Here is a 53271-nt window from a genome sequence, read left to right on the forward strand (position 1 = left end):
ATTGAAGTTGGAGAATTGAAAATATACCTAATAGATTATGATTCTCATCAATTAAGGGGACGGGGGAAGGGGGAAGGGGGAAGGGGGAAAAAGGACAGGAATGGGGAAGGGGAGGGGGAGGGGGAAGGGGGAAGCGGGACAAGGACAGGGATGGGGAAAGAGGAAGGGGGAAGCGGGAAGGGGGAAGGGGGAAGGGGAAAGGGTTAGGTTAGGTTAGGTTAGGTTAGGTTTGACAATTGAAAATATACCCAATAGATTATCATTCTCATCCACTACCAACGAAGCTAAGCTTTGGTGTGACAACTATACTTTCCATTCTCATGGTATGTTTCATATTAATATACCCAATAGATTATCATTCTCATCCATTGAGGGGAATGATGGAGATTGGTGACCATTCTCTCAAATTCTTTTAAGATGGTAGACAATGGCACTAGATGCATTGTTGTTTCTTCTCAATATACCCAATAGATTATCATTCTCTCACAACTATACTTTCCATTCTCAGCAGTACCACGCTCCCCCTTCCCCGCTACAGTGACTTCCACCTTCTCTTTCCCGCTACTGTGTTTTCCGCACTTCCCGCTGCAGCGACTCAACTCGACCCTTCCCCCTTCCCCTTCCTCGCTACAGTGTACCCGCCCTTCCCCCTTCCCCGCTACAGTGCTCCCGCCCTTCCCTTTCTCGCTGTAGTGTTTCCACCCTTCCCCTTTCCCGCTACAGTGTTCCCGTCCTTCCCCCTTTCCCGCTACAGTGCTTCCACCCTTCCCCTTTCTCGCTGCAGTGTTTCCACCCTTCCCCTTTCCCGCTACAGTGTTTCCCACCCTTCCCCTTTCCCGCTACAGTGTTTCCCGCCCTTCCCCGTCCCCTTCCCCACTACAGTGCTCCCACCCTTTCCCTTTCTCGCTGCAGTGTTTCCCGCCTTTCCCCGTCCTCGCTACAATGTTTCCCGCCCTTCCCCTTCCCCTTCCCCGCTACAGTGTTTCCCGCCTTTCCCCATACTCGCTACAATGTTTCCCTGTCCTCCCCCTTCCCCGCTATAATGTTTCCCTGTCCTTTCACCGTTCTCGCTACAGTGTTCTCCCACCCTTCCCCTTCCCCTTCCCCGCTACAGTGACTTCTTATTCTCGCTGCAGTGTTTTCCCGCCCTTCCCCTTTCCCGCTGCGATGTTTTCCCGCTCCTTTCCCTTTCCCGTTCCAGTGTTTTCCCGCCCTTCCCCCTTCCCGCTGCGGCGTTTTCCCGCCCATCCCTCTTCCCGCTTCTCGAGGCGCGGAAAGTGACGCTCCCTGATGCGTGAAAGGGGCGCGCTTCAAGAGGTGCGGAAACATGCACGCTTCTCGTGCGTAGACAGTGGACACGCTTCTCGATGCGCTGGAGGTGCGCGCTTCCCGATGAGCTGCTAGGGAGTCATGCTTCCCGAGGCATGATGGAGCATCCTTTCCCGAGGTGCGAAAAGGGGCACGCTTCTCGTCGCGCAGAAATGGGGCACGCCTCCCGCGGCGCGAAAAGGCGCTCGCTCCCCGATGCGCGGACAGGGGCGCCCTTCTCGATGCACAAAAAGGGCAAGCTTCTCGATGCGCTAGAGGTGCACGCTTCCCGATGTGCAGAAAGGGCACGCTTCTCGTGCGTCAGGAAAATGGGCACGCTTCTCGATTCGCTGAAAGGGCATGCTTCTCGAGTCGTATATAGGGGCACGCTTCTCGATGCCAGAAAAGGGAGCGCGCTTATCGAGGTGTGGAAAGATGTGCGCTTCCCGATGCACGCTCGGGGGAAATTTCGCCTAAGCGTCGAAAGCGGCACGCTGCTCGATGCGCTGGGGCACGGTTCCCGAGATGCGTAAAAAGGACACGCTTCCCAATACGCGGGAAAGGGTTCGCAAGGCGCTCGATTCTCGATGTGCAGAAAGTGCGCTTTTCTTCGTGCGCGGAAAGGGTACGCTTTACGATGCGCTGGACGGGCACACTCCTCGAGGTGCGAAGAGGGGCACGCTTCTCGATGCGTTGGATTGGCACACTTTCCAACGTACGGAAGTGGGTTCGAATCTCGAGGCACGGACAAGGGCTCGATTCATGATACACGAAATGTCACGCTTCCCAAGGCACGAAAAGTAGCACACTTCTCGACCCGCATAAAGGGGCACGCTTCCTAAGGTGCGGTATGGGCGCATTTCTCGAAACGTGAAAAAGGGGGGAACGTTTCCCGATGCAAGGAAAGGGCGCGTTTTACGATGCGCTTGAATGGCATGCTCCTCGGGGCGCGCTTTTTCAGGTGCGATTTTCAATGCGCGAAGAGGGGCGTGCTTCCCGATGCGTTGGATGGCCACGCTTCTTGATGCGCTGGAAGGGCGCGCTTCTTGAGATACGGAAAGGGGCACGTTTCTCGATGCACGAAAAAATAGCACGCTTCCTGAGGCGCAAGCCATTGGCGCGCTTCTCGAGGCGCAGAGAGGGGCGCCTTCCCAGAGGTGTGGAAAAATGGCATGCTTCCCAAGGCACAAGACAATGGGCGTTTACTGATGCGCGAAAGGTGGCACATTTCCCGACATGCGAAGATTGTCGCGTTTTTCGATGCGCTAAAAAAGGGCACGCTTCTCGATGAATGAAAAACTGGCACGCTTTCCGAGGCATGAGACATTGGCACACTTCTCAATGTGCTGAAAGTGTCGTGCTTCTCAAGGTGCGGGACAATGGCACGCTTCCCAATGCATGTGAAAGTGCCACGCTTCCCGATGCTTTGCAAGGGGCACGTTTCACAAGTTGCAGAAAAAGGGGCACACTTCCCGATGCTTTGCAAGCGCCTCCCGTTGCGTTGGATGGGCACACTTCTCGATGTGCGAAAAGGGGCACGCTTCCCGATGTACTAAAATGGGCACGCTTTCGAGGTGCGAGACATTGGCGCGCTTCTCGAGGCGCATGAAATTGGCACGCTTCCCAATGCCCGAAAAAGTCGCACTTTTTGAGACGCAGAAAGAGGCACTCTTCTCGAGCTGCGAAAAAGTGGCACGCTTCCCGATGCGTAACAAGGATGCGCTCCTCAATGCGCGGGAAAGTGGCACGCTTCCTAGGCACGAGACAAGGCGCGCTTCCTAATACGCAGAAAGGGCACGCTTCTCGATGTGCAAAAAGTGGCGTGCTTTCTTATGCGCTAAAAGTGTCGCGCTTTCTGATGCCGGGAAAGTGGCGCGCTTCCTGATGCTGGGAAAGTGGCGCACTTCCCGATGCACGAAAAGTGGCGCGCTTCCCGATACACGAAAAGTGGCGCACTTTTCGAGGAGCGAAAAGGCGCACGTTTCCCAATGTGCTGGATAGGTGCACTTCTCGAGGTGCTGAAATGGGGCACGCATTCCTGAGGCACGAAAAGGGCGTGCTTCTCGAGGCGCGGAAGAGTGGCATGATTTCCGATGTGCGAGAATGGGCACGTATTCCAATGCACTGTAGGGGCACGTTTCCTGATACGTTGGAGGGCGCGCTTCTCAATATGCTGAATGGGCACGCTTCCCGATCTACGAAGATGGCACACTTCCCAAGGTGCAGACTTCCACGTTCTTCGATGCGTTAGAGGGCATGCTTCTCGAGGCGCGTAAATGGGCACGCTCTCCATGCGCGAAAATGGGCACGCTTCTCAATGCACTAAAAGGGGCACGTTTCCCAAGATGTAAAGAGGGGCACGCTTCCGGATACGCTGGATGGGCGCGCTTTTCCAAGCACGAAGAGGAGCACGCTTCTCAAGGTACGATGTGGGGTGCCCTTTTCGAGGTGCGGAAAGAGGCGCGCTCTCCGATACGCTGTCGGGGCACGCTTCCAAATGCGTGAAAATGGGCACGCTTCCCGATGCGTGAAAATGGGCACGCTTCCCGCGGCGTGAGAATGGTACGCTACCCGATGCGCGGAAATGGCACGTTTCACAAGGTGCAAAAAGTGGCACGTTCCCCGATGCACTGGGAGGGCATGCTTTTTGAGGTACTGAAAGGGCACGTTTCTCGAGTCATGACAATGGGCTCACTTCTCGAGGCGGGAAAAGATGCGCTCTTTTCGATGCGCGTTTTTCGCGGTGCGGAATGGGCACGCTTTCTGAGGCACAGGAAGAGGCACGATTTCCAAAGCAAGATTATGCACGCTTATCGGGGCGCGAAAATAGGCAAGCTTCTCGAGATGGAAGCCGGGGCAGAATTCCCGAAGCATGGAAATAGGGCACGCATCCGGAGGGAAAAATAACGCAAAAGAAGTAGTGTCTTACAGAACAAGCTGTGATAGTTATCTCGAGTTAAAGCCTAAGGCGACGGGTTGAAGCTTTGGCGCGACGGGTTGAAGCTTTGGTGCAACGGGTTGAAGCTTTGTCGCGACGGGTTGAGGGTTTGGGGGGTAGGGTATAATTGATGGTATAGGTTTTGGTGTTAGGGTTCAGGTTTAAGGGATCAAGCTTTAGGCGACGGGTTAAGGCTTTAGGCGACAGGTTCAAGCTTAAGGCGACAGGTTGAGGGTTTGGGGGGTAGGGTATAGTTGATGGTATAGGTTTTGGTGTTAGGGTCCATGTTTAAGGGATCAAGCTTTAGGCGACGGGTTAAGGCTTTAGGCGACAGGTTCAAGCTTAAGGCGACAGGTTGAAGCTTGAGGCGACGGGTTCAAGCTTTAGGCGATGGGTTTAGGGTTTGGGGGTAGGGTTTAGTTTATGGTTTAGGTTTTGGTGTTGTGGTTCAGGTTTGAAGGTTGAAGCTTTAGGCAACGGGTTCAAGCTTTAGGCGACGGGTTAAGGCTTTAGGCGACGGGTTCAAGCTTTAGGCGACGGGTTTAGGGTTTGGGGGTAGGGTTTAGTTTATGGTTTAGGTTTTGGTTTTGTGGTTCAGGTTTGAAGGTTGAAGCTTTAGGCGACGGGTTCAAGCTTTAGGCGACGGGTTAAGGCTTTAGGGTTTAGGGTTTAGTTTAGGGTTTAGGTTTTAGTTTTGTGGTTCAGGTTTGAAGGTCGAAGCTTTAGGCGACGGGTTCAAGCTTTAAGCGACGGGTTGCACCCCATCGTTATTTACTCTCACTCCTAACAAGGCATTGCGTAAAGCAATTAAGGATATGAAAAACAAAATACACGACTTAGTAAGGGACTCTTGGTGACGTGATAGGGTTTATTTACTCTCACTCCTAACAAGGCATTGCATTCTCAACTCTTAGGACGATTACTGAATCTGATAAATCTATTATTCATGCAACCCATCGTTGTTTACTCTCACTCCTAACAAGGCATTGCGTAAAGCAATTAAGGATATGAAAAACAAAATACACGACTTAGTAAAGGGCCCTTGGTGAAGGTGTTTATTTACTCTCACTCCTAACAAGGCATTGCGTTCTCAACTCTTAAGACAATTACTGAACCTAATATTTATTTAGGAGAAGGTACCCGATCCGAATGAACTAGACGAAACACGAAGAACGACAGACAAACGAAGAAAGACGAATGATAACCCTATACACGTGTATCACAAACCTAAGGCGTATGCTTTTTGCGACGAGTTAAAGGGGCACGCGACTGGTTAAAGATATACGCGACGGGTTAAAGCAATAGGCGTCGGGTTAAGGCAAATCGCGACGGGGTAAAGCAAGACGCGCCGGGGTAAAGCAGTGTGCGGCGGGTTAAAGCAAGACGCGACGGGTCAAAGCAATGCACGAAGGGTTAAAGCAAGACGCGACGGGTTAAAGCAATTCGCGACGGGTTAAAGCAAGACGCGACGGGTTGAAGCAATGCGCGGCGAGTTAACCCAACGACGTGAAAATTGTGTAACGGCAAAGGGCATGGAAATCGAAGAGGCCCAAAAGAAGTCCAAAACCCTGATTGCCTGCGACACGAAAAGGGTGTCGATTCAAAAATCGAGGTGGGCAATCGACACGAAATTCGAGGATGCGAAAACTCCGATGAGTGCCAACGACACGAAAATCGAGGTGACCCTAAACCATATCTCTAACCACATCCTTCGAGTGACAACTGTAATCTTGAGTCACACATGGAAATTAACACCACAATCTCCAAGCTCAAAACCTACATTTATACCTTCACCAAATCTACACTAAATTACTGCTCAATCCTCAAGAACACTTGAAGCTCTTCTTCATAAGTCTGGTAAACTCGTGAGAAGATTACGCTCCAATTGTTCCTGCTAGCCTTGATATGAAACTGGGCGCACGCATCTGCCAAATCAATCTATCATAAATTCCTCCCTTATTGAGCCAGAAACCATGTCGAGAAGGCTAAAAGAATACCCTAAGATTTGAGGGTCAAAACAAGTCCATTAAAGCTAGAGTACAAGATCTCTGGATTGAATATATAATTTCGAGGCTTGTATGCATATCAGTATCTAACTTGATCATGTGATAGCAATTTGAAATGGTCAAATACTAACTCAACTTAAACAATGGCCGAAGAAAATTGACGAATGGTAATTTAGATTTTCCTCAAACCAAAATTCGCAAATTCGTTAAAACGGTAGATTCAGGAATATTAAATCCCCAATGGTGAAGATTTGCCCGATATGATGTTGATTGGGTGATTCAATGACTGATGACCTCAACTGAAAGTTTCGACGTCTAAGTGGTCCTTCTGGACAGTCTGTCAACATTTGAAATGATATGAAAAACAGACGAGCGACTCAAGATTGACTAAAATACCTTTAATACCAGGATGCGAAACTGAGGGTAGAATAGGGCCGATGCAGACTAAAATATCAAGGAGTCGAACAATTTCAAAAATGAAGAATTATGCCAAAAGAGTACACAATTCCCTTGTCATCTTAGGCTAAATGTAGAAAGGTTGAAGATTAGCTAACAAGGTTTCTTGATGATCAAAAAGCAACGTCAATAAAATATTCGAGGGTCCTGCATAAGGTGAAAATAGAACTGATTAAAAAGCATTCAGTACCTATTTATCTTTATACAATTCTGTTCAATTGTTTTATTAAATACCAACTTTTGTTGAAATTAATTTTATGAGAATATGCGAGGCATTTATAAAATATTTATTAAAAACAACAATTTAGTTATTAAATTGATTTCAATTCTGATTCATGTAAATAAGTAAACATCTTACATGAAATCTACATCATTTCTATTCCGATTTCTGGCAATCTATTAAACAACTTCAATAGAAATTTAATTATGATTTTAGCTCATTCTAATTCATCCTTAATTATACACAAATTTAATGGGTAAAATGTTTTTTTTTTAAGGAAAAAAAAAAAAAAAAAAAAAGACAACTAATGGCGGTTAGCTACCCCTTCTGGATTCGGTGACGCTATAAGGAATTTCACAAACAAAACTCACGGAGCATCAAACTCAAAGCCTCTCAGACGCTGAAAACAGGTGAAATTGGTTGTAAGAGAGAAAACCCTCTCACGATAAAAAGGAAAATAAAACCAAAATAACAAAAACTTGTCATCAATTTCTTAAGAGGGAGAGAAGCAGCAATGGCGCTCTCGGCGTCTGACCTGCCAGCCATGTACTCGCTGCTGACCAACTCTTTGAGTGGCGACGAAAGTGTGCGGAAACCGGCGGAGTTAGCGCTCTCGCAGTCGGAGGCAAGGCCTGGTTTCTGCTCTTGTCTGATGGTAAGCAAAACAGCAGCTGTTTTTCTAAATTAATTAATATTAATTAATAAAGAAATTAGGGTTTTAGTTTTTGGGGCAAGAATGCGATCGATCTTGGTTGTTTTCTTTCTTGGAGAGATTTCTGAGAAAATAGAATGAATGCTTGTTATTGTTATGCAGGAAGTGATAACTGCCAAGGATTTGGTAGCTCATGTGGATGTTCGCTTGTTGGCTTCAGTGTATTTCAAGAACAGCGTTAATCGCTATTGGAGGCACCGGCGAGATTCGTCGTAAGTCTCTCTCTTCTATCTGTCTCCCATTAGCAGCAAAGCAAACCCTTGACCTCTATGTGGTGTGTGTGCTGAAACGTGTGTTTTCAGGGGAATCAGCAACGAGGAGAAAATGCATCTGAGACAAAAACTCTTATCACACTTTGGAGAAGAGAACGATCAGGTGTTCAATCCTTTCCTGTTGTCTTTTATTTCTTCTTTCTTCTTATAACATTACAAGTTTTTGTTATTTTTTATTTGCTGTTGAAAAAAAAAAATTGAAAATACCGTACGCAATTTCAAGGCCGGCATCCTTGACGAAGATTAGACCCATAGTTACTGGAATTAGAAACAATATTGTACCAGTTTTACTTTTTTAACTTCTCTTTAATTTGTTAAGTGCTTCTTCTTTTTATTTAGACCATTGCAAATTTTGCAATTGCCCATCCATTATGTTATAATTTCACATCTTTGAATTTGATAGGACTTTCTTTTAATACGATACAAGCTCTCCATCTCTCTTCCTCTCCCTCCCTCCGTCCATCCCTCCCTTACTCTCTAAGTTTCAGCATTTGATGATTCAGAAGTTTACTCAAATTTAGCTGCTACTGATTTCCTGTTTTCTTCTTCTTTCTCTTTTTCCCAACACAGATAGCAAAAGTGTTGGCCGTACTTGTTTCCAAAATTGCTCGTATTGATTACCCCAAAGAATGGTATGAGTTTACTGTAACTTCAGCTTCTATGTTTTCAATTTAAAATGGACCTTGCAGGAAAGTTATAAACTTATAATCTCGTTGAGCTTTATGTTACTTAAGATTTCTCTCTTTAATCAATTCTTCATAAGAAATGTGAACTGGGGGAAATTTTTGAAAAGAGCCACATGTCTCAGGTGTATGATGCAGAGAGCCAGAATGGACATGGATCCCATTTTTTTGCTTAGTTTGAAGGAAAAGTGACCCCAGAGAGAACTGTATGGGGAAATAGATTTTTTATTGTTGAGATGAGATTTTTGAATGTATCATAATTAGGATAAACTGATGGCTGAATTGTGATAACTTTAGAACTTTAGAAGTGAGCATCAACTTGTTTATTTTGATTTGTTCTTTTCCATACTTGCAGACTTTTATACCTTTTCCCCTTCTTTGAATGTTCCTATATCAAGTGCATAACTTGTGCTGATCTATCAACATAATGACATGTTCAGGCCACAGCTCTTATCTGTTTTAGCACAAAAGCTTCAATCAACAGATGTTCTTTCTTCCCACAGAATTTTTTTGACCCTCTTTCGAACTTTGAAGGAACTATCCTCTAAGCGTCTTATCTCAGACCAAAAGAACTTTGCAGAGGTATACACTACTGTACAATTTCCTCTTTTTTTTTTTTTTTTTTTTTTTTTTTGCGCTTTCCTACAAATGCAAGTTGCCTTCCATTTTCTCTAATGTTCTTATTGTAAAATTAACAATGTGCTGAAATTGTTTCTGTTTCATTCCTTTAATTGTTGAATCTGGATATCTTTTTTATGGTTATTCATTCCTCTATAACAATCAAACTTGCTGATTATGACTGGGTCTCGGTGTTAAAGCCTTAATGGTATGGTTAGGGAAGCTTGTACTTTATTTATTTTTTCTCTGTATAGCTTTAAAGCATGTATGGGGTTAAGCTAGATATGCTTATTTTTTGGTTTAACTCCTGTTATAGTTAAATATTTTCTAATGGTTTTCATTCCTCTACGACAATAAAATATGCCCTGAGCTTCTAATCGTATCTTTTATGGAGCAATCTTTTGTAATTGAGATTTCAATCGTTGTTAATCTTTATAATTTGGTTGAGGCTCTGAGTAGGCAGTGCGTACCTTTAATATGATGCCCGTGAAGGAGCCGAAGTTTTGCTGAGCCTGGTTGTATGGTCACGTGAAAATTAACAATCTTTCAATAAAAATTTATAGTAATTTCAGATTGATGACATACATATTTTTCTTTTCTTACTACTGAGTTCAAAGCTGATTTCTTGAAGAATGTCTTGATTGACTCAATTTTTAAGCTCTATCCGCCTGTAGTATGAAGCAGTGTTTTTAGGGGTGTGGGTCAGGTTGAGGTGTACAGAGATATATTTATATAAAAATATATATACATATATGTTAATTATAAGTTTATATGCGCAGTAGAAAATATTTTTCTCCATTTTTGTTGACACAACCAGTGCTTCTTTTGTTACCATTAGACCAAAAATTGCAGACAACTGTATGAGAATTTTATATTTTTACAAGCCTTTTAGCAAATAGGTATTATTTTATTTGGTATTGATTAGCCTCTAATTAAGTTTTGGCCTATTTCTATAATTTGTTAGTGGCTTTTATTATTATTTATTCATTTTTATCGAACTGATGCTGACTTTTCCGAACAACAAAAACAGAAGATAACTTTCAGCTAACAACTTTTCTTTGTTAGTGGTCACGGGACCTTATCATTTATTTTCTGTTGGCAAGCAATGAATGTAGTGTAGCTTTGTGCCAACCACATACTTAAGCAGCCAAATGGACTTGGCACAGAGCTGCACACCTGATGTAGAGTAGAGAGATTTATTGCTGTTGAAAAATTAGGGGGTGCCACAATCTTTTTTGTTTAAAAACATTTGAACATCCAGCAAAAACGGACTATAGTGCAAGAGTTCTATGCTTTCTCTGCAAATGCGCATTTAGAGCACCAAGTTTCGCTGAGGCTTAATTTCTTCAGGACTTTCGGGAAACTCAGCAATGTCCAAGGCATTTTGGGGCCGCCTTGCCCTGAAATGGCTTTTTGGGCAGTGAGAATCTGGAACCTCATACTGTACTTCTGGTCCATCCTCACTGTTTGAACATAATTTTTAGTGAATTTTTCTGTCTTCTTGCGGGGACTGACTCGAGTTCACTGAGCTGGGCTCGTCCAGCCCATGAATCTCACTGGACCCTTCTTTTTTTCCACCTATGCTGATTTTGGACCAAAATTTATGGGCCAGGTTGTTGTTGGTGGTTTGATCTCCTAATATATTTTTGTTTCCAACTACCGACTTGCTTAGTGCTCTGTACGATCTTTACAAATTTGATTAGTTGATAAATAGTTGTTACTATCATCATCAACACGTTGACATAAAAGCAAGGACACATTTTACTAGATACAATCTCATTTGTGGGTCATTGTGTAGGTCTGTTGTTTATGTTTTATAACTAAGATTTAAAACATAAGGCCATCTCCAAACTCAAAATTTTTTACCCAAACCCTCATATTAATTGGTCCAAACTAGTCTTACATAATGACTTACATGGAATAGGTTCATTACATATTAACTGTGTATTAATTCAGTTGTTTCTTTGTAGTGAATTTTGAAGCTTAGTGGTTATTGTCAACTATTAGTGGATTTGCTCTTTATTTTGGGGATGATATTTTACTTGTATAATTTATAAACAATCTTGTATGAAACCTTAATATTTGTTGACATCTTTTGCAGATATCAGCTCAGTTCTTTGATTATAGCTGGCACCTTTGGCAGAGCGACGTGCAAACAATTTTACATGGTTTTTCTACAATTTCTGAAAGCTATAACACAAATGCATTGGAGCTACATCAGGATGAGCTTTATCTAACTTGTGAGCGATGGCTGCTGTGCCTAAGGATAATATGCCAGTTAATAGTTTCAGGGTTTCCAAGTGATGCAAAATGTTTGCAGGTAGTTAAAACCACACCCTTCAAAAGAAATGAAAATTGGTGTTGGTGTGTGCACCAACACCTTTCATCATTATGGCTGTAGACAAATGTCATAATTAACTGATCTGTGTATTTCTTAGGAGGTCCGGCCAGTGAAGGAGGTCTCGCCCCTGCTCTTGAATGCCATTCAGTCATTTCTCCCATATTGTGAGATACTGTTCTCCTGTCCAATTTTTTAACAGTTATTGTGGTTTCTATACAAACTTTGTGTAATTGTATGTGTTTGCCAAATGCCTCTATATCCTCAAGTTCGTCACCCTATGTTTGGATAAAGGGATTTTCAAAGTACCGAGGTTTTAGACTCGATCATAAAAAATGCACTACGAGAACACTACCAATGAACTACTCAAGCACAACAAAGCTAATCCTAAAGCACTAAAAATACACTACAAAGACACTAAACAAGTGACTTTCAAAATGACTCCTTGAAGTCATTTAAAAATTCTCTCAAATATATTGCATCTAGTCTTTCAAGCCCCTCTATCTAATTTTGGTAATGCATTTCTAACAAATTTAGCCTAAGTTCCTTGAAACTTTAAAGTCCCTCGTCCAAACATAGGGCAAAGGTCTCAGTATGTCAACTGCTGCTTAAGATCCATTAATTTGCGTTATTTAATCAGTTTGACTTTTTACAGATGTCAATTTCCCCTTTCCATGTGTATATAATGTTTAAATATTTATTCAAGGTCGCAATATGTTTTTGCTTAACATTTTTCTGAAGCGTTTCCTTTTATAACAGATTCTTCCTTTCAGAAAGGACATCCTAAATTTTGGGACTTTATAAAGAGGGCATGTACTAAGTTGATGAAGGTTTTAATTGCAATTCAGGGCAGACATCCTTACACATTTAGTGATAAATGTGTCCTTCCAACTGTAGTGGATTTCTGTTTAAAGAAGATAACAGATCCTGAACCAGATGTATTATTATTTGAGCAGTTTCTGATTCAGTGTATGATAATGATTAAGTGTGTCTTGGAATGTAAAGAGTACAAACCAAGTGTCACTGGTCGGGTGATGGATGAAAATGGGGTTACACTGGAGCAAATGAAGAAAAACATATCTGGGGCAGTTGGTGGCGTCTTGACTTCCCTTATGACAAGCGAACGAATAGTATTCTTGTGCAACATATTAGTAAGAAGGTAATGATATTCTAACCTCTCTTTCATTTTATCTACTGCTATGGCATCATCTTGCTTGGTTTTTCCTTGATGTTTGAGATTTGGGGGGCGATGGGGGAGTGCTATAATTTGGAGATGTCTTTGGTACTTCACTAAGTTGAATAGAGACATTATGATGAAACGATACACCAATTTGCCCAGTACTTTGGGCTTCTGGTTAAATTTGTTTAGGGAAATGGGTATTTACCTGGATAACCCCAAGGGACTGTTTTTCCTTCCTCAAGGAAACCCATATTGTTTTGGAAGGTTAAGAGAGCTAAGGATTATGTGGGGTTGCAAGATTCAGGCTTTGCTTTGCATGGTTTGGTTGGAGAGAAGAAACAAAAGGATTTTTGAAGATTATGTCAGAGTTGGTTTAATGGAGATGTGGGACAGAATTCTGGTTTTTGTCAGCCCTTTGGGTGTCTGTGTCTCTTGAGTTCAATGGAATTACATTCTTCTGAATTTGGCATGATTGGAAGGCGGCTACCTTCTAATAGTCTTAGGGCCTTTCCAGATCTTCAGAGCTGTTTTTTTTTTTCTTTTCAAATTTTCAGATTGTTACCCGTTGTTTGGGGTGGTTTGCACCCCATGCCTCCCATGTTTTTTTCTCTCTCCATTAATACAGTCGTCTCTTTATTAAAAAAAAAGCTATCTGTAAACTTATTTGGGTAATCTGTTGCACAGGTATTTTGTTCTTACATCAAGTGATTTAGAGGAGTGGTACCAAAGTCCTGAATCATTCCATCATGAGCAGGATATGGTTCAGTGGACAGAAAAATTAAGGCCATGTGCTGAAGCTTTATACATTGTTCTATTTGAAAATCACAGCCAGGTTGGTACATGTTTATACGTGGTTTTGTTAAATTATTGTTCCTAAAAGAAAATTATATTTTGAGTTTTAGAATGGTGCTTATGTGATCTTAGTTTATTTATTTTAGCTCCTAGCTCCTGTTGTGGTTTCCATCCTTAAGGAGGCAATGAATGGTTGCCCAACGTCAGTGACTGAAATAACTCCAGGGTTGCTTCTAAAAGATGCTGCTTATGGTGCTGCTGCATATGTTTATTACGAGCTCTCAAATTACCTGAGCTTTGAAGATTGGTATGCCTATTCTATGCAAGAATATCTGTTAATTTATGCATATGTCTTGCATTAGGTTATCCAAAATTTAGGTACCTTCAAATTGTTGCAGCATCTATTATGGTGGTGCTTTGTGAAATTGATTTATTTTGCGGAACTCACATGCTGTAGTATTTGTTTGGAGGGTAGTTTGTGGCCTCAAGTATGTATATATGCAATTTTGATTTGCTCGATTACCACTAACTTTGAGAAAATTGATTTTTGGTAGGGCAAGTTATTTTTACTTTTCCTTGATTTGTGGAAGTTACTTTTCTCTTTTGTTAGATAGTTGCACGTGTCAATCTTAACATGTTTGAGTGCGATACTTGTTCTATGTTTTTCAAGCTGCAAAATAGGGTTTCCTATGTAAAAAAAAGGGGATGTAAAATAGGTGTAAAATTAATGGAAAAGAAACACCAAATTCTTGACTTGCTTAGGCTTGTAGCAGCTAGAGTAGCATTGATAAAGAAACTTGTACAGGCAGAAGTTGGTGGGACATGACTCTTATCACATGTCCGTTTCATAATTACAAGTTACAACCTTATTTTTTTATGTCAAAGACCAGAAGCTACGCGCAAATTCTCATAATTTTGAGCTATGCATGTGATAGTACGCTGTCATGTTTTCTCTTCCTTTTTTCCGTTTTCTTCATAATATAAAAATTTTAGTGAACTTTGACAATTTTTCTGGATGAACGATTGAATGATTGCAGGTTTAATGGCGCCTTATCCCTTGAACTCTCAAATGATCATCCAAATATGCGCATCATCCATCGGAAAGTTGCACTAATATTGGGACAATGGGTTTCTGAGGTAGCAACTTATCTATATATCATTAATCAACCATATTTTCTTGTGCCAACATTACTAGTTTTGTATTCCTTAACCTATCACATTCAATAAAGAAATTGGGATAGATAAGGAGAGATATTTAGTTAATAATGTTCTCTGAAGGAGGAGAGGTGCATGTACTTAATGAAGATTTGATATATGTTGCAAGCAAAGTTTGTGGCATCAAGTCTAGTTAGCTACTAATGTTTACACTTATGAATAGGGATATAACATTGGTCATGAACTTTTCATATCCTTCTGTTTTGATGTATACTCTTCATTATAGAGCCCTTAGCAAACAAGCATTTATGGAGAGAATAATTGGACTTGTATATAAGTTATGGAGGTATAGGGTGTGGTAGACTCCTCTGATGGATTTTCAAGAATCAATGGAACCACTCTCTCTTGTGATATTTATTATGGCAATCTGATCCTTGATTCATTTATATTCCATTTTGTATATCTGTTAGTCATTCTTGCCCAAGTGTATCTACTAGCTTACAGAAAATGAATCAGTTTTGTTTGTTCCACTTTATCGGCAGATTAAAGAGGACACAAAAAGGCCAGTTTACTGTGCTTTGATCAGATTGCTACAGGACAAGGACCTATCTGTAAGGGTATGTGTATTCTTCTTATGTAGATATTCTCCCCTTCATTGCTTTCAGGTTACTAATGCTGCTAACATTTTGTTGGTGCTGCTTGTTCAATTACTTTAGTGTGCTTTTCTTGTTTTAGTTGGCAGCCTGTAGGTCTCTGTGTTTGCATATTGAAGATGCTAGCTTTTCAGAAAGAGAATTCATCGATCTTCTCCCTATCTGTTGGGATTCATGTTTTAAGTTGATTGAGGACGTTCAGGAGTTTGACTCAAAGGTATGTTCCCCTTTTGCTCTTCCAAACATCTGCTGTTTCACTTGGAAGCAACCAGCTTGAATACTTTTCAGTTTTCACCTTAAATCAATTACATTCACTACCTTTTGTGGTGGCTGAGTAGCCACTGTGGGGTGAGCTGTGGCAGCTTACCGCACTGAAGAAGTTGCTTTCATTTAGTGTTGCAGGGTGAATTATGCATCCGACCCTAATTTTTTTTAGTTTGTGGGTGGGTGGGGAGGAACAATTTGCCAAGATGCCTAGAGGGCACTCAGCTGTGCTTTCTCATCATTTTTTTCATCCTTCCTCTCATGTTTTTTCCGTTATCTCTTTCATACATAAGAAAAAACCCTAAAAACCATAAATGAAGGTGTACTCTAACAGGCCTTTAGTATTGATCTTTCTATATTAGAGTTTTTGTTGGTGGACATTTTGGGTATCTATTTATTGGGAGCTGATTTTCACACACCCTTCTTTATTTTTCTGGCCATCGGATTGAATAAATCAAACGAAAACCACGGACATGATTCAACAGGGGTGTGTAGGAGGAGAAAAAGGTGTGTGTTTATCATTTCCCTTGTTTTATAATGGCTACTAGGCCCTTATTACTTATTTTATGTTACTTGGGTTTATAATCAGTGTTTTAAAAAATGGGGTGTGTGTAGGCGGGGCAGCACTGAAATTGCCTCTGCCCAGTGCGAGTAGGCAAAGGCTCGCCTAGACATGGTCGAGGCGCGCCTGTGGCGTTCGATTGGGCGTCATTTTTTGTTTAAAAGTTGCCGGAAAATGATTTTGGTTCAGTGTTAGTTGCCGGATTTTGTTTAAAAGTTTCGAATGAGTTCAGGGATTGTTCTCTCTCATATAGTGTGGGATGATTTTGGTTCAGTTTTAGTTACTTGTAAATAGATCTACTTGAGAGGTCCTAGCTAGTTTAGCTAGATGGTGGATTTCTTATCCACTATTTTGTAATTCATGGTTTTGTTTTAATAAATTGTAATCGTTTCTCCTCAAAATAAATAAATAAATAAATAAAGTTACTGAATCTGGAAAACTTTCAGATGAAGATGAATGCCATGGCGTCGTTTGGAGTGTTTTTCAAACTGACCCATGACAGCTGTACCCCAGGCTGTGCAGCATAATCTCAACTTTCCAGCATATTCCTTAGTATACTCTCCCAGCATATATTATTCTATTAGATTTTATTTTTAATATTGTTTTATCGATTTCAAAAGACTAGAAATACATTTCTATAAAAACATTTTTTTTAACTTTATATTATTTTTTCCTTAAAATATGATTGGCCAGCAAGAAAAAATAAGTATTTTTTGTTTTTGGTTTTTTTATAGGGGTGTGCTATCCACACACCCCATTTTACTTCTTACACACCCATTTTTAATTTCTATCCGTTGATTTTCTTCAATTCATCCGATCCGACGGCCGAAAATTAGAAGGGTGTGTGAAAAGTAAAATGAGATGTGTGAATATCACACCCCTTTTTATAACGTTATATTTTTTTTTTTTCTTTCTTAAAATGTTTTTTTTTCTTTTGGGACTCTTTAAGTATTCCTCTAAAATATTATATAAATACATAATATACTAAAAATCCAAAGTCCCGTGAGGCGAACCTCAAGGCTTTCGCCTAGGCAGGGCTATCCCTAAAACGCCTCGCTTATGCCTTCGCCTTTTAAAACATTGGTTTATATGCAATGCTACTTTATGGTAACCACATACATAAGAGCCAAAAGTACTTAGCAGTTCACACAGAGCTAGAAACCTGATTGAGAGATATGTTGCCTGCTAGAATTAAGGGGCCCCATCATCTTAAACAAAATCATTTTCCAGCAACTAAAACTGAACCAAAATCATTTTTCAGGCTTCAAACTAATCCAGCCATCCATGTACTTGCGTTGTGGCCCATCCATTAGTTCAATGATTCTTCGTCGCCTTATTGATAGATAGTCCTTGTGGAGATAGCTCGTTTGGGACTCCTGGAAGGTTAAAAGTGTTTAGTGACAACCAAAAACGCTTCTGAGTTCTGACCATGCTTGGTAGAATAGAAGTGCTTATGGGTCATAGAAGTGCTTTCTGGAGAAGCAGCTGTCAGGTGCTAATAGGTGCACTTAGATTTTTAATTAAAAATAGGGTTAGTGTTGGATCGTTAACAAAAAATTATCACGTTTATAATAAATGCACTTTATCAGAATCGCTCTGGGCAGAAGTGCTTTATAGAGAAGCAATCCCAGATGGGTCTGTGTTTGTCACATAATGCGTTTGACATTTATGTTCACACTTAACATGTGTATCGTGCTAAAAGGTGTTTGGAATTCTGACTCTCCTCTACTGGGTCTTGCTCTTTGTTGTATCCAGCAATAGACTATACTTATAAAAATTAGGGTATAGCTAGAAAGTTAGAAACACACAAGATTTATACCGGTTCGGCAAAACTTTTGCCTACGTCCAGTTGTGATTTCTCTGGTTAGAGAAACCATGGCTTCATAGAGCATACAGTACTTTTCCAACCCCTAGAAGTAATCTCTCTCTCCTCTCTCGGCTGTCTCTGTTTTTTCTTTCTGCTTTTCAGCCTTGCCGCACCCTATTTATAGATATAAGGTGCGGTTTACTGAACCATCTGCATATCTTCAGGTTGAGCTCTAATTTGGCATGTATATTTTAATATTAATCTGTTTATCTCTTTCCTCATAACGTTGATAGAGAATTAAAATATATAATTTAAATATGGTTGTATTAATGGACAGATGTCGAGCTTTGAATGTGATGGTGAGCATAAACCATAGTTTATAGTGGGGAGCAAAAATGCACCCCCTTGAATAACATCTTAATGTTTTCATGAAAGAAGAAAGAAAATAGTAAATGTACGGGGATCCCATTCCTTAGTCAGGACCAGGACCTCCTCGTGAGCCATAGTGGTAGTGTAAGTATATAAGTTAGCCTTATCCTATCCGAAGTGCACGCACCCATCTGACCAAGTCGAGCCCTTTCTGATTGCAGGGAAATCAATCCTAAACAAACTAGGTCGCTAACATCGACGAGCCAATTCCTAACAAAAGGATAGGATTGGATGTTCTTTACGGTTAAATTTCTGTTATTTTGAAGTACATGTGCATTAGTTCTTGCATGCAGTCGTGTACAGGGTCCTGTTTTGTTAACAGGTCTGAATTCACCAGGAAAATCTTGATAATTTCTGATAAGAAATTGAAGTACGCCTTTTAACAGATTGCTCATGGCTTAACCAAAGTCCCTGTTTACTTTCATTTATTTTCAGGTTCAGGTTTTGAACATGATTTCTGTTCTTATTGGACATATGAGTGAAGTTATGACATTTGCAAACAAGCTGGTTCTATTTTTCCAGAAGGTAGGAGAACATTTCTTTATGCTTCAGTGCTATTTGTTCTCCTACTGTTCTAAATGTCACAATACCTAATGTACTAGGACAGAATCATTTTTGAAATGGATTTTGTAAACGTATACAATGTTGAGTTAGGTTGAGCAACTTCATTGTTTTGAGGTACACAACAGATGGCTGCAGATTGCTTAGATCCTCAGTCTCATTTGATGTTGTTTCTTTTGTTTCTTTTGTTTCTTTGCAAAGGCTTGGGAGGAATCTTCCAGTGAATGCCTTCTGCAGATTCAACTTCTTGTTGCTTTGAGGAACTTTGTAGTTGCACTTGGCTATCAGTCACCCATTTGCTACGACATATTACTGCCCATTCTGCAAAAGGGAATTGATATAAATAGCCCTGATGAGCTCAATCTTCTTGAGGACAGCATGCTGGTTTGCCCTATTAAGTTTGTCTTATTATTTTACCAGCTGGCATCATCCTTTTATTTAATATGCTAAATGCGGTTAGCTTAATTGTGCAGTTATGGGAGGCCACACTTTCTCATGCTCCTACTATGGTGCCTCAACTACTTGCATACTTTCCCTATCTTGTAAAAATCATGGAAAGAAGTTTCGATCACCTGCAGGTAAGAAATCTTGACTCTGCATGGCCTGTCTGTTATATTTTTTGGTTTTTTTCTTTTATTCTGGAACTTCCTTTTTGTTGTTTGATCCTTCAAATTTTACTCACAATCTGCCAATGAATGGATGCTTAATATAGCATAGGATAGAGTGCATTACACAGTTATAGTAATAGCTATTCACATTGGTTTCAACATTTGGATACGGATTTACATCGTGCATTATCGACATATCAAGAATTCTTTGATGAAAGAAATATGGTATCATCAGATTTTAGTGAAGCTTCTGTGCTTGTGTACCACAGTTTAAAAATATAACTAATGGGTGAATTCTGTGGGATATGCAGCTGAGTTGTGTTCAGTATGATGCAATCTTATTGTTTATTTCCTTGGGATATTTGTGAGTTTATGATTGAGTGATCCTGTTTTTAACTGAAGCAATTTATGTTCACATCTTTGGTCTCTATTATGTGCTATATGGAAAATGTTTCTTTTTTTCTCCCATTAACTTACTTTCTATGAGACACATATGTTGAAAAAACACCCACTAGACCTTGTTCTTTAATGTAACCAACGGCAATAGACTAAACTAGCAAATATAGAAAAACTTAGAAACACACAAGAATTATACTAGTTCGGTAGAACTTTTGCCTACGTCCAGTTGTGATTTCTCTACCTAGAGAAATCACCGCTCCTTTGATTAATAATAGATAATACAGAACTTTTGCAAACCCTAGAACTAATCTCAAAACTCTCGGCTGTCTCTGGCTGTTTTACTCTGAAAAATTAAGCCTTGCCACACCCTATTTATAGGCATAGGGTAGGCTTACATTTCCCAAGGCTGATTGAATTCCTATTTCTAAGTGGATTAGGAAATTACACTTATCCAAATACAAATAGACTTCTAGAAATCCAAACCTAAATTGGATAAGGAAAACTGAAATTCTTTCCTAATCCCTCTAGGACAAGAATCGGTATACCACTAATTTTCCTAAAACAATTAGGAAATATTTGACGAGCCAAAAACCTAACAACATATACTTTATTAAAGTCAATGAGTTATGGAATAGTGTGTGGTGGTTGGCTTCAGGGTGTAGAGTCTACAAACCATTATATTTTACTAGTGTTCTCTAAGGCTTTTCTTAGGTGCCGCTCGTAGTTAGGCAAGGATTCAATTGCCTCTGACGTTAAGCTGTTTAGCCATTTACCATAAAGATGAGTGCTGTTTTCAGGAAGGCTTATGCTTCTGGATGAAAGGTGAGACGCACAATCCTACAGGAGCCTCTTGGGTTTTTTCCCTTTCTAAGAAAATATGTGCTCTGAATGATTGTGGGCCAGTAAATCCCACTCCAGAGGAAATGTCTAAAGGTATAAAGTCAGTGGGGGAAGCGCCACAACTCCACTGGACTGAAGAATTGAAATGGACATGACACAGCTTGAGCATCAAGTATGCCAGGAATAGGCACCCTTGTCATGCTAGGTTGAGAAATTTGGCCCGTCGTATATGACATGATATGGGTTTCTGTTAGGAAATAGCACAGACGACCTTATGTCAAGTACATGCACAGCACAGTATATTAGGCACGACCCATTTAGCATTATTAAATAACTTAAAACATTTTAACAATTGACCATTGTTTAATCCAACGGATTTATAACCACCTGCTTGGTTTTGTTATTTTTGTTGCAGTGTTTTTTTCTTTTGCTATAAATCCAAAAGTAAACGAATTTATATAAAATGATTTCTATTGACTCTTTATGATGGATTGTATTTTCGTTCTTCATTTTTGCAAACAAGCAATTTCAGAACTCTACTTTTTACTACCTTCGTAACTGATTAATTTTATAAAAAATAAAAAAAAATCTAAGAAAGCAAAGAAAGAAAATTATACAAACATGTGGGCCCATGGGCACTATACAGGCACGTGTGTCACATGTGCCCAGCCTAGACCGAGGACTATTGGGCATGACACACCACAACAAATAAATGGGCCAAATAAGTAAGCTATTTCACATCGCTAGAAATCCCTTGTACCACTTAACAAAGTCGCATTCTTCTTAATTGAATTTCCATCCTGCATGCCTCCTATTATTCGGCATTTTACTTGCTAAGTCTGGTATTTGTGATTATGACTTTTCAAGTGGAAACATAATGTAATGCATGGAGATGAAGGCAACACCAAAATCATTTAGGGGGATGTACCAATGATATGGTGATCAGTATGCCACCAGTGAAAGCAACATGTTTAGTCTTCCATTGTAGAGCCATTAGTTTGAAGTAGTTGCCCTGAGCTCAATTATAGTCTTTTCCAGAACAAGCCTCAGTCATCCTCAAAACAACTAGCTGAGTTGACATCTTTATTATAACACTATTAACGCCGTTTCTCTCAGCTCCCTGTGTACTTCATTATGAATTTACCGTGAGCCACCGCACTTCTGTCAACATAAGCTATTCATTAAGGAGTATGAATCTTATGGATGGACTTCACTTTTTGTCACCATAAGCTATTCATTAGGGAGTATGATTCTTATTGATGGCTTGTATAACAGAACTTGAAATGGATATACTCCACTCTTGAATTTTTCGTGAATTGGGATTTAAGGAATAAATATTTGAAAATAAAAACACCCTTGGGAAAATTACAACAGAAGTTGGTTAAATGGTTGTTTGAAATATAAGGCAAAACAAGGTTTAATGGCTATTCTTATGACAAGAAATTTGACATCGTTTCCCTAATAAAATTCTAATAGTTAATATTGTTATATTTCTGAATTGAGAAGATGTAGTATCCCTGATTTTTTTCTTTTTTTTTTTTTTTTTCTCGCAGTGAGTTAAAGTTGATTTAAGATGACTTTTATATGTCTCTAATGATGGTATTGGCTGCTGTTCTCCATTTATCGAATGTTGACACCCATATTCTTCGTAGCTTGTTTTGCTAAATGATATTCAAACTGAATCTACCAAACTTCTGAGGATGGAAAATGGACAAGGAATTATAAGATATACTGCTGTTGTAAAATTTTCGTGTAGGAACCCAGTTCAATTTCTGATCTTATCTATACGCGGAGTCCTGTTTTGAGAAGCTGTCTGTTTTTAGTTGCACATTTTGGGAAACTTTCTCAAATCTTAATTAGTTTAGAGATTTGAATTTGTAGGTGTTGCCTCTATTATCTTGGCTTCTGTATTTTTTTTTTTCAGAAATTTTCCCTACAAATATTTCTGTTAGGACCCCACTTTTTTAGCATTTATTATCGTTAAAGGTAGTTTGGTGCTCATGCATTGTTATGTTTGTCTGTTGTAATATCTTGACTCAAAATTATTGGCAGGTTGCAGTCGATATAACTGAAGACTACATTATCTTAGGCGGATCTGAATTTCTTAGTATGCATGCTTCAAGTGTTGCTCAAATTCTAGATCTGGTTGTTGGAAATGTGAATGATAGAGGACTTCTTTCAGTTCTTCCTGTCATTGATATTCTAGTACAGGTAACTGATTAAAACTTGCAAGTTAGAGTAGACAGTAGATTAGCAGGCCATTTAGACAATCAACTAAGGTGTTGTGAAATTACTGTAAGCTTTGTAGTAATGATGGAACTGCCAAAGCATTCTATACAGAATATCTAGTTATTATGATATAGCAGCATGCTTCTAGTGACTATGTTTTTAGAACCATCGTGGACTTCACTATTTTATGTTGCTTTGCAGTGTTTCCCTATGGAAGTGCCCCAGTTGATCAGCAGTACATTACAAGTGTGGTTCTTTCTTTTTAGCTCTTTGACATTCTTACTTTGTAGTATTTCATGTTTTTGTCCTTAAAAATGTTTATCATATGATTCCTTTTTGGCGCGTGTCCAAAGCTGAAATTCTTTTCTGTTCAATGTTTCTAGAAATTAATTGTTGTATGTCTGAGTGGAGGCGACGACCAAGATCCTCCTAAGACAGCTGTTAAAGCATCTGCAGCTGCCATCCTGGCAAGAGTTTTGGTTATGAATACCAATTACCTAGCCCGTTTGACGTCAGAACCATCACTTTTGTCGTTCCTTCCAAAGTCAGGTGTTCCAACTGAGGAAAATGTACTTCTTTGTCTTGTTGACATATGGCTTGACAAGGTTAGTACAGTACAACATGCATCTCCATTGCAAGGATACTCCTCAGGATTGTTCAGTTTTCCCTGTCTTATCTTATATTATCAGACCAATACATATGTGTATGTTTTCAGACACCGAATTTAGATTTTTTATCAATTTGTGTGTATACATGCATAGGAGGGAGTCCCAACCAAAAAGGATTCAAATTTTTGACAACCCAACCCTCACTAAGAGAAAACATGAGCTGAGCCAACCCTTCCCAATAAAAACAGGTCAGGTTGTGTTGAAAATTGGGTTATAATAGTCTTTAAATAAAATATTGCTTAAAAAAGCCAATGAACTTACTAAATAGGTCCAAGAGCCCTTCTTAAAAAAAATCCTATACAACTTCAACAAGAAATTGCAAGAAACTTTGTGTTTGCAGACAAGTAAATGTTAGGATTTGGTTCGTCTTTTGTTAAAGTCCTGTTTTGTTTGGATTGTATTAGGAAGCCAAAGGTGCACATATTCTTGTCCTTGAAGGATTAGGAAAGAATTAAGTTTTCTTGTACAATTAGATTAGGAATCCTAAAAGCAGAAACGAAATAGGAATGCAAATGTGTTTTCATATCCCAAATAGATTAGGAGAGTTAATCAGTAAATAGGAATGTAAGCCGCACCCGATACTTTTAGAAGCCATGGTTTCTCTGCCCAGAGAAATCACAACTGGACGTGGGCAAAACTTCTGCCGAACCAGTATAAATCTTGTGTGTTTCTAACTTTTTAGTTATTCTCTATTTTTGCTACATTTATTCTATTGCCAAATACATCAAAGATCAAGATCCGAAGGGGAGTCGAAATTCTAACAGTAAAAGCTCCTAGGTTAAATCTGACATAAGCCTGCTTTTAACCCCAAGGCAGCCCCATAGGTGAAATAGGACAGTACATTGTTTTACTCACTATATTTATGCATATACAGTTTCACCAGTTTTGTCGCTTAATTGGAAAGTTACTGTTAGTATGGAGTTTCCATAGATGTTTCTTTTTCGGGTGACTTTTTTCTTGTTTTGCTAGTTACTTTTTGTTTAAACTTTGTGGCATCTTGTACTAGCAATAAATTTTTGTTTTCCTTGTAAAAAATAAAAAATAAAAAGAAGAATTTATATACATTAAAAATGTTAGTTATATTTTCGGGGAAGAGGAATGAGGCTTTGCTTGGAAAGTGGTTGTGTAGATTTCAAACAGATATGGTATGCTGTAATCTGAAGTAAATATTGGCTGCAGGAAAATGGGCCATTAATTTTATATATTCTACTGAATATTGTTACAATATTATAAAGTTTATGATTCATATTAACACATTTTTGTTAAAGTATAGTACACTGGAGTTCTATAGTGCCAAGACAACCCTAATAAGAGTTATAATGTGCAACGTGATCCACAGTACTGAATATTGTACTTGTTGAAGCGAATATAATGTGTAAACATACTGCTTACACATACGGATATAATGCACAGGAGTACAATTTTCATCATTTTTGCTTGTAGTGCCATACACACATAGTAAATAGAGAAAAATTTCTGCTAATACTTGTTGAAGTGAACAATGAAATATGTTCTTATGGAAAATTGATAGTGGGAATGAGTTGGATTTTCTGTAAGTTCGTTTCTTATTGCCTTTCTGTTGTGCTTACCAAATAAATTATTTGGTCACAGGTAGACAATGTATCTTCCATCCAAAGGAAGACATATGGCCTAGCCCTTTCAATAATTCTGACATTAAGACTTCCTCAAGTCCTCAACAAACTTGATCAGATCCTAAGGTATGAGCTTCACTATGAATTTGGTCAATCATCTGCTTCCTGATTAATAATCAGTGATTATTGATGATGTTTCTACATTGTGAAATGATGCTTATTTACACATGCAGTGTGTGTACGACTGTAATTTTGGGTGGGAACGATGACTTAACAGAGGAATCGAGGTTAGATCCCTTATGATTCTACTTTGATGTGCTTGCTCATGTCTGAGAACTATTTTACTATTTAATTTTTCCTAATGAACAACAGTGGTGATAACATAAGCTCGAGCGGGTCCCTTAGCAAGGTTACCATTCTGAGTAAAGAATTCAGAAGAAGACAGGTAAACAACTCCTTTCTCCTTTTTGGTCCTCTGATATTACTTATATTTCTGTAGTCCAAGGTTATATGAATCCATGTGGGGTACTATTCCTGATGAAGAAGTTATATCCCACTGAAGCTCAAGGTTTCAGACCCTATCAACCAAATGTCTCTAGAGGCTTCAGTGAGGGAAAATCTCCAAACATGTGCTACCTTTCATGGAGAATCTTTTAATAAGGCGATTGGTTGCATGCATCCCAAAGCATTTTCACAATTGAAGCAGGCATTAAAGATGGAGTAGCTGGCTTTCTTACCTTTTTATTTTCCCGATCGATTGGTGGTTTCATACTCATGCTCAACGCCCTTCAGATTTTCTCTGTTCTCCAAATATTGGGTGAGTTCTTCTACAAGGTGAAAGGATCTTTCCACCAAAAGGTAGGAAATATTTAGGGGGATGGAAGTAGCGTTGTGGAAGTAAATAATGTGCTGAGCTGATCTCAATATTGTTTTAGATGCATGCCTTTCTAGTAGCGCACATACACGGCGATGATCATTGTCAACTAGTTTGATATATTTCTTTATCAATATACACAGTTGTAAAGCTAGCGTCTAATGCCATATAAATTCCTTTCCATTCCAGGTGAATGAAGTTTGAAGCATCGTGATTACTGGTCCCCCGTATTCATTGGTTTTCATAGTTTCTTGGGCTGGATTTTGATGTCCGTTTGTGTCTTGAATTTCATTTGCATTGCTCTTAGGCAACAAGAGAGACTCTATATAGATTGCCAATCTTGTCACTGCATGTGAGAAGCATTCATTCACCGAGGGAAAAAAAAACACAGCAAGTGATTCATTCTCGAGTAACCAATCCAGCTCTGATATGATGATATCCCCTTGTTATGCGCTGCCTAGAAAAGATAACTTTTTCGTTTTTTATTATTTGTTATTTGTTAGAGATAGATGTGAGGGCTTTGGGAAAGGCGTGGAAAATTTACACGGAAGGGAATTATTCTTTTTTTTAAATTGTTTTCATTTTGTGTACTATACAAACTATATTATTTGTTCCACATCCTTCGTCGCAACCCATAAGTATTGAATGATTGAACGTTAGGGAAAATTTAGAAATGTTGCGGATTGTCATTTTTAAGAGACCGTCTTCCCACCATTAGGGAAAGATAAGAACCTCAACCTTTCTAAGGAACGATGCGAATTGTCGTGAACGAATTCCACTTTATCTCATTTAGATCTCTTTGCCCAAGGATGGAAATTTTTCCCGAAATTTCCAAATCAAATCAAAAAAAATCCTGATCCCATATCGAAAAATTCTCAATCCAATAATACAAGAACTTTCCTTACCTAAGAATGGAAATTTTTCCGAAAAATCCCAAACCAAAGCAAAAAAATCCTGATCTCATACTAAAAAATTCTCAAACCAATAATACATAAATTTTTGGGACTCTATACTGAACTAGTCCCGAACCTTTCGGTATAGGAAACCCAAAACAAACCGAAAACAAATATATATATATATATATATATATATATATATATATATATATATTTGGTTGCATGCATGTTGAATATTGAATTTAAATAGTTTGATAATAAATTATATTAGAAATAGAAGTACGAAATTAAATAGTTTGAAACTTTGGAACATCAATTTGACTTGGTATGAATGAATTGGTATTTAAATTGGTACAAAATTTCAAATTGGTATGAGGTAAAAAACCTAGATTTCAATTGATATGAAATTAGGTAACAAAATTTTAGGCCAAAAGTCCAAATTTTAGCCCATACCCAAAAATCTTAAATTTCAGCCTAAAAGCCCAAAATCCAGTCCCGATCCATCCCGAAATGCCAAAAACATTTTGGGAATACCAAAATTTCGGTTCAGGATTGGTCTTTAAATTCTTGTCCGGAAATTTTTTGGTTTGGTATTCAGGATCTCATTCTTGGTTTGGGATCCATATCGAACCATCCCCACCCTTACCGCACTGTCTAAGATTGAAGTGTAACGTATCCTAGATCTTTAGAGCATTACTCAAAGCATACTTAGTGCTTTTACTAATCTAGTGAAAGTGACGAGATCACATATAGCAACTGCAAATGTGCCTTCAAAGATAAACATACCAAATGGGCGTCGAACCACTATCCCAAAAGGACAGGAAACTATTAATGTGTATTGGACATCCCTCAAAAGTAGGTTGCTGCACCTAATGGTCGATTCTAGTACAGTGGCAACTAGCCATTCATATGCTCCCACCTAGAAGCATGGCAGACATGTTGGTTCAAAGGATTCACAACCTCAGAAAAGGAAACAATGGCACATACTAGTGAAACTAGTGTGGATCTGACCATCTCCTACTCGTCATATCTTGGAGGTCAACTAAACAAACCTTAGTTGCGACTTATTCGAACCATACTAAAATTATCGCCCTACATGAAACCATGCGTGAGTGCTTCAGCTAGCGAAGAGCTATTGTTGAGTATATTCAAAGTAATTGTGGGCTTTCTTCCGTCGTTAATGTCCCTACAACGATCTATGAAGATAACTCTACATGTATGGAACATATCAAGAAAGGATACATCAAAGGAGACAACATCAAGCATATTGCCCCAAAGTTCTTCTTCTCCCATTAGAACCAAGAACACCAGAAGATTGAAGTCAAGCAAATCCGATCCCAAGACAACCTAGCCGATCTCTTCATAAAACCTAATTGAGGTAAATTATACACCCAACTTTTATTCAAAACCTAATTAATTATTTATATATATATATATATATATATATATATATATATTTTATATATCTATTGCTTGGATTTTAAACTATGATTGGTTTTTGTGAGAAATGAATGGGAAAAAAAATTTCAAGGGGACATCCATATTTTTGGACTTTCTCCTATGTGAAATGGATAGTTAGGCCTCAAATCTTCTTTTTGAAAATCAAGGTACTAGCGGATACAATTTTTTTACCTGGTAGTTATATTATTGCTTTTATATGTACTATTGACTCCATATTTTGGTATACAATCGGAAAGGAGAATGTATGTAGCATAAGTGGTTGATTATAATTTTGGGTTTTGTTCTTTCAAAGTTTCGGACTTTGTACAATTGCTGCTCCCATTACCTGGTGAGACATTTCAATCTTTTTTATGCTCAACTTTTTAGTGTTAATTCTCAAAATTTTGCCTTCCCTGCTTCTTTCCCATGGTCCTTATACTCAAACATGTGCGAGTTTGTATTTTTCTGATCGATTATACTATTGGGAACTTAGTTACTTTTATTTTTATATATATTGCATGGACAAACAAAATATATGTGAACTGCATGCTATTTCTATTTCTTATGCAAAGACACTGTATTTTGTCATTGCAACTTTTGTCACAGAAACTTTCAAGTTCGCCATTTTGATTGTATATTGGCTCTTGATGTCAACTTAATAGAATGTAAGTGCAAACTGAACTACTTATTTTGTCTAGATTGCTGCATTTGAGAATGTGATTATGTTGCTGCTGCTCTTTGAGTGAATTTTTCTGTGGGTATTATTCATGGTTGTTGTAGATTGTAGTTTGAAAACCCGCAGCAAAGCACAATCAATTTTTCTAATTACATCTATACTAAGAAGACATTCATGATGTAGCGATCAACATTACTAGTGTAATAAACAATACAAAACTTTTTACAACCTCACCATTATTGTTTAACGTTGGAGAAGAAACTTATTATTGTTCAACGTTGGAGAATAAACTTGCCGATTAAAAAGTAATTTAGAATTTCTCTTCACAGAGTAGTGTAGAATTTCTCTCAATTATTATGGAAAATTCCTCCCCTCGCCTGTATGCATGACAAGAAATTAATTAAGGATACAAATGGATACGAAGCAGAAATGGAACTATTATTGCTATAATTTGAAGAAACAGTGCTTCTTAAAGAAAAAGAAAGAACATACACGTAGATCTGCAACAAAGAATTGTGATTCTTTTCTATCCCATAGCTGGAAATTAATTAATCATTCGATTAGTAGTAGGGTATTTCTGGGGGAGGAGGAGATGCATATGACACTCCTATAACTGGAGGAAGTGGCGTGTTTTCGAACGGGGTCAGGGGAGGAAATTGTTGATGTGATGGTGGTGGTGGAGGATGCCAATGTTGTTCTTTCGGAGGTGATAATGGTGAGTGGTGATGGCTTGATGGTGGCGGTACGAAGTTTAATACCGGTGATGGCACAGTATGCTGGCTTGGTGGTGGTGGTGATGGTGATGGTGGAATCACACAACCGGTGGGTGGCAGAGGAATCACCGGATGTGATGGCTCACTTGGTGGAGGAGGAGATGGATGATTTGGGGGTGGACTACTCATACCTGTGCTTGTGTGTGGTGGTGGGGTTTTTGATGGATAATGCTCGTGTGTGGGTGAAGGAGGCGGTGTTGTATAATGTTCATGTGTTGGTGGGGGTGGAGATGCATATGGTGATGGCAGTGGAGGTAGCGGAGGTGGTGATGAAGGTGGAGATTGTGGGGAAGGTGGAGGCGGTGATGAAGGTGGAGATTGTGGTGAAGGTGGAGGTGGAGGTGGAGGTGGAGGTGGAGGTGGAGGCGGTCGACTTGTATAACTATGATAGCTTGGAGGTGGTGGGACGTTGGTTGAGTGCTGTTGAGGTGGGGGAGGCGTGTGGGGCTGATAATCGGGAGCTGATGCGTGCTGTGGTGGCGGTGGCGGCGAAGCATAATTGTAATGATAGCCTGGAGGCAACGGCGCCACCATATCATGTTTAGAGTGAGGTGGTGGGGGCGGAGGTGGTCTTAGATGCGTACTTGGTGACACCTCTTGGAAGGGTGGTGGCGTCAGAGTCCAATGACCATGACTACTGGATGGAGGGGGAGAGGGTGGAAGATGAGTCCTGGGTGATACTCTTGGATTAGGTGGTGGCGGAGGTGAAGGTGGTGAATGGTAAGTGGGCTTTGTATGGGAATGGGAATGGGAGGGAGGAGGAGGTGTCGTACGAGGCGCCACGGGCGGAGGAGGAGAAGGAGAAGAAGAAGGCTGTGATGGTGGCGGCGGAGGATGCGATCTAGTCGAAGGCGATGACTCTGAAGTCGGGGGTGGGGGTGTGGGTGGGGGTGTGGGTGGGGGTGTTGAAACCCGAGGCCTTCTTTGAGCAGGCGGCTTATTCCGAACAGGCGGAGAGGGTGTTGAGACCCGTGGAGGCCTTTTATTAGAGCCGTCGCGGCCTCCTGGACTGCTGCCTCCGCCTCCACCGGGATTGCCGCCGCCGCCTCCAGGACTGCTGCTGCTGCATTTGAGCTTGGTGCAGTCAACGGGACGTGCAGCTGGGGAAGCACATTCCCTTGCAGATCTCTGATCCGACTTGCCACGAATGCAGTTCTTACGACCATGGATTACATTATTTTTGTTAGAGATGGCAGCACAAGCAGGAGCCTCTCCAGTGAAATAGTTGAAGGAATAGGTAAAGTTCTGCAGCTGAGGCAGCTGGCAAACACTCGCCAGTATGACGCCGGTGAGTTTGTTGTGGGCGACGTCGAGCTGCTCCAAGCTCTTCATGTTTTTGCCAACGGTGGAGGGAAGAGGACCCTGAAGCTGGTTGAAGCTCACGTCCAAGACGGTGAGATTGGTGAGGAGGCCGATCAGGGGCGGCAAGCAGCCGGTGAGGTTGTCATTGAGGAGGATGATCTCGTTGAGGGTCTTGGCCATCTTTCCAATGCTGGCGGGGATGCAACCGCCGAGTTTGTTGTTGGCCAACACCAGCACAGAAACCGGGGAGTTGCCGAGATTGTGGGGGATGCCGAATCGGAACCTGTTGTCGTTGAGGAAAACAGCGTCGAGATCCTTGTCGAAGAGCTGGGAGGGAACGGAGCCTTCGAACTCGTTGAAGCGGAGATCCAAGTACTTGAGGGAAGGTAGAGACAGCACTACTTTGGGGAAATCTCCGACAAAGCGGTTGTTGCTGAGGTCGAGCTCATGGAGCATCTTCAGGCGGTGCAGGGTGCTTGGGACAACGCCACAGAAGCGATTGGAGTTGATGTGGAAGAGTGCAAGGTCCGAGAGGAGGCCAAGCTCCGGAGGGAGGTAGCCGGCAATATCAGCGTGGTTGAGGTCAATGCCAGCCACCACGCGTCCGCCGCGGCCTCCAATTGAATTAGGAGCAGGAGCGCAGTATACGCCCATGTAGGAGCAGACGTCGGAGCCATTCCAGGTGGCGGTGAAGTTGAAAGGGTCGGAGAAGATGGAGGACTTCCAAGCTTGAAGGGCAATGTAGGCTTGGCGAAGCCTTGGGTTCTCAAACTGGAGGAAGCTTGGATCTACTTCTTTGACAACTTCATCAGTATCAGTAACAGCAGTGCTAGTAATGGCGGCTGCGCAGGCCAACAAAACAAACAGCAGCAAGGAGGAGGAGGAGGAGGAGAGGTGCCTCCTAGAATACGGAAGAGGAAGAGACATTGGCATTGGTGAGTGAGATGGAGCAGATGGCAGGCAGACAGTCAGTCACATGTGTCTCTCATCTCCCCATGCTTTGTGGTTGTGTTTATAGAAATTTCATTTTTTCTATTGGCCTGTCCAATTGAGATTTTATATTTGATTTGAGATGAATTTCTTCGCTTCATTTTATTATTATTATTTCTTTTGGTGAACATTTTTATTAGAGTAAATTACATTTTACTCTTTTCAGGTTTGATATCAATTTTAATTTCTTACAACATTTTTAAAACATTTCAATTTCATATATTTACTTATCATTTTATTTCAATTTCTTACATCCATTAGAAAATTTGTTAAATAAACCGTTAAGTGATGACATGGCAAATATATGATCCACATTTGTGTTGATTGGCTATCAAACTTGTGTCACGTGGTAAAAAATAATTTTTATACATTTAAAATATTATAATAATTTACCCTTAAAAAAAATAAAAATTAAAAAAACTAGAATCCTAGAACCCATCTTCCCCCAACCCTCCTCCCCTCCTCCACTCTGTTTTATTAGGTATTTAGCCACGTGGCACATATATGGTAGTCACGTCAGCATAAATGGGAACCCTATATTTGCCACATCATCACTTAACAGTTAACTTAACAAATTTTTTAACGGTTATATGAAATTGAAAAAAAAAAAAATTCAATGTATGAGATTAAAATGTAATTTACCCTTTTTATTATTTATTTTCAAACTTCCCTTAGAGTTTGGTTTGGTTTGTCATTCATTATCATGTTCATTTTATGCAGATGCAGACTACAGTGAGGTGAGCACGGCTGTAAGTAGATATGCAATCATGGTTGGTTAGTGGTTACAGACTTACAGTGGCTGTGAATAAATTTATAAAAAAAAAAAAAAAAAAAAAAAGATTATCAGCCAGGGAAAGTTGAACATTCGATTTGAAATTTACGTGATATGTAGGGGCATATGAAATTATGAAACATGACATGCTGGCACGTCTCTCAGATAGATTTCTTTTAGAGAGAGAGCTTCTTTCTTTCTCCCTTGTTCTGTCCTGTATGGAGAATGGTATGCAATTTGTAAAGTGTAGACGAAGTTGTGACTTGTGAGTCCAGCTAAAAACAGTGTTGATGGTGGTTGCAGCATATTTACTTACTTTACGAAGTGTTGAAGACCACCACTAATCAATGTGTTCTGCTTTTGCTTGACTTGCTCACAACGTGCCAGCCACCCCCACCCCACCCCCATATGCTTTTTTCAGGGACGGCTAATGAAAAGTCCCTTGCCAAAAAAAAAAAAAAAAACAAAATTTATCCAAAAAACATTTTGACAATTTTTCTTATTATTAAGGAGATTTTTATATTGTAAAGACAATAAAAAAAATGGAATCACACTTCATAATGGTTTTTGTTGAGAGTATAAATTTTATATCAGGAAACAAAAAAAAATAAAAAATAAAAAAGAGAACGTTGCATGTACTTATAAGTAATTGGCTATTACTCAAACGGTTATTTGATTTTATATTAAACATCAGCTTTCTTCCTGCCCTTTTTAGTTGTTTACTTGTTTAGGTGCTAAGGAAGAAGGGGTGAAGGTACAAGGGTGGGTCCCCTTTAAGGATAGGCAAAATACTTATGGATTTGGGTAATCGTGTTTACCCGTCTATTTAAAGTTTACGGTTACAATTATGGGTAACCGTTTAGACGAACAAACGGTTATGGATATAACCGTTAATCCATGAAATTTAAATGGACAGTTATGAGTATTACCCGCCATTATAACAGGTATCCACCGATTATGGGTATTACCCGCGATTATAACGAGTATCCATTTATCCATTTAATTTAATATATGTAAAATTTATAATATTTTTAACGGTTATAACGCGTTTATGTATTTGTTGATACACTTTTCGTATACAAAAAGTTTGAAGCACAAGAAGCCAACAAGGAGAAAGATCAAAGAGCTGACTTGAAGCTTATGATCTAATTTGCGGTTAACAGGAAGTACTGGTATTAGTGTAGAAGAATGTTTGTTTTTAGAAACTTTACTTTGTAATCATATGAATGATAATTAAAAACTTGCTTGGGTGTAGCAGAAAAATATCGTTCATAAACTGTTATTTCAATTATTAGAATTGTATGAGGACCTAAATGATTAAAATAGGGAAATACTTGCTAATATGTACCTATAACGGTGTTTAATTGTCAGAAAACGAAAATTTTTTTTTTTGTAATTTTCAAGTTGTTAAAAAAAAAAAAACATGTAGACAGGTAAAAAAAATGGATAAACGGGTTCAAAACGAGTAAATGGTTATGGTTAAATGGGTAAACAATTATGGTTAATGAGTACACGGTTATGGGTATGATTAACCATTTATAAACGGTTATGGGTATGAATATAACCATTTATGCAATTATCAAACAGGTACATGATTATGCGAGTATGAACCAATTATGGATAAATAATCACAGTTACCTGCTCACAATAACCATTGTACATCCCTAGTCCCCTCCCCTTAGAAACACTGTCTGCACGATCTCTAATACCTGTTCGTGTAAGAGACTTTTCCCAAACTAAAAAGCTTACATTTCAAAACGCGTAAAGGACGTGCCACTACCATGATTCATCATTCTTGGCTCCTCATCTTCGTTTTTGTTTTGTCTTTTTTTTTTTGTTTTTTAAGCAAAACAAAAACAAAAACAAAGATGAGGAGACTGACAGTGATAGCAAACATGGCTCCTCGTCTTACTTTTTCATTACTTATAAGTATTTCGTCTTTCACGCACATCTTCTATTAAGGTCATTATATCAAATTCGACGATTAATTATTTGTCGTCTATGACTACTTTTAAGTACTCAACTCAAGAAGAAACTGAAACTAATGACAATATTTACTTACCATTCAGCATCTGATACAAGAAAATAAGTATACTAGTGATGCAATGGAAAGATACTACGTAAGCATTCAATGGACAAATTAAACCCCCGACACTATGCATTACTTCAAGAGAAAATCTCTCGATGCTATGAGTTCCAATCCTTGATTGGTAGTCGTACTCCTATAAAATTGAAGTAAAATTTGCCATATGGGGGCCAAAATTTCCTCTTTCGTGGCAAGGATGGGAAAAACAAAACTTCAATGGTGATTACTCCGAAACCCGCAAATATGACCACCATAAAAAAATTTCTGAAAAAATATATATTTATTGTTGCAATAATTGAACTGAGATACCATCACAATAAAAGAAAATTATAGTAAGGACTCTTATACTTTAACATAATTGGAGTAATGGTCTTTTAATTAAAAATTAATGATCATTGACCCTTAACTCTTCAAAATATGCATCTATGATCTTTTTCGTAAACTCTGTTAAAACTTCCGTCAAAATGATTCACATGCCACACACGTGAGGCTGAATCAAGAGGTAAATATGGAAAACGAAACAAGAAAAATAGTAGTAATGGTTCCTCAATTTTAACCCAATTAGAGAAATGGTTACTCAACTTTAACCAAATTAGAGCAATGATCTCACAATTCTCAATTGTAACAATGATACTTCCAACATGATTCATTTTGACTGATGATGAAAAAGACCATAGATGCACGTTTTGATAAAGTAAGGGATCAATGGTCATAAAATTTTAGTTGAGTGACCATTATTCCTATTGGACTAAAATTAAAGAGTTATTGCTACAATTTTCTGTTACATAAAGTCTAATTTATAAGCATTTTCTTTAGGTTTACTCAGTACCCACGTGCTACAGCTTAGGGATGCCACGCAAGCATATAGCACCGGTGAGAAATTTAAGTGGCTTTTGTCTTCTTTTAAGAAACATAAAGGTTGTAAGTACAATAACAAGATGTAAAAAATAAATAAATAAATAAATAAGGGTTTTTAACCAAAACGGTTTCTGAGATTTGGATAACATTTCACGTTGATTCTTGAGATTGAAAATCAATAGAAATGGTCACTAAGATTGTGCACTATCCATTATGTTGGTCCTTCAGTTAAAAACTCTGTTAAGTGTCCCGAAGCTTTTGGCCGGAAGTTTAGGCAATTTTCAAAGCTTTGTAACTCAATCGTTTTTTAACCAAATTTGACCCATAATATATCAAAATGAAGATGGGAAAGTGTAGAACAAGACTATACCATTTGTAAGCCCAATGGTTGCTGAACATGGCCGAAAAATAGTCTGAAAGGTGACTGGTATGTGAGAAAACTGGAGAACTCTGTTTTTTTTTTTTTTTTTTTTTTTAACTTTAAACGTTCATAACTTCTTCAATACTCAACGAAATCGAGTGCTTCAAAAACAAAAATCATACTTCTCAACGAGACAAAGAGAATGGTACATTTCTCGACGGCTAATTCATCGTGGTTTGGCCAGAAAACAGCTCGAAAGTGGCTAACTCGAGACCATCACAGCCACTTTCGAGCCATTTTCAGGCCAAACCACGATGATTTAGTCATCGAGAAAGGTACCATTCTCATCTTCTCGTTGACAAGTATGATTTTCGTTTTCGAATTACTCGATTTCGTTGAGTATTGAAGAAATTATGAACGTTTAAAGTTCACCCAGTTTTCGGCGAGTTTTCCAGTTTTTCCACGGACCAGTCACCTTTCAAGCTATTTTCCCACCATCTCCGGCAACCATTGGGCTTCCTAATAGGTATAATCTTGTTCTACACTTTCCTTTCTTCATTTTGATATATTATGGGTCAAATTTGGTTAAGAAACGATTGAGTTACGAAGTTTTGAAAATTGCCCAAACTTTCAGCCAAGAGTTCCGGGATATTTAACGAAGTTTTTAAAGGAAGGACCAAAATAATGGATGGTGGACAATCTCAGGGACCATTTCTATTGATTTTCAATCTCAGGGATCAAAGTGATGTGTTATGCAAATCTCAAAGAACATTTTAGTTAAAAAGCCAAATAAAAAACTGAAAACCAAATGGCTAGCCTCCGTCCTCAGCTCGTCATGGGATTGATACACTTTCTAGCCAATGCAATTACATGAACAAACAAGATTTTAACTAAAATTCCCAATCCCTTTTTGGCTTATGTAGGTATGGGCAAAAAACACTGCCTTGTCATACCACATGGAAGCGGACATGGCAAAAACAACAAAACAAATCATACGGAGGCACTAATTTTGAAGAATATGTACATGACAACGATGCTGTAAGCTAAATTCAAACATGACTTTTTAGCGAAAATGGTCCATGAGATTTGCATAACACATCATTTTGGTCCCTAAGATTGAAAATCAATAGAAATGGTCCCTAAGATTGTCCACCATCTATTATTTTAGTCATTCCGTTAAGTGTCCAGGAGCTCTTGGCCGAAAGTTTGGGCAATTTTCAAAGCTTCGTAACTCAATCGTTTCTTAACTAAATTCGACCCATAATATATCAAAATGAAGATAAGAAAGTGTAGAACAAGATTATATCTATTAGAAAGCACAATGGTTGCCGAAGATGGCAGGAAAATAGTCTGAAAAGTGACTGGTCCAAGGAAAAACTGGAAAACTTGCCGAAAACTGGGTAAACTTTAAACATTCATAACTTCTTCAATACTCAACAAAATCGAGTGCTTCAAAAATGAAAATCATACTTGTCAACGAGACGAAGAGAATGGTACCTTTCTCAAAGACTAAATCACCGTGGTTTGGCCAGAAAACGGCTCAAAAGTGGCTATCATGGTCTCGAGTTAGCCACTTTCGAGCCGTTTTCTGGCCAAATCACGACGAATTAGTCGTCAAGAAAGGTACAATTCTCTTTGTCTCGTTGAGAAGTATGATTTTCATTTTTTGAAGCACTCAATTTCGTTGAGTATTGAAGAAGTTATAAACGTTTAAAGTTTACCTAGTTTCCGACGAGTTTTCCAGTTTCCTGCGGACCAGTCACCTTTTAAGCTATTTTCCGACCAGCTTCGACAACCATTAGGCTTCCAAATAGGTATAATTTTGTTCTACAATTTCCTATCTTCATTTTGATATATTATAGGTCGAATTTGATTAAAAAACGATTGAGTTACGAAACTTTGAAAATTGCCCAAACTTCCGGCCAAGAGCTCCAGGATACTTAACGAAGTTTTTAACGGAATGACCAAAATAATGGACAGTGTACAATCTCAGGAACCATTTCTATTGATTTTCAATCTCAGGAAGAAAAGTGACGTGTTATGCAAATCTCAGAGATCATTTTGACTAAAAAGCCCTCAAACATACAAAAGAAAATCATAAGCCTAGGCACAGCAAAACTTTAGCCATACAAGAAACAGACTCGTTGACAAACCTCACTTGTTGATAGCTTCTGTTAATACACTTAGTTGCTTATGTTAGTGTGACAGGCTGTGCTTCTTGTAATTATCATTTAATCAATGGATTGAAATCTTCAGTCTCTCTACATTTTCTCAGCATCCAAACAGATGCACAGTTTTCTTCACTAGCAAGTGACATGAGTAACCGCTGTGCTTGTACTGCTCCTAGCCACAACTTACAACTCAACCAGTGCCTCTGGTGGTTCTTCTTCGGGAATCTGGGGAGAAAGAACAAATTACACCATATATCATGCTTTGAAATAATCAGCAGTAACAGCCATGTATACTTGTTGCATTAACGGGTCCGGAATTAGGTGTAGCTATATCACAAACTCAAGCGGTATTTACTTGAAGCATGATTCTCCCCCGTACATTATTTTTCATGAGTGAGCGGTTCAGATTAAACGGGTCTTTTGACGCTTAGGAAAGCAAAGCACTTTACTCTAATGGTGCTACTAGTAATTCGATTTTCTGGGTAAAAGTGGAGGCCAACATCCCAAAACAAACAAATGGAGGTCTTCTAATAGGAGGAGACTATCCTTTTAACTTCACTATCTTTTTTTTTTTTTTTAGCTTAAGCATCAAAGAACCTTCATTATAATTTTTCAACGTGGACAATTAAGGCTACTATCCAATCTTCATAAGGCTCTGCTTGGAAATACATTATATATTAACAAATGTCACAGCATGATATGAGGAAAAAAAAAGAGAAGGGGTGGCGAAGAAGATAGATATTAACAAGATTAAGCATATTAAATGCACCATATTAACAAGATTAAGCATATTAAATGCACCACGGTGCAGATGATACTCTAATATTAAATGTCAAGTCTCAACTTTTTACTTTTTAAATCCATGTATCTAAAGTAGAGAAAATATGAGCTTATTTTTACCTCTCCAGGACTCCATATCTTTTTCAGCCAAATACTTGTATTCCCAGAAATCTTCTCCGTTTGCATGTTAGTTCTGTAAGATTGACAAAAAAGCGGGATATGAATATAACCAAAAGCAGACATCACTGAAACAGACGATACAAGAGACCCAAAACACAGAATGGTGGAATTTAAAAGACAAGAAACATATATGTCTAAGGATATATTTAAAAAAGAGAAACATAAATGAAATGAATAATAAAGTACTTATACAGGCTGGCTCAAGTGTGGACTCTGAGCGTTCAAACACTCACTGGGTTATCGCACCACATTGCGGGATAAGATAAATGAAAAGTCCAAGCAGCAATCAAGTAAGAAAGAGATGGTTGAGTGCGGGAAATGATATAACATACACGAACAAATAAGACTCCTTTACAAAAGATACATGATAGAGCAAACTTTTTTTCTTCTGTTAACATAACTTACACGAACTCAACTTCTGATGTTGATTGTCCAACAATGGGTGACTGGCCAGTTGTTGCACTAGGAATTTGTGACACTGCTAAAGTAGCAAATGGGTTGGTTTGAGGTCTTATGATACCAGTGTTGATGAATCCTGTATTTGAGGGAAAACCATTTCCATGTGTAGCGGCAGGTAATTGGCTGCCAACTGAAGTCACCGTCTTAAAGTTAGAAGAAACCGTTAAGGAACTGCAAATGGTAATGGTATTACAGAATTGAAGAAAAAAAACTCTTACCAACACTAACAGAAGGAAAATTGTTTGTTCCCACACCACTCGGAGTCGGGGAAGAATTAGGAAAAGGATTCAGCTGTTGAAAACCATTATTTGATGGTGCAGATGGCCTGAGAAAGAATTTCGCTACACATTTATACAGCCCAGCAGAAATCATCGGAGCAGGATTACAACAACTAACTAGTGAAGTGAGACTTGCCTTGGTCCAAAACCCGTGTTCAGGGATGTGCCTAATTGGGTAAAGCTTGAGACTGAAGGAGCAACACTATTTTGAGCAGTCTGCAAGAATCCATTTGGACTAGCTGATGGCGAAGGGTTTTGGCTGGCAAGGGTAGAGTTTGGTAAAGCTGTGCAAGGCTTGCAAAGATTCTCAAACTCAAGCAACTTGGTATTGAGTAAACTTCTCTCTCTTTCAACCTGTACAGAATGTATTTAATTAGCAGCCCACAGAAGACAGCAAGGTTTTTATTTTTTATTTTTTTAGTTCAATCAAAAGAACAGCAAGAGTAGTTAATTAGAATGTTGTTTCCTATTCCCAATTACTTTGAACAGCGTCATTAGAACAATTTTCACATTGAGCAGCAGTGCAGAAGTCAGGACTTAGCTTCTAGTTCTGTGAAAAAAGATAATCCTACTAAAATTCGAAAACTAAGTCCCATCAAGTATTGTTTTTCATGACACTGATCCTTCGCCTGGTATTAAATTACAAGACTAAACTTAAAATTCTATTTTCTCAAAACTAATTGCAAGAATAAATAACCACCATAAAGGAGCAGCAGTAACCACGTCTCAATACATATATACTTTTAATCACAAATGTTTCACTAGGCTTTCATTCTCAGTCCTTTTACTAGGCTTTCATTCTTGAGCCAAAAGTTAATGGAAAATTCAAATTTATGAAAATTGAATAATAACCAATTTGTGATTGCAGTTTGGAAACGAAACCAGAAAAGCCAAAAAACACAAAGAATAAATAGATAAAATTATGTTTTCCCTTTTTCTGTCCTGGAAACATAAAGCAAAAGAGTTGGATCATACTCCCCACAAGGAGTCAATATTGTATGCAAATGAGAGAGAAATGAAAAAAAGGAAGCCAATTCACTGTAGGTCTAAGCATATCGTTTACATTTATCTTATTATTAAAGAGGCTAGAGGTACAACTGTATAAGACTCTTCGCCTTTTATTACACTAGCCTGTAACTTTTTGATTATTTCCTTGGTATCTCTTTCCTTAAATGCAGTCTGAAGCATACCTTTAAATATTGATTAGGTTACAAAATTGAGCTATTCCTTTCAAATTGTGGGAGGCAAGCATCAGGCAACATTCATTGACACACAAACATAACCATAGAAAATATATGATCATGGTATTACAGAACCAATTGTCTTATATCTTTGATATAATACAGAAATGGATCTAAATGCAATATGTCAGACTATCTTACTATTGACTGCAAATTCAACCCGCGGTTGGCATCATCGTATGCTGCTGCCCTCAATTCTTCGTAACTAATATCACCAGCAATGTCACAAGGAGAACTGCAAACAATTGGATTATACTTGGTGGACAGTTGGATTGGCCAATTAATCTTAATCATTTCACAAAAAATGACTAAAAGTTCTACTGCAGGGATCTGGTGGTAGACTGAAGAGTAAGTTCATACAGATTAATATAATTTATGCCTAGTAAATTCTTACATATAAGAAATTATACGCTGAAAATAAAACATAGAGAAAATACGACTCTTTCTTTTTCTCTTATCGATTTTCTCATCATGACAAACCCAGAACTCAAGTTTGAGTAACTGTGGATAAGACTTGTTTAGTAAATCAGACATGCTCAAGTTTTTTTTATCGGTGGTTAATCAAAACATACTTTTTCCAGTGACCATAGCATGTAAGCTTCCAAAGTGGTCTCTCATGCTTAAAATCGTCAACAATTATACTTCTGCATGACGTGGGATCTGTGCACCTTCAGATACAAGGATTCATAAGTGGTCAGATACGTTATTTAAGTGTAACAGGGAAGATAAAAAGTGGCAGCGCAAAGGTAGTAGCACTGCACAGAGACATGCACGTAAATCGTCAATCAATAACTTACGTATGATTTGTTGCCTGGGCCTGCTTATCAGATTTCTGTGATGATGGGGCAGCAGCTGCAGTTGCGGAGGAGAAACGAGACCACTTGTTTTCAAAAGGCTGGTCAAAGGCAGATCGATTAACCATAGCAATAAGCATAATACTATGAAAAATCTTTAATAGCATTAAGAAATGTGTGGATAGCTAGGATGTTATCCAAAGAAAATTTGAAAGCCAACATCAGCAGTAACCACAAGAATAGTAATTGTTTAGTACAATTAACTTGTTAGCTTTCAGAAAATTTAAAAGAAATCTTGTCACTTGTCATTCTCATTCTCAATAAGGAGTAGGGACAGTTACAACTTAAATAAGAAAAGACTAAAGATGTATGAAGGGAAAAAACCTTATTCTGGCTCTGTTTGGGACCAAAATCAGCAGCCCCTTTTGTCTGAGAATTGTTTTGAACCCCAAAACCATAAGGGTTGGACTTTCGCTCTTGGTCGGAGCCAAATCCAAAGAGATTGGACTTGTGCTGTTGGTCGGAGCCAAATCCAAAGGGATTGGACTTGTGCTGTTGCTGAACCACATGAAGATATTTGCACCTATCTCCAAACTGACAGCTGAATGGAAAAACAAACACATCTTACACTTTGGTGGTCAAATACAGAGCTAGTGCTTGAGTGAACAACTCTGCAATGAAAGGGAAGCAAAACTGAAGGAAAAATATTAAAAATGCACAAAAGCATGTCCAAAAGAGAAGTTTGAAAAGATGAGAAGAGCATCAGAAGAGCAAGTGGCATCTATTAGACGATTCGCACATTGTTTGGAAAGTGCAGTATGTAAACAGATTGGAAACCATTTCCTTAAGGCAGTTTTCATGGATAAAGTTGTACTTGTGTCAACGGATACGATATGGTATAACCAATTGGGTTGGGTTGCCCGACGTGGAGGAGGAGAGCCGAGTGTCTCCACTCGATCCTGGTGCTGATGCTAAGGGAGAGTGTTAACATTTTCTTTCCTTTTCTCGTAAGCATTGTAAGTGGAAAAAAATCATCATATCCTAATAAATTAATAGAGGAAAAGTAACATAAGACCTAACCAGTGCTCCAGTGCATATGCTCAAGAAGCAAGCAATAGGCAAGGCGAAGCATGAATGAATGAACGAACGAATCACCAATTAGTTAGTCATAATTATTTTTTGAGCTGCTCGCCTGCCTAGGGATCAGGTAGGTTCAAGAATGATTTCTGATTTCTTTTCTACTAGAAAGTAAAATTAAGTTGATATTTGCGGCAATCAACAAAAAAATTCAACATAAGAGATGAGCAACCGACTTACTTGCCGCGCTGAAAGAATTTGCAGGGTTCTCTCTTTACAGGCATCCCTCCCTCCCTCCCTCACTCTTCCTGCACTGCCCAATGACAATTTCCAAAAGGATGTCCAAGGTCGCTGAACCAACCAACACAGCAGAAGCAACCCTTACCCTTTTTTTCTTTCTTCGGTTAATTTTGGGTTCCTCATCCTTCCTGCCTCCTGCGTAAATTAAATTAAATTGACAGAGAAAAGAGAGAGAAATTTGGGCCAACTCAATGTTGGGCCTTTGGATGGCGTTGAACTGGGCTTGTGGGCCGAAAGATAGGAATAGGAAACAGCTAGGGTTCCCTTCGATTTGTATCGTATTACTACTGGCACTGGCGCTGGCAGATAGAAGGGAAAACTACAGAGGAAGAAGGAGACGTTGTCAGTAGACCGAGGAGTTAATTGATATCCAAAACAAAATTCATGTATAGAAGAAGAACAAGTGAATCTGAACCCAATAGTTTGCAAAACAACAAGGAAGAGGAAACAGAAACAGATGGAGATGGAGGAGGAAAGATGTGGATTCGGATACATGTTGGGGGATTGGGAGGTACTGTGACGGAGGTGGACCTGCGTCGGATGTTCTCTGGCGGAGGAACCGTGGAGGGAGTGGACATCGTCAGAACCAAAGGTCGCAGCTTCGCCTACGTCGACTTCCTCCCTTCCGACGACAAGTCCCTCTCCAAGCTCTTCTCGACGGTTGCTCTCTTTCTCTTATTTTTTTTGGTCAAATTTCTCGTAATTCTTTATTTTATTTTTTGGGTAAATTCCAATAAATTATCATGAAAATTGTGTTGTAGTAATAACTATTGTGTAAATTACATACAAAATTACAGTACAATGGGTGCGCGTGGAAGGGAGGGAAGCTGAGGCTCCAAAAGGCTAAAGAAGATTATCCTGTTCGCTTGCAACGCGAATGGGATGAAGATGCTGCTCGACTTGCTGCTGCTCCTCCTCCTCCAGATGATGCTCCAGATGATGCACATGATATTAAACATTCACTATCACACTCAACCAACACCAGCAGCAACAACGCGAAGCAACTTCGGATTTTCTTCCCTGCACTAAGAACCGTAAGTGAAGAAGCACCACACACCTTCCTTCCTTCCTTTGTATTTATTTGTCTATTTTAAACCAACAACATCATCTCATTCGTTCCTTCGTTTATTCATTAATTTGTGATATTGTCCTCCTGCGTACTTGTGTTTTTGCATAAATATAGGTGAAAGCTTTGCCCTTTACTGGAACTGGCAAACACAAATACAGCTTCCAGCGTCTTCAAACTCCTTCTCTCCCTGTCCATTTCTGCGACTGTGAAGAGCATTATGTCCCCGTCCCTTCTCAACCTACTACTACAAAACCCAATCAAACTCAATCCGACAAGTTATTATGTGATAATGGGATCAATGAGCAAGAGCTTAATATAATGACTAAAGTCATGGACAAGCTATTCCAAACTCAAAATGAAACAAATGTCGATCATGATGGTACTCATCAACAACCCCATCAACTGCATCTTGCAGCTACTACTCCCCCTGACGAAGACAACCTTATCATCAACGTTGTCTCCAGCAACCAGGAAAAAGTCGAAAAACTATCAGAATTTCAGGTATATTCCTTAATCTTGAATTTTCTCTGAGACTCAAGTTTGCTTCTGTGCTCATGCACACAATGTCTACAGCTTTCTAGCACCATCACATCTCTCTTTTTTCTATATCTGGTAACTAGGAATTTAAATCCACTGAAACACAAGCTCTGAAAGGGAAAAGATCGTCACCAAGTGAAGCGCAGATAAATATTAATGAACCTCCTAAGAAAAAGAGGAAATCCCTGCCCGGTGATTACAACCATCAAAAGGAATTGGAGGCAGCTCTTTCTGGCAGCAAGAAGAATTTGCCAACCCAGTCAAAAGTTTCAGGAAAATTCTTTGGAGCACAACCAGATCAACCAGAATTAGGTCAGCAACAGGTTTCTTGGTCTCAGAAGTCTTCTTGGAGACAACTTGTCAGTCATAGGGGAAGCAGTTCATTCAGCGTTTCACATGTACTGACCAGGATTGCTCCATCTGCTGACCAAGTTGAAACAAAATCTGGTAGTTCAGAAGTGTCCCTTTCTGATAGCGAAAACCAGGATTTGGAAAGCAATGGAAACTCGGAAGACCAGCCCAGTGAGATGGAACTGGTGGAACCTACCAAGTCAGTTGTAGTTTCAAATAAGTCATCGGGTAGAGGTGCTTCTTCCACTGACCAAGTTGAACCAAAATCTGTTAGTTTAGAAGTGCTCCTATCGGATAGCGAAAACCAGGATTTGGAAAGCAATGAAAACTTGGAAGACCAGCCCAGTGATATGGAACTGGTGGAACCTCAACCTACCAAGTCAATTGGAATTTCAAATGAGTTTTCAGGTAGACGTCCTTCTTCCGCTGACCAGGTTGAACCAAAATCTGGTAGTCCAGAAGTGCCCCTTTCTGATAGTGAAAGCCAGGATCCAGAAAGCAATGAAAACTTGGAAGACCAGCCCAGTGATATGGAACTGGTGGAACCTCAACCTACCAAGTCAGTTGTAGTTTCAAATAAGTTGTCGGGTAGAGGTTCTTCATGGCGCCGTCAATCCTCATGGACACAGTTAGTTAATGATAATACTGACAGTTCATTCAGCATAAAACAAATTGTGCCAGGTATCTCTTCTGAGCAGCAGGTCCTTCCAAACCCCAAAGGTGCTGATCCTGTGAGCTCCACTGACGGCAAGCTTATGGAGATGGTAAAACAAGATAATGACAAGGGCAGGTCTTGTTTAGGAATTGGAAGAGAAGACAGTGTGTTACTAGGTAGTCTAGAAGATACTATAGTAGACAACGATGGTGCTTATGATCCAGATGATATAACACCAAAGCAAGCATCTGCGGCAAATATTGAGATAGGTGAAACTTGCTCATTTATGAGGACTGCTTCTTCGTTGAAGGAATGGGCGAAAATCAAAGTTGCTCTAAGTGGATCGTTGAAAAAAAAGAATGTTGAGAATTAGGCGGCCGTTATTGAAGTAATAGAAGCTTTTGCAACTGATGGCATCAAGTCCTGTTCTGAGATGATACCTCTTTCGAACGTATATTAGCTTTGCCTTGGATCAGTCCCTGCAGAGTCCGAACCAGAGTTGGAGCTGCTTTTGCATCCGTCACATCTGTCGTTGTTACAGCTTTCTTCTGCAAGAGATTTGGTTAACAGGGAATTATGCAATTTGTTAGGGGCTTTGTATTTTTGTTTTTTTAGAAACTTTTTCAGTATGTTGGTGCTCGAATCGGCCAACTTGCTTTTCAGTTAGAAATGGATATTGGGTTGCATTAGGATCAGACCTTCTGAAACCCCGGGGCGATCCAATCGCTTTTATCTCTTTGAGACTGAAAGCTGCAAAGAGGTCATGCTGGTATCGTGTCTGATTTGAATTGAGTTTTCTGTTTTGAAAGCAAAATTTTAATTCCTAAACCTAGCAATGCATTGTAGTCCTTAGCTTAGTTTCGCAGCGTCATCCGCAGCTGCATCGCCCGGTATCAACACTGTAACAGTTGTTTACAGAGTGGATTCCATTTACGACATTGGTGCACAAACGGTGGAAGTAAATGGAGTATGACATTCATCGTTTTTCAATGTGAGGCCACAATTTAGCACGGAAACCCATAAACTTATCTTAGTAGTGGGCAAGTCATTGGTATAGGCCTTAGTAAGGAATGGACTACAAAATATAGACGAGTAATTATAAATACATCGTATAGTGTATACCAATATAAAGGCATGTACAAATGATTTGTAAGCTTATATACTACATTTATTCTCACATTTTGTAATTCATTCCGTACTAACTTAGCCTCAATCCCTTTTGAAAAGTTCTCACCCAAACATAGTCCAAAGGTTCGGCCAGAACAAACGTACCAACGATATAATGAGCTAAAATCAGGAATTTCATTTTCATTTTCATTTCATAAATAGAGGTACACTTCTATAAATTTATCCCAGCTGACGGTAGTAATCCCTAACATGTTGGGCAGGGATAAGTCCCTTCATGATTTCAATTTTATTGCTTCAACATACCTTGACAAGTTATTCCATCAATTCTAATCCTAAGCACCCAGGAAAGCGATCTACATGAAACGGGTTAACCACCACTTGACGTTCCAATCCAATAATACATTACCATATGGAAAAAAAGCCTTGCATGTGCCAATGCATTATTGGATGGGGAACACCACAACATGACGGTGAACCCTTAAGTCCACATTAAAGAGTTACTCTACATAGCTTGACATGAGAATGTCACCTATTTAAGAAATTGAGAGTTGTCCTACACTTCAATAAGAAAAAATGCTATCCCAATCTTTTTGAAAGAACATATTTTCATAAATATTTTTAAACATAAAAATTAGTATCTCTTAAAATCAAATTGAGCATTTTACACTAAAATCCACAATTTAAAACACAACGAACAGATGTTCAGAGTCACAGTTGATGCTTACTAGTGCATAATTCAATACACTCACCGAGTCCACTTGTAAACAAACATAACGGTGTTAAAAGTTCTAACCCTTGATGGAAAAAACTTTTGCCTCCATCTCAACTCTTCATTACATGCATTGGAAATAATAGTTTCCAGTTAAATATGAAATCAAAGTACAGATAAGAACCTTGGTTATTGCCCTTAACAGAACTGAAGCTGCCACTCTTCTAAATTTCTTTGAGTTCCTGTTCAAATTGAAGCAATTTCTCACGAACAGGCTGCAAAAATAGCTTCAAATCCTGGCTAACACGTAACTTATCTTCATGTAGAAGATCCTTCTCTTCACTCAATTTCACCTCCATCTACATTTTACAATTAAACAAAACAACAAAAAAAAAAGGACTGCAAATCGTTAGCCGATGCTTTGTAGAGAAAATTAATGGCTTATATAAATACAAGTTAAATATCAGAACCACATTGTGCGTTATGACAATTCAATGAGTACGGACATCTTACGGTTAATTGAAATATTCACAATGTCATCTAGCTGACTGCAGCAATGTTTACATATTACTGACTAAAAACACATCAAGCCCCAATTTAAAGTAAACAACAAACAACTTAAACTACCTTTCAGTTTCCTCTTACACGACAAATGGAGTTTGGATTCTTTGGAATATGTAGGACCAACAATAACTTTCATATTGGGAGGGAGAAGGAGACCCCTGAAAAATCTTGCTTTCTGTCTTACGGTAATCAGGTTTATAGGGACTAGGCTCACCTAGATCCCGACATGTATCCCTCAAAGTTAGGAAAACTAAAGATGGCAATGGATATTTTGTAATCCAGTAATTGCTTACTGCAGAGATTTTCCAGTGCAGGAAACAATGTTGGAAACTTTAAGCCGATAAATCATTTGCTTCTAAAACGTTTTGGTCCTTGGGAAATCGAAAAATAACCCCCAAAAGAATCAGCGAGACTGCAGAATCAAGGTTCAAGATTTTTCTCGAAAAAAATCCCTTCACAATGGTAGCAATTCAATGGGAAAGTCAAGCCTTCCTCAACTCGAAAAATCTTCCATAAAGCAAAAAATTCTGAGCTCACGAAGGACTCACCCAACCAAACATATATTCCCCCAGTATAGACATCCATAAACCAAGTCCTAATCCTCTGCTGGATTACCCAAGGGAAACTCTACAACCTCACCTATCAGACACTTTTTCCAAATCTATAAAAATCAGATGCAAATTCTTTTTCATATCTCTATATCTTTCCATCAATCTTCATAAAAGATAGATTGCCTCCATGTTTAAGCACCTTGGCATGACTAATTAACTTTATACTCCTATAGTTCAAGCAATTTTGTACGTCACCCCTATTCTTGTAGATAGGCACCAAAATGCTTTTTCGCCACTCATTTGACATTTTCTTCATTTTCAAATCTTATTGAAAAGGTTTGTGAGCCATGTTATACCCATCTCTCCCAATACATTCCACACTTCCATCAGTATATCATTTGGGCCCACTGTTTTTCTATACTTTATCTTTTTCAAAACTACCACCACATTTTCTTTCCTAATTCGGCTGTAGGAGTCATTTCTACTCTTCTGAGTTACTCAACTCCCCAAAAGTACTCCTTTTGTGTCCTTCATTAACAAACACTACGAGAATATACTAAGGTGATAATTCATAGTGTCACAACACAATAGTGAACAAAAGTCTAACACTTCCTCCTAGGGGCATTTTGGTCATTTCAAACTTTTAGGTGCGTTTGTTACACAGGACTATCTCGGACTGGACTAACTTTAGGGACTAAGTTGGACTGGCTTAGAACAGACTACGCTGGACTAACTAAGTGAGGCGTTTGGTGTAGTATCAAACTACAAGCAGGATAATAAAAGTAATTTTTTTCTTCTTTTTTTTTCCTTGTTCTATAATCCGGACTGGCTTCAAACAGACTATGCTGGACTAACTAAGTGAGGCCGTATAGTATCGGACTATAAGCAGGATAATAAAAGTAATTCTTCTCTTTTTTTTCCTGTTCTATAACCCTCTCCCTCTCCCTCCCCCTCCCCCTCCCCCTCCGCCAAACCCAATCTCCCTCCTCTCACAAATCAAAATCATAAATCCCAATTTCACATGTTTCTCACAAATCACAAAACACAAATACCAAATTTCACAACTTGCTCCCTAATTTCACAATCGAAATCGCCGCTAGGTCTGTCGTAATCAGGACGGTGAAGCTCCCAAATTTACAGTTTCAGCTACGCTCAACTTCTTTCCCACCACCGATATGGACCCCAAATGGTACTTGGGCATTTGGTACACTCTGATTCCGATCCCAACTAGAGTCTGGGTCGCGCACAAACACGGAGATCAGCGTCGAGCTTCTGATGGTAGTCTAGTGGTTGTGGTTGAGCAAGACAAAGAGAGAGGGAGATAGTGGTGATTGTCTGATGGTGTTATCTCGTTGGAGAGAAGACAGGGGGCAAAGAGGGGCGGAATAGGAGAGAGGACAGAGAACAAAGAGGGGACGCTAGCAAGAGAGTAGAGACTAAGCCAAGATCTTAGCTAGCCCCATGGTCTTTCAAGGACTCTTGCTAAGAACCTCTAGCGACACCCTTAGTCTAGGCTAGTCCCGCCTAATCTCATTAATGTTTGTCCCGCACAGTAACAAACACGGGACTAGACTAATAGTTAGTCCAGTAAGAGTTAGTGAGGGTAAACAAACGCCCCCTTAGAGATTAAAATATTCTAATTTCGGGGACGGTTCATAATAGTGACGAATGTGGTGGCAGAAACTGTGGTGGTGGCAACGGCAGTGGTGATGTAATGTTAGTGGTTGGTAGTGACGGCCACTTTGTTCTCCAATGGAGAAAATCTATGTAGAAGGATAAAGAAGGTCATTTTTAAAATGAGGGCCTTACATGAATTAAAAACATTCATTAAAGGCTTAGCTCTGCTTTTTATAAAAGCAGCTTTTAAAAGCAATTTGCGGGCTACTTTTATAAGCTGTTGTCTGGAGGTCATGAGTCATGACTTTAAATATAAGCAAGATATTTATTTTAACCGAACAATTTTTTATTGTTTAACTTTAAATTGAAGCAGCTTTAAAAAAAAAAAGGCAATGCCAAACGAGTTCATTTGGATGAAAAGAAAAAAATGAATCTTAGATGATTACTGGAGGCAAGGGAGGAGGACTTTAGTGTATGGTAGCTTTTTAGTCATTTTCTGGGCATCTATTTCAGTTGCTTAACTTACTTTTAAGGATGTAAGTCTTCCATCCACTTCATCTGATAGGAAGTCATCTGTTAGAGAGTCTGTCGATTATACTTCAAGAGTGGACTCCTTGACCATCAATATTGACATATGAATTTGTGATTTAATAGAAACATTAGGGTCTGTTTGGTATTCTACTTAAATCCAACTTTTTAAACTCAAAAACAATTTTCAAGTTTTAGACCTTAAAAACTTGTTTGGTATGACTATTTTCAAAAACTAAACTCAAGACTAACTCAAAAATATAGTCTATTCTCTAAAAACATAAAAAGTGAGTTTTTAGAATTTTTAAACTTAAACTCCCTTCTTTTCTCTCCCTCCTTCCCTCTCACTCCAAATCTCTCTCTCTCTCTCTCTCTCTCTCTCTCTCTCTTTTCTTCTTTCTCCCTCCTCTTTTTTATTTTTTACCTTTTTCGTCTCTCCTCCAATCCCCTCTCTTCATTCTCTCCGTTCTTTCTCTCACTCATCTTCTCGTCCAATCCTCTCTTCTTCCTCTTTCCTGCAATCATCTCTTACTTTACTTTCTTTCCTCCTCTCTCCTCTTTCTCCCTCTCCTGCGACCCCTTCTTTTTAGATCTCTTTGTCTAGTTTGAGTCTCGCAAACCAATTAAGTGTTTGAGTCTTAAAGAAAATTATTTTCAAGAAATGTTTTGAGAAATGATAAAAAATTTCAAATAGGATACTAAACAGGTCCTTTAATATTTGTTAAATTTAAACCATCTACACATAATTGCATGATGAGATCGACAAGGCACATAAAAAGACTGTTAAAGCAAAACCATATTAAATAAAAACATTTAAGTCTCTATTGTCTATCATATCTTCCCAATTTACTTTTTCGTAGAATTGAACATGATTATCATATACCTGCAAGTCATCTAGCTCCCCAAACGAGAACTCTGGGATATCTATCTGGCCCTTAATCATCTTTTTCTCCTCCTCAATTACCCACTCCCCTGATTTCATGACAATACAGATTAAACATATTGAAATAGGAATAGAAACAATTCTAGAATGCAGAAAATTATTACCTTTGACTTTCAAGGTTAGTTCATAGGTGTAGCCAACACGTTTCTTGTTTCGCACCGTCACCAAGAATGCCTGATCATTCACTAACGGTCGCAATGAGTCTATTGCCGTATCACCAAATCAACAAGAAAAGAACCCTATTCACAACTAAAGAAGAATAGATTCAAAGACAGATGTAATATGATTGAGGCTTGGGCGTTACACAATGGAACCTAAGAGTTGCTCCTCTATGATCATGATTAGGGTTTTGGCAATTTTTCTACGAAAAACTTACACACATTGGTGTGGATGAAGTTGAAACTTCACTAATTAAGCAGCTAAGTAAACTATTCTACAAAACGTCTGTGGGAGAGAAGATATGGGGACATTCATCAGCAAAGAGATGAACATTGGTATAAAGCTTGAATTGGACTACAGTCATACGACAAGGGGGAAGAGTATGACGAGACACACTACTTCATCCTAGGTCAGTTAAGAAAAGTTTGGTCCATTCATTCCGCATTGTTTTATTCATTAAGTTTGAATTTTTCCTACACTAAAGTATCACACCAATCAATCAAACTTCTCAAATATGGAAGAGAGAAAGCATTGGGCAACAAAAAGATTAAGAACTCACATCTCCTACACATTTAGAGACATGTGATATTTCTGCTATACCACCTGAGAACTCCAAGGAACCCACCGATGCAATCAACTCCTGCAATAAAGAGAGGGATGCAAAAAGGAAACTGTACACCGCAATCGCCGGAGAAAAATGGGATCGTACAATCAGCAGGGAAAGAAGAGAACAAACCTTTATTCTATCGGTTGCCCATTTATTCACATTCTTCTCCTCCCAAGTTCCAGCCTGGACAAATCAGTCCCAATCACTCAATCTTCACCCAAATTATATATTATTAATCTATATACTTAGAAGAAG

The 53271-nt window shown here is 39.1% G+C and overlaps 6 protein-coding genes across 7 annotated transcripts in view; 3 read left to right on the top strand and 3 right to left on the bottom strand.

Moving 5' to 3' along the window:
- Positions 1-437: 437 nt before the first annotated feature.
- LOC137723160 (SH3 domain-containing protein C23A1.17-like) lies at positions 438-1043 on the top strand. The gene has a single exon (XM_068462333.1). It carries the CDS (start codon positions 438-440, stop codon positions 1041-1043), a length of 606 nt encoding a protein of 201 aa, XP_068318434.1.
- Positions 1044-7293: 6250 nt separating this feature from the next.
- Positions 7294-27076, top strand: LOC137722459 (uncharacterized). 2 transcript variants are annotated; one of them, XM_068461465.1, is made up of 24 exons: positions 7294-7583; positions 7743-7852; positions 7943-8015; positions 8483-8544; positions 9036-9177; positions 11315-11533; positions 11652-11718; positions 12311-12710; positions 13416-13563; positions 13670-13830; positions 14561-14660; positions 15221-15295; positions 15414-15548; positions 18829-18918; positions 19156-19338; positions 19428-19532; positions 22854-23012; positions 23232-23276; positions 23414-23635; positions 25310-25416; positions 25524-25577; positions 25663-25735; positions 25853-26148; positions 26354-27076. In XM_068461465.1, exons 1-23 carry the CDS (start codon positions 7443-7445, stop codon positions 26012-26014), a joined length of 3033 nt encoding a protein of 1010 aa, XP_068317566.1. In that variant the 5' UTR covers positions 7294-7442; the 3' UTR covers positions 26015-26148; positions 26354-27076. The 2 variants fall into 2 exon arrangements, with proteins under 2 accessions (XP_068317566.1, XP_068317565.1); XM_068461464.1 differs by having other exon boundaries at positions 25853-26107; positions 26354-27067.
- A 2479-nt stretch (positions 27077-29555) lies between these two features.
- Positions 29556-32223, bottom strand: LOC137723722 (leucine-rich repeat extensin-like protein 4). Its single transcript, XM_068462915.1, has one exon. It carries the CDS (start codon positions 32182-32184, stop codon positions 29737-29739), a length of 2448 nt encoding a protein of 815 aa, XP_068319016.1. The 5' UTR covers positions 32185-32223; the 3' UTR covers positions 29556-29736.
- Positions 32224-38291: 6068 nt separating this feature from the next.
- LOC137722747 (zinc finger CCCH domain-containing protein 16) lies at positions 38292-43610 on the bottom strand. Its single transcript, XM_068461825.1, has 10 exons — positions 43539-43610; positions 42606-42822; positions 42225-42322; positions 42000-42095; positions 41569-41662; positions 40323-40540; positions 40127-40233; positions 39855-40038; positions 39390-39462; positions 38292-38714 (listed from the first exon to the last, which is right to left on the bottom strand). Exons 1-10 carry the CDS (start codon positions 43580-43582, stop codon positions 38673-38675), a joined length of 1173 nt encoding a protein of 390 aa, XP_068317926.1. The 5' UTR covers positions 43583-43610; the 3' UTR covers positions 38292-38672.
- Positions 43611-43891: 281 nt separating this feature from the next.
- Positions 43892-47042, top strand: LOC137722476 (protein REPRESSOR OF SILENCING 3). The gene is made up of 4 exons (XM_068461484.1): positions 43892-44258; positions 44396-44632; positions 44782-45168; positions 45288-47042. The coding sequence occupies exons 1-4, from the start codon at positions 43983-43985 to the stop codon at positions 46581-46583; spliced, it is 2196 nt and encodes a 731-aa protein (XP_068317585.1). The 5' UTR covers positions 43892-43982; the 3' UTR covers positions 46584-47042.
- Positions 47043-47953: 911 nt separating this feature from the next.
- The window catches only part of LOC137723602 (uncharacterized), a 5714-nt gene continuing 396 nt past the window's right edge, over positions 47954-53271 (bottom strand). Inside the window, exons 2-6 of the mRNA XM_068462800.1 lie at positions 53146-53199; positions 52969-53049; positions 52355-52424; positions 52191-52279; positions 47954-48406 (exon numbers count right to left, since the gene is read on the bottom strand). Coding sequence (XP_068318901.1) covers positions 48272-48406; positions 52191-52279; positions 52355-52424; positions 52969-53049; positions 53146-53199 — 429 coding nt within the window. The 3' untranslated portion in view covers positions 47954-48271. The remainder of the gene's footprint in view (positions 48407-52190; positions 52280-52354; positions 52425-52968; positions 53050-53145; positions 53200-53271) is intronic.

This window comes from Pyrus communis, chromosome 17, assembly GCF_963583255.1.
Source record: "Pyrus communis chromosome 17, drPyrComm1.1, whole genome shotgun sequence".
Taxonomy (NCBI): domain Eukaryota; kingdom Viridiplantae; phylum Streptophyta; class Magnoliopsida; order Rosales; family Rosaceae; genus Pyrus; species Pyrus communis.

Coding starts and splice junctions, on each gene's coding strand:
- LOC137722459 (XM_068461465.1), top strand. CDS start 7,443: ATGGCGCTCTCGGCGTCTGACCTGCCAGCCATGTACTCGCTGCTGACC. Junction 7,853..7,942: donor AGGCACCGGCGAGATTCGTC/GTAAGTCTCTCT, acceptor GTGTGTTTTCAG/GGGAATCAGCAACGAGGAGA. Junction 25,417..25,523: donor AAACTTGATCAGATCCTAAG/GTATGAGCTTCA, acceptor TTACACATGCAG/TGTGTGTACGACTGTAATTT.
- LOC137722747 (XM_068461825.1), bottom strand. CDS start 43,582: ATGCCTGTAAAGAGAGAACCCTGCAAATTCTTTCAGCGCGGCAA. Junction 42,096..42,224: donor GCCCAGGCAACAAATCATAC/GTAAGTTATTGA, acceptor TTGTATCTGAAG/GTGCACAGATCCCACGTCAT. Junction 40,234..40,322: donor AACACGGGTTTTGGACCAAG/GCAAGTCTCACT, acceptor ATTCTTTCTCAG/GCCATCTGCACCATCAAATA.
- LOC137722476 (XM_068461484.1), top strand. CDS start 43,983: ATGTATAGAAGAAGAACAAGTGAATCTGAACCCAATAGTTTGCAAAAC. Junction 44,259..44,395: donor TCTCCAAGCTCTTCTCGACG/GTTGCTCTCTTT, acceptor ACAAAATTACAG/TACAATGGGTGCGCGTGGAA. Junction 44,633..44,781: donor TCTTCCCTGCACTAAGAACC/GTAAGTGAAGAA, acceptor GCATAAATATAG/GTGAAAGCTTTGCCCTTTAC.
- LOC137723160 (XM_068462333.1), top strand. CDS start 438: ATGCATTGTTGTTTCTTCTCAATATACCCAATAGATTATCATTCTCTC.
- LOC137723722 (XM_068462915.1), bottom strand. CDS start 32,184: ATGCCAATGTCTCTTCCTCTTCCGTATTCTAGGAGGCACCTCTCCTCC.